Consider the following 72,089-nt stretch of genomic DNA (forward strand, 5'->3'; position numbering starts at 1 on the left):
AATAAAAGAAAAAACAATTGGGTATCTAACCATAATGCTTGGGACAATGTTAACGGACTCAAAGCACATGAAAGTCTAGGGTTGAATGATCCATTATAGTTGAATTGATAGGGGCCTCTATAAGTATGAGGGAAACAAATGGGTCATTGGCTAGACCATTTTTTGTCATCATCTCCTATAGTCCTTTTCAGCCAATAGCCTCATTTTGGAGCATGCGAATAGCAAAAAAAATCGACCAATTCTTAATCACGTGATGCACGTGGAAAGAATGAGTATACCTATATAATTTTACCTCTGACAATAAGAGAAACCTGAGAGGCTAATAAGCCCTTGATTATCTAATTCTTCAATTAATATGAGATTAAATGATCTTGATCTAAGATTGGAACTCTAGCCTCATAATGTAGGCTGATAGATGTCATTCTAACCCATATCTTGATGAACAATTGGGTATCTAACAAAGGTATCAAATGATTCGGAAAAAACAATGAAAGATGTCTTCTAAAACTCTACCAACTCAATCCAAACAATTAACCAATTTAATGGGGACAATGTTAACTGACTCAAAGCACATGAAGGTCTAGGTTTGAATGATCCGTTATAGTTAAATTGATAGGAGCCTCTATAAATACTAGGAAATCAAATTGGTCAAAGGCTAGACCCTTTTTGGTCGTCGTCTCCTATACCCCTTTTCAGCCAATAGCCTCAGTTTGGAGCTTGTGAATAGCGAAAAAAATTGATACTTCTAAATCACATGATGCCCGTGGAAAGAACGAGTATACCTACCTAATTTTACCTCTAAAAATAAGAGAAACCTGAAAGGCTTATAAGCCCTTGATTATCTAATTTTTTAATTAATATGAGATTAAATGATCTTTATCTAAAACTAGAACTCTTGCCTCATAATGCAGGATAGTAGATGCCCTTTTAACCCATATCCCGATAAAATATTGGTTATCTAATAAAGGTATTTAAAGATTCGAAAAAAAATAAGGAAAGATATCTTCTAAAATTCTACCAACTCCATCCAAACACTTAACCAATTTTGCAGGGGGCAAAATTAACTGACTCAAAGCACATGAAGTTAAGTTTGAATGATCAATTATATTTAAATTGTTAGGGGTCTCTATAAATATGAGAGAACCAAATGGATCATAGGCTAATAATCCCTTTTTGGTGATCGTCTCCTATACTTCTTTTCAGCGAATAGCCTCAATTTAGAGCATGTGAAGAGTAAAAAAAATCGATCCCTTCTTAATCACGTGATGCACGTGGAAAGATTAAGTATACCTACATAATTTAACCTCTAAAAATAATAGAAACCTTAGAGGCTAATAAGCCCTTGATTATCTAATTCTTCTTTTAATATAAGATTAAATGATCTTGATCTATGATTGGAACTCTAGCCTCATAATGTAGGCTGATAGATGCCCTTTTAACCCATATCCCGATGAACAATTGGGTATCTAATAAAGGTATCAAAAGATTAGGAAAAAACAATGAAAGATGACTTCTAAAACTCTACCAACTCCATCCATATGAGGGAACCAAATGGGTCATAGGCTAGATCCTTTTTGGTTGTCGTCTCCTATACTCCTTCTAATCCAATAGCCTGAGTTTGGAGTATATAAATAGCAAAAAACACCGACCCCTTCTTAATCACGTGATGCACATGGAAAGAATGAGTATACCTGCATAATTTTACCTCTTAAAATTAGAGAAACCAGAGAGGCTTATAAGCCCTTGATTATTTAATTCCTTAATTAATTTGAGATTAAATAATCTTAATCTAAAATTTGAACTCTAGCCTCGTAATGTAGGATGGTAAATGCCCTTCTAACCCATATCCTGATGAACAATTGGGTATCTAACAAAGGTATCAAAAGATTCGGAAAAAACAATGAAAGGTGTCTTCTAAAACCCTACCAACTCCATCAAAACACTTAAATAATTTACTGGGGACAATATTAACTGACTCAAAGCACAAGAAGGTCTAGGTTTGAATGATCCATTATAGTTAAATTAATAGGGGCCTCTGTAAATACGAGGGAACCAAAAGGGTCATAGGCTAGACCCTTTTTGGTCGTCGTCTCCCATACTCCTTTTCTGCTAATAGCCTCAATTTCTGTTGTATCTCGTATTTTGATGATGAAACTACTTGATATATATTTATGATTAAATCTGCATTTTGAGTGACGCAGGATGCCTCGATCAGGATGAGACAATTAAAGCAGGAAAATCATGTTGTGCCGGAGGAACATGTCAGAAGATTGGACGTCGGGCCGGTGGATCGGTCGACGTATCGACAGAAGGCTTCGGGCCGTGGACTCGAGCATCGGGCCAAGAAGAGCGGGTATTGTGCCAAGGATATTGGAGTTGCGGAGTCAACTGGCCGATTAGGCAATAGGCTGCAGGAAAGGACGATGCGCCGAAGAATCGGACGAAGCGTCGAGGGACCAATGACATGTAGGACAACTTGGTTAATTGCTTAGGATTAATTGTCTTGATCGAAGTTTTTGTTTTACATGTGCAGGATTAACTATGATGAAAGTAAGACATGTAGTAGGAGTTGCGCCGGAGTCAAGTTCATGATCACGTTGGGAGTTCGAGAGTTCGACAGAAGTTCGGACGGTCGTCGGAGGATCTGCGAGAACAGATCCGAGAAGTCCAGAAGCTTGCCAAGCGAAGCTCGTCGGAACTCGCCAAGTGGATCGTCGCAAAGTCCAGGAGTTTGCCGGAAGTCCACAGAAGCATCACCGAGGGTTCATCGGATGATCGACGGAAGTTCGCCGGAAACTCGCCGGAAGAAGCGATTGACGCACCGAAGCAAAGCTGCAGAAATTGTCTTAGATCTAATCGTAGTTAGCACATTGATTAAGTTGGAAAATGGGAGGTGATCCCATTAGCTTAATCTTGGGGCAATTGGGCCCTTGAAAGACAGAAATTGGGCCGAATGGAGCTAACCATTCGGACCCTGATTGCACCAGGAGGTGCAACCGCCTAGGCCAGGAGGTGGCACCGCCTGGGCTAAGCCTCCCAGCGAGACTGGGCGGTGCAACCTCCCCAGCCAGGAGGTGGCACCGCCTGAGCTCAGTCTTCAAGCAAGACTGGGCGGTGCAACCTCCATGACAGAGAGGTGGCACCGCCTGAGCTCAGTCTTCGAGCAAGACTGGGCGGTGCAACCTCCCTGACAGAGAGGTGGCACCGCCTGAGCTCGGTCTTCGAGCTCTGGCAGAGAGGTGCAACCGCCTCAGTCAAGAGGTGGCACCGCCTGGGCTCAGTCTTCGAGCTCTGCCAGGCGGTGCAACCTCTCCAGTCAGGAGGTACAACCGCCTGATCCCGGAATTCCGGGATTTGATAGTTTTGAGCTCCAAATTTGAACTGGGTTGGGGCCTATAAATACCCCACCCATTCAGCACTGAAAGTATAGAACACACACTCGAAATCTTGCTATCTTTCTATGTTTCTTAGAGATCAAAACTGCTAGTTCTCCTCTTTCTATTCTTCAAGTTTGAGTTGTAAAGAGAGGAGAGAAAACTTCGGTAAGGGTTGTCTCCTAAGCCCGTCAAAAGGAGTGAATCTGTAAGAGGGTAGTTGGCCTTCGCCTATTGAAGGAAGGCTTCTAGTTGACGTCGGTGACCTCGTCGGTGGAGGAAGCCAAAAGTGGAGTAGGTCAAGACTGACCGAACCACTCTAAATCTCTGGTTTGCATTTATTTTGAGCACTTTATCATTACTGCAAACCTCCTACATAGCTACTGCTCTCTGCGCCTTTACGAACAAGTTTCTAAGTGCTGATCTTTCCGAATCTGCATTCAGACGTAAATCGGTGTTTTCATATATTACAGTTTACGTTTACGTTTTGATTCTGCAAAACTGTCTTCTGCGCTTTTACGAACGAAGTTTCTAAGTTCAGATATCTTTAAAACTGCGTTTAGACGTAAATTATGCAAACTGTGTTTAGATGTAAAACTGTGTTTTAGACATAAACTACTTTTAAACGTAAAACTACATTTAGACGTAAAACTGCGTTTAGACGCAAACTGCGTTTAGACGTAAAACTACGTTTAGACGTAACACTGCGTTTAGACGCAAACTGCGTTTAGACGTAAACTGCGTTTAGACATAAACTGCAAACTGCGTAAATTACGCTTAGATGCAAACTGTGTTTAGACATAAACTGCACTTAATCATAAGTAATCTTAGAATTGGCTTTTTCATCAAAATAGTTTTTATCGAACGAATGCAGCTTTCGTTTTTAATCGCTGAAAGATTTCCGCTGCACTAATTCACCCCCCCCCTCTTAGTGCTCTCGATCCTAACAATTGGTATCAGAGCGGGGTATTTCTCATTTCGGATTTACACCCGAGAGAAATGGCTCTTCAAGAGGGCTTTTCGGTCTTTCGTCCACCGTTCTTTAACGGATTGGACTACACTTATTGGAAAACTCGAATGAGAGTTTTCTTGATTTCTCTAAATCTGGATTTATGGAATATCGTTGAAAACGGTTTTCAACTTCCCTCTAAACCGATGAACGAATGGTCGGAATTAGAGAAGATGTATTTTTCTTTAAACGCAAAGGCTATGAATGCCTTATTTTGCGCTTTGGACAAAAATGAGTTCAATCGGGTTTCTTTGTGCGAAACGGCTTTCGATATTTGGCGCGCTCTTGAAATCACGCACGAGGGAACTAGTAGAGTCAAAGACTCGAAAGTTAATATTTTACTGCATGATTTCGAACTTTTTCATATGAAACCAAGCGAAACCGTTGTTGACATGTACACCCGTTTTACGGATGTCGTCAATGGTTTAAAATCACTTGGTAAAAGCTTTTCGGATTTTGAACTCGTTAATAATGTTTTGCGCTCACTTTCTAAAACTTGGGATTCAAAAGTAACTGCTATTCAAGAATCGAAAAACTTGAACCAATTTCCACTTGAAGAACTAATTGGTTCATTGATCACATATGAAATGACGTGCAATGCACGTGAAGAACTTGAGAACCACCTTCCAAAGAACAGGAAGGATTTGGGACATAAGCTCAAGTGATGGTGAACTTAAACTACAAATGAAACGAAAATTAAAAAGCAAAAAGAATCGAACTACTTGCTTTAAAAGCAAGAAGAAGAACAAAAATTGGGATGAATCGAGCTCCTCCGAAGAAGAGAAAATCAACAAAAGCAAGGCGGCAAACTACGCCTTAACAGCCTACAATGATGAGGTAATCGAAATCCCCCTAATTTATTTTGAAATTACTTGATGCTTTCATGATGTATTTTTCTCTTTTAGTTTAGAATTAATTTTCTTAAAAATTACATGTTAAAAAAAAAATTATTATGATCATACTAAGTAATTTCGAAAATGATAATATTGTATATTTTATGATAAACAAATAAAATGATCTTGATTGAAAATATGAAATCATGGTTAAGAAGTAATAATGTGTATTACGTTGATTTCCATTGTTATTTCTCGATTTTGATTAAAGATCATGTTTGATTTGAAGAAATGCATAATGATGAAATTAAATATTTTGATTAACAATTTTATGCATGAGATTTTAAACCGATGATAAGCATGTGTTATTCTCATGAGTATATTTGAAAAACTATGGCAAAAATGTGCTCGAATGCATGAACGTGTTAAGATTATTTTTCGGACATTCTTGATTCAATGTTCAAAACACTTAATTGCCATGATGATTTTACACTATAACATGTTGGAAATTATATGTTTTGGATACATAAATCTTTATGATCATGAGCATGTTTTATCTTCATAATTGAACTTGAAAATCTACAGCAAAATCTTATCCGAATGCATGAAAGTACTAATTTCTTTTTCGGATTCACTTAACAATTGGTATCCTAACAATCAGATTTTCTCATACACTTTTGAAAAATATTTTTCTAAAATGGATTTGATGAAATGATTCCTGCTTATAAATTCCATCTTGAAATATGAATGATAGTGTCTTTGCTTGCAAAGATTTGTTTCACATACATATCTCCTATGATTCATGTGCAGAAAAAGAATTTATAAATCATAATACAATGAGATTTCTTATGCAAAAATAAAGTGCTTTTGTGATTCTTTGCTAAAGAGAATAATTATTAAAATCATGATCTTGATAATTATAACATGAAGCTCTTTATAAATCAAGATCGTTCATTATGCTCCCTACATTTATCAAAAAGGAGTTCTTCAAATGAAATACAACTTGTCTTTTGATTTCATGATATTTTGTGAATTTCGAAATTAATTTTAATGACTTGATTATGAGTTTCAAGTTGACGATTTGATTTGAATAAGTTATGTCTAAATCATAATCATGATCTTGCAAAATTGAAATCACAAATAATATCTTTTGGTATTCATGAATTGATACTCACAATATGAAAGTATTGGTATTCATGACTTGATTTTGATTGAAACATTACATGCTTAAATTAATCATTCTTCTATGTTTCAAAAATTCTTTAAATGCCTTATGTGATGACTGAAAATTAATTTGCTTTATGATGAATCACGAATCATGACTTGATCTATGATATTGAAATATTTTAATCATGATTCTTGGTTATATAATTCCTTTGCCCTATTAAAAGGATTTGTTGAATGGATCATGTCCTTCTTGAACTTTCTTGATATCATGACAAGATTTTGTAATATGGCCTGTATAATAATTAAAATTTTTTGGCCATTGATTTCTCCCTTCTTTTCGACAAAAACAAAGGGGAGAAAGCTTTTGCTAGTTAGAACATGCAAAGAAAAGCAAGTGCAATCTTGCACATGAAGCAAGTGTTGAATTGCCATGATTGAACCTAAGAATCTTGCTATGCTTTTGTGCTTATATGGTGTGATGAAAATATAGCTTCATGTTATAAAAACTTGCATATATTTTAAAATAGCTAGAGCTACTTCTCCTTTTGTTGATGATAAAGGGGGAGAAATATATGAATTGATACTATAAGTGCCATATTTGAATTTTCATCATGTTAAGATATCAAGAACTTGCATCGTAATTCTACTTGATGATATCTTGCCATGTGATGAAATGCTACGATTTGTTGCTAAAATGATGCATGCAATACTTATGCTTTCTACGTAATGTATTGCATATGATATGAACCTTGATTAAAATTGCCTTGATTTGAATTCAAGGTTTATCTCATTTATGGAATTCAGAAATAAGAATGATTGCTCACCTTTGTCATGATTTAGAAATTGACAGAAAGAGTTTTTCCCTTCTTTTTGACAATGACTAAGGAGGAGATAACTTGCATGCACAATTCAAGAAGAAAGCAAATTTTCACTTCTCAAAAGAGAAGAAATTGCTATCTTGAACATCTTAAGAAACAAAAAGAACAAAGGTGCTATCTTGCCTATCTCAAGAAGCAAAACATGCTAACTTGTGCATCTAGCAAAGTGGACAAAATTTTCATATTTCAAGAAGCAAGAGTTGCCTTCTTGAACATCTCTAAATTGCTAGCTTGCATGTTATAAAAGTGCTATCTTGTATGCTGTAAAACTTGCATATCTAAAACTTGATAGCTTGAATGTTCTAAGCGTGATGTAACATTTGCTAAATTTTCTGGCTTCAAAACTGCATGATGATAAAACTTGATATTATGTTTTTCATGCAATGAGTTGAACTAATATCACAAACACTTGATTGTGATACTTCTCCTTTTTGTTGATGACAAAGGGGGAGAAGTATGTTGATGAAAGTATGTTGATGACATGACATGTGATGACATAAGTTTATGCATATGTTCATGTTGACGTGTTGCAAGTATTCATGATGAATATTGCAATGACTTGAATTCAGTTTGAATTCAAGGTTCTATCAATATGGCATATTGATAGGGGGAGTTTGTTTAAACTCCGGGAGTTAAGTTTAACTCCGTCATCAAGTAGTTGTCATCATCAAAAAGGGGGAGATTGTTGTATCTCGTATTTTGATGATGAAACTACTTGATATATGTTTATGATTAAATCTGCGTTTTGAGTGACGCAGGATGCCTCGATCAGGATGAGACAATTAAAGCAGGAAAATCATGTTGTGCCGGAGGAACATGTCAGAAGATTGGACGTCGGGCCGGTGGATCGGTCGACGTATCGACAGAAGGCTTCAGGCCGTGGACTCGAGCATCGGGCCAAGAAGAGCGGGTATTGTGCCAAGGATATCGGAGTTGCGGAGTCAACTGGCCGATTGGGCAATAGGCTGCAGGAAAGGACGATGCGCCGAAGAATCGGACGAAGCGTCGAGGGACCAATGACATGCCGGACAACTTGATTAATTGCTTAGGATTAATTGTCTCGATCGAAGTTTTTGTTTTTCATGTGCAGGATTAACTACGATGAAAGTAAGACATGTAGCAGGAGTTGCGCCGGAGTCAAGTTCATGATCACGTTGGGAGTTCGAGAGTTCGACGGAAGTTCGGATGGTCGTCGGAGGATCTGCGAGAACAGATCCAAGAAGTCCAGAAGCTTGCCAAGCGAAGCTCGTCGGAACTCGCCAAGTGGATCATCGCAAAGTCCAGGAGTTTGCCGGAAGTCCGCAGAAGCATCACCGAGGGTTCATCGGATGATCGACGGAAGTTCGCCGGAAACTCGCCGGAAGAAGCGATTGACGCACCGAAGCAAAGCTGCAGAAATTGTCTTAGATCTAATCGTAGTTAGCACATTGATTAAGTTGGAAAATGGGAGGTGATCCCATTAGCTTAATCTTGGGGCAATTGGGCCCCTAAAAGACTGAAATTGGGCCGAATAGAGCTAACCATTCGGACCCTGATTGCACCAGGAGGTGCAACCGCCTAGGCCAGGAGGTGGCACCGCCTGGGCTAAGCCTCCCAGCGAGACTGGGCGGTGCAACCTCCCCAGCCAGGAGGTGGCACCGCCTGAACTCAGTCTTCGAGCAAGACTGGGCGGTGCAACCTCCATGACAGAGAGGTGGCACCGCCTGAGCTCAGTCTTCGAGCAAGACTGGGCGGTGCAACCTCCCTGACAGAGAGGTGGCACCGCTTGAGCTCAGTCTTCAAGCTCTGGCAGAGAGGTGCAACCGCCTCAGTCAAGAGGTGACACCGCCTGGGCTCAGTCTTCGAGCTCTGCCAGGCGGTGCAACCTCTCCAGTCAGGAGGTACAACTGCCTGATCCCGGAATTTCGGGATTTGATCGTTTTGAGCTCCAAATTTGAACTGGGTTGGGGCCTATAAATACCCCACCCATTCAGCACTGAAAGTATAGAACACACACTCGAAATCTTGCTATCTTTCTGTGTTTCTTAGAGCTCAAAACTGCTAGTTCTCCTCTTTCTATTCTTCAAGTTTGAGTTGTAAAGAGAGGAGAGAAAACTTCTGTAAGGGTTGTCTCCTAAGCCCGTCAAAAGGAGTGAATCTGTAAGAGGGTAGTTGGCCTTCGCCTATTGAAGGAAGGCTTCTAGTTGACGTCGGTGACCTCGTCGGTGGAGGAAGCCAAAAGTGGAGTAGGTCAAGACTGACCGAACCACTCTAAATCTCTGGTTTGCATTTATTTTGAGCACTTTATCATTACTACAAACCTCCTACATAGCTACTGCTCTCTGCGCCTTTACGAACAAGTTTCTAAGTGCTGATCTTTCCGAATCTGCATTCAGACGTAAATCGGTGTTTTCATACATTACAGTTTACGTTTACGTTTTGATTCTGCAAAACTGTCTTTTGCGCTTTTACGAACGAAGTTTCTAAGTTCAGATCCCTTTAAAACTGCGTTTAGACGTAAACTGTGCAAACTGTGTTTAGACGTAAAACTGTGTTTTAGACGTAAACTACTTTTAAACGTAAAACTACGTTTAGACGTAAAACTGCGTTTAGACGCAAACTGCGTTTAGACGTAAAACTACATTTAGACGTAAAACTGCGTTTAGACGCAAACTGCGTTTAGGCGTAAAACTACATTTAGACGTAAAACTGTGTTTAGACGTAAAACTACGTTTAGACGCAAACTGCACTACGCTTAGACGCAATCTGATTTTAGACGTAAACTGCGCTTAGACGCAAACTGCGCTTAAACGCAATCTGCGCTTAGACGCAAACTGCGCTTAGACGCAAACTGCCCTTAGACGCAATCTGAGTTTAGACGTAAACTGCGCTTAGACGCAAACTGTGCTTAAACGCAATCTGAGCTTAGACGCAAACTGTGCTTAGATGCAAACTGCGCTTATACGCAATCTGCATTTAGACGCAAACTGCAAACTGCGTAAATTACGCTTAGACGCAAACTGTGTTTAGACATAAACTGCACTTAATCATAAGTAATCTTAGAATTGGCTTTTGCATCAAAATAGTTTTTATCGAACGAACGCAGCATTCGTTTTTAATCGCTGAAAGATTTTCGCTGCACTAATTCACCCCCCCCCTCTTAGTGCTCTCGATCCTAACAATTTCGAGCATGTGAATAGCAAAAAAAAATCGACCCCTTCTTAATCACGTGATGCATGTGGAAATAATGAGTATACCTACATAATTTTACCTCTAAAAATAAGAGAAAGTTGAGAGGCTTATAAGCGCTTGATTATCTAATTCTTTAATTAATATGATATTAAATGATCTTGATCTAATATTCGAACTCTAGCCTCGTAATGTAGGCTGGTAGATTCCCTTCTAACCCATATCCCGATGAACAATTGGGTATCTAACAAAGGTATCAAAAGATTCGGAAAATAACCCATATCCCGATGTCTTCTAAAACTCTACCAACTCCATCCAAACACTTAACCAATTTGCTGGGGACAATATTAACTGACTCAAAGCACATGAAGGACTATGTTTGAATGATCCATTATAGATAAATTGATAGGGGCCTCTATAAATATGTGGGAATCAAATTGAACTTAGGCTAGACCCTTTTGGTCGTCGTCTCCTACACTCCTTTTCAGCCAATAGCCTCAGTTTTGAGCATGTAAAGAGCAAAAAAAATAGACACCTTCTTAATCATCTGATGCAGGTGGAAAGAATAAGTATACCTATATACTTTTACCTATAAAAATAGGAGAAACTTGAGAGGCTTATCAGCCTTTGATTATCTAATTCTCCAATTAATATGAGATTAAATGATCTTGATCTAAGATTTGAACACTAGCCTCATAATGCAGGCTGGTAGAAACCCTTCTAACCCATATACCGATGAACAATTGGGTATCTAACAAAGATATCAAAAGATTCAGAAACAACAATGAAAGATGTCTTCTAAAACTCTACCAACTCCATCCAAACATTTAACCATATTGCTGGGCAATGTTAACTAACTCAAAGCAAATAAAGGTCTAGGGTTGAATGATCTATTATAGTTAAATTGATCGGAGCCTCTATAAATATGAGGGAACCAAATGGGTCATAGGCTAGACCCTTTTTAGTCATTGTCTCCTATACTCTTTTTCAGCCAATAGCCACAGTTTGGAGCATTTGAATACCAAAAAAATCAAACACTTCTTAATCACGAGATGCACATGAAAGAATGAGTATACCTACATAATTTTGCCTATAAAAATAAGAGAAACCTGAGAAGCTTATAAGCCCTTAATTATCTAATTCTTCAATTAATATGAGATTAAATTATCTTAATCTAAGAATGGAACTCTACCCTCGTAATGTAAGCTGGTATATGCCCTTCTAACCCATATCCCAATGAATAATTGGGTATCTAACAAAGGTATCAAAAGATTCGAAAAAACAATGAAAGATGTCTTATAAAACTTTACCAACTCCATCCAAACACTTAACCATATTGCTGGGGACAATGTTCATTTACTCAAAGCACATGAAGGTTTAGGTTTGAATGATCCATTATAGTTAAATTGATAGGGACCTCTATAAATATGAGTGAACCAAATGGGTCATAGGCTAGACCCTTTTTGGTCGTCATCTTCTATATTTCTTTTGCAGCCAATAGCATCAGTTTAGAGCAAGTGAATAGCAAAAACAATTGACCAATTCTTAATCACGTGATTCACATGGAAAGAATGAGTATACCTAAATAATTTTACCTCTAAAAATAAGAGAAACCTGAGAGGCTTATAAGCCCCTAATTATCTAATTCTTCAATTAATATGAGATTAAATGATCTTGTTCTAAGATTGTAACTATAGCCTCATAATACAAGCTGGTAGATGCCTTTCTAACCGACATCCTGATGTACAATTGGGTATCTAACAAAGGTATCAAAAGATTCGAAAAAAATAATGAATGATGTCTTCTAAAACTTTACCAACTCCATCCAAACACTTAACCATATTACTAGAGACAATGTTAACTGACTCAAAGCACATGAAGGTCTAGGTTTGCACGATCCATTATAGTTAAATGGATAGGGGCCTCTATAAATATGAGGGAACCAAATGGGCCTTAGGCTAGACCCTTTTTGGTCAACATCTCCTATACTCCTTTTCTTCCAATATTCACAGTTTGGAGCAGGTGAATAGCAAAAAAAATTGACCCCTTCTTAATCATATGATGCATGTAGAAAGAATGAGCATACCTACATAATTTTACCTCTAAAAATAAGAGAAACCTGAGAGGCCTATAAGCCCTTTATTATCTAATTCTTTAATTAATATGAGATTAAATGATCTTGATCTAAGATTGGAACTCTAGCCTCGTAATATAGGCTAGTAGATGCTCTTCTAACCCATATCCCGATGAACAATTAGGTATCTAACAAAGGTAACAAAAGATTTGTAAAAACAATGAAAGATGTCTTCTAAAACTCTACCAACTCCATCTAAACACATTACCATATTGCTGGGGACAACATTAATTGACTCAAAGCAAATGAAGGTCTAGGTTTGAATGATCCATTATAGTTAAATTGATAGGGGCCCCTATAAATATGAGGGAACCAAATGGGTCATAGGCTAGACCCTTTTTGGTCGTCGTCTCCTATACTCATTTTTAGCCAATAGCCTCAGTTTGGAGCATGTGAATAGAAAAAAAATTGACCCCTTCATAATCACATGATACCCGTGGAAAGAATGAGTATACCTATATAATTTTACCTCTAAAAATAAGAGAAACCTGATAGGCTAATAAGCCCTTGATTACCTAATTCTTCAATTAATATGAGATTAAATGATCTTGATCTAAGATTGGAACTCTTGCCAGGTAATGCAGGCTAGTAGATGCCCTTCTAACCCATATCCCGATGAACAATTGGGTATCAAAAGATTCAAAAAAAATAATGAAAGTTGTCGTCTAAAACTCTACCAACTCCATCCAAACACTTAACCATATTGCTAGGGGAAATGTTAACTGACTCGAAGCACACGAAGGTCTAAGTTTGAATGATCTATTATAGTTAAATTGATAGGAGCCTCTATAAATATGACGGAATCAAATCGGTTATAGACTAGATCCATTTTGGCCGTCATCTCCTATACTCTTTTTTTGCTAATAGCCTCAGTTTGGAGCATGTGAATAACAAAAAAAATTAAACCCTTCTTAATAACGTGATGCACGTGGAAAGAATGAGTATACCTACATAATTTTACCTCTAAAAATAAAAGAAACCTGAGAGCCTTATATGCCTTTGATTATATAATTCTTCAATTAATATGAGATTAAATGATCTTGATCAAAGATTGGAACTCTAGCCTCGTAATGCAGGCATGTAGATGCCCTTCTAAACCATATCCCGATGAACAATTGGGTATCTAACAAAAGTATCAAATGATTCGAAAAAAATAATGAAAGATGTCTTCTAAAACTCTACCAACTCCATCTAAACACTTAGCCATATTGCTAGGGATAATGTTATCTAACTCAAAGCACATAAAGGTCTAGGTTGCATGATCCATTATAGTTAAACTGATAGGGGCCTCTATATATATGAGGGAACCAAATGGTTCATAGGCTAGACCCTTTTTGTTCATCGTCTACTATACTCTTTTTCAGCCAATAACCTCAGTTTGGAGCAAGTGAATTGCAAAAAAAATCAACCCATTCTTAATCATGTGATACACGTGGAAAGAATAAGTATACCAACATAAATTTACCTCTAAAAATAAGAGAAACATGAGAGGTTTATAAGCTCTTGATTATCTAATTCTTCAATTAATATGAGATTAAATTATCTTGATCAATGTTTTGAACTCTAGCCTCATAATGTAGGCTGGTAGATGCCCCTCTAACCCATATCCCAATGAACAATTGGGTATCTAATAAAGGTATCAAAAGATTTGGAAAAAATAATGAAAGATGTCTTCTAAAACTCTACCAACTCCATCAAAACACTTAACCATATTGCTGGGGACAATGTTCATTAACTCAAAGCACATTAAAGTCAAGGTTTAAATGATCCATTATAGTTAAAATGATAGGGGCCTCTATAAAAATGAGGGAACCAAATGGGTCATTGTTGAATCTCGGATTTTGATGACGAAGTCAATTGTCATTTGTTATCTAATCCATATGTTGAGATAAGTGTGCAGGATTAACTACGATGAAAGTAAGACATGTAGTAGGAGTTGCGCCGGAGTCAAGACAATGATCATGTTGGGAGTTCGAGAGTTCGACGGAAGTTCGGACAGTCGTCGGAGGTTCTACAGGAACAAATCCGAGAAGTCCATGAGCTTGCCAAAGAAGCTCGTCGGAACTCGCCAAGTGGATCGTCGCAAGTCCAGGAGTTTGCCGGAAGTCTGCAGGAGCATCACCGAGGGTTCATCGGATGATTGACGGAAGGTCGCCGGAAGAAGCGATTGACGCACTGGAGCAAGTTGCAGTAAATGTCTTAGGGAATATCGTAGTTAGCACAATGATTAAGTTGGAAATGGGAGGTGATCCCATTAACTTAATCTTGAGGCAATTGGGCCCCTGAAAAACCCAAATTGGGCCGAATGGATCAACCCATTCGAACCCTGATCCCTACCAGGCGGTTGAACCGCCCAAGGCAGGAGGTTGCACCGCCTGGGCTCAGTCTCCGAGCGAGATTGGGAGGTGCAATCGCTTCAGCCAGGCGGTGGCACCGCCTGGGCTCAGTCTCCGAGCGAGACTGGGCGGTGCAACCTCCCCTGACAGGAGGTGGCACCGCCTGGGCTCGATCTCCGAGCTCTGGCTGAGCGGTGCAACCGCCTCAGTCAGGAGGTTGCACCGCCTGAGCTCAGTCTTTGAGCTCTGGCAAGAGGTGCAACCGCCCTTGACAGGAGGTAGCACCGCCCAGAGGCTCAGTCTTCGAGCTCTGCTAGGCGGTGCAACCGCTCTAGTCAGGAGGTGCAACCGCCTGATCCCGAAATTTCGGAAATTGACAGTTTTGAGCTCCAGATTTGAACTGGGTTGGGGCCTATAAATACCCCACCCATTCAGCACTGAAAGGGAACACAATACACACAGAAATCTTGATCTTGTTCTGTGATTTTTAGAGCACAAAATTGTTGTAAAGGCCAAAAGTTCTTCTCCCTCTTTTCTTCCAAGTTCTGAGCTATAAAGAGAGGAGAGAAAATTCTGTAAGGGTTGTCTCCTAAGCCTGTCAAAAGGAGTGAAACTGTAAAAGGGTGGTTGGCTTTCGCCTATTGAAGGAAGGCCTCTAGTTGACGTCGGTGACCTCGTCGGTGGAGGAAGCCAAAAGTGGAGTAGGTCAAGATTGACCGAAACACTCTAAATCTCGGTTTGCATTTACTTTGAGAATATTGTCTTTACTGCAAACCTCCTCTAAAGCTTACTGCTTTCTGCGCATATACGATCGGGTTTCAAGCTTTGCACTTTCCGAATCAGCGTTTAGACGTAAATCTATTTTTTTCGTGCGATCATCATATTTCAGTTTGCGTTTACATTTTTTTCCGAATCAGTTTCTTCGTACGAACGTCATATTTCAGTTTGCGCTTATATTTTGGTTTTCATCATAACTGTAAACTGCCTTTATAGATTGACTTTAATGTCATCTCGCTTGATCTTAAGTTAAAGTAATCTTAGAATTGGCTTCCACACTGAAATCGTTTTTATCGTTCGAACGTTTTTTTATCGTCGAAAGATTTCTGCTGCACTAATTCAAACCCCCCTCTTAGTGCTCTTGATCCTAACAATTGGTATCAGAGCGGGGTTAACTCTCAAATGGATTAAAACCCAAGAGAGATGGCATACGTTGGAAACCAAGAGAGCCACTCTATTACATGTCCACCCATGTTCAATGGGACGGACTACACCTATTGGAAGACCCGAATGAGGATCTTTCTTATTTCTATTGATTTTGAACTTTGGAATCTTGTCGATAATGGATTTTCGAAGTCTTCTCTTCCAATGATCGATTGGAATGAATTGGAGAAGAAGGCTTTCGCTCTTAATGCAAAGGCTATGAATGCCTTATTTTGTGCGCTTGATAAAAATGAGTTCAATCGTGTTTCGGTTTGTGAAACCGCATTTGATATTTGGCACACACTCGAAGTGACTCACGAAGGCACAAGTAGAGTGAAAGAGTCAAAAATTAATCTTTTATTACACTCTTTCGAACTTTTTCGGATAAAACCGAGTGAGACTATTGGCGACATGTTTACCCGTTTCACGGATGTCGTCAATGGTCTAAAAGGACTCGGAAAAAGCTTTTCAGATTTTGAGTTCGTAAATAAGATTCTAAGATCCCTTCCTAAGAGTTGGGATCCTAAAGTCACTGCTATTCAAGAGGCGAAAGATCTAAACAACTTCCCTCTTTAAGAACTAATCGGGTCATTAATGACCTACGAGATGACTTGCAAAGCTCATGAAGAGCAAGAAGACATCCTTCCAAAGAACAGGAAGGATATGGCACTTAGAACTTCATAAGACGACTTGAGAGAAAGCTCAAGTGATGAGGATTGTAACGATGACTTGGCACTTCTAACAAGAAAATTTAAAAAATTCATTAAAAGAAATAAGTTTAAAAATGACACAAAAAATAAACTTGAACCCAAGAAGGACCAAGTTATTTACTATGAGTGCAAAAAGCTGGGACACTACAAGAGTGATTGTCCCCAAGTCAAAAAGAGAACATCAAAGAAGAAGGCACTCAAAGCAACATGGGATGACTCGAGCGTGTCCGAAGAAGAGGAGTCCAACATCGAGCAAGTTGCTCATTACGCCTTAATGGCCATCGGAGATGAGGTAACGAATTTAATAGATGCAGATTTATCATTTGATGAATTATTAAATGCCTTCCATGACTTATTTGATGAATGCAAGATTATTAGTAGAAAATATAAATTGCTAAAAATGGAGCATGATAGTCTTACTTGTAATTTTGATAAGTTAAAAACTGAATATCATGATAGTTTAAGTTCATGCATAAAATGTTATGATCTAGAAATTCTCCAAAAGGAAAACTTGCTACTTAAGGACACCTTGAAGAAATTCGAGGTTGGTAGCAAGTCATTGAACAGGATCCTTGCAAACAAGGGTCACGTTCCCAAAAGAAGTGGAATCGGATTTGTGAGAAGTCCTCACCAAAATCCAACCACCTTCATAAAAGGACCCATCTTACATGTTTGACACCAAAGCAAATGCAACTTTTGTTGCAAACTTGGACACAAAACGCATTATTGTCCATTCAAGAAAATTAGTCCAAACAAATTAATTTAGGTTCCTAAAGGAACCATGATAAATTCTATGCAACATGATAAACAATGTAGATCTATTTTTTAGGCACCCAAAAGCAAATGGGTACCTAAAAATCATCCTTTCCTGTAAAGACATAAAAAAAATTATAAGCTGGAGCAAGAAATAATATCCTGCTCCTTAGATTCTCGATATTCATGACCCGAGATCCAAAAAGAACTCGCGATGCTCTCTAGCCTAAATAACAGATGAAGATTAGAAATTTAAAATCACAAATGTGATTTAGATACAATCCTATTTGATTTCTCAGAATTGGAAACCCATGATTCTCAATTCACATATCCTCTGGATTTTCGAACCCATCGATTTCATCCGTTGGTAACTTTCGAATCCAACTCTATATCATGAACTGACTAAGTTTGTCATGAACTTGCAAGGCTTACCAACTTGAACAAACTATCACAAATATGTGTACGATATTGAGAGTATGCACGTCAAAAGATCTATCTTGATCGTGCAAAAGTTCTTATCTTAAAATGAAAACTCTTACGTAATTACGTAAGAAAAGTTGATTGCTCTGAATGAAAATTCTTCTCAAATCAAAAACTCTCAAATCAAATCACACTACGGTCAGAACAAGTGCTCACCGCCTGCAGGCGGTGGCACTGCCCCAGCTGGAGGTAGCACCTCCGGCTGTCACGTGTTGCAAGCGGTTGCACTGCCCCAGCCAGAGGTGCAACCGCCCACAACTCTGTCCCTTTTTAACCCAAGCTAGGGCCGGCGGTGGAACCGACCCCAACTCACTCCCTTTCCCTCTTTACTCTTCCAAAGCTTCCCCACCTCCATTTCTCCCCTCATAGCATCCCAAATACTCCTCATTTCAAAGCAAAAGATCAACAATCTTTCCCCTCTTGAAGATCTCACTAAGGTATTCTCTAAAAAGCCCTTCAATTCTGTTTTTAATTCATTTACTCTTGTCATTACTATCCTCTTAAACAGCAGTAGTTATGGGGTCTAGAAGATCCTCAAAGGACAAAGGGAAGAGGAGATTAGTGGAAGATTTTGATCTTACCCTTTTCGATTCAAAATATCATGCTAAAAAGTTTTCCTCTTTCGAACTTAGGAGTGTCAATAAAGGAAAACATGTAGATTTAAATGAACTAAGAGACTTAGAGACAATCCAATGGTTTGCAAACTTAGATCTACTCCCTATTTTACAAATTAATGAACTCATCTATCCAAGACTTGTTAGATTGTTTTACAACAACATACAAGTAGATGAAGAAGAAAGAATGTCTACCTATCTCTTAGGACAACACATCTCCATTACGGATAAATTCATTTGCGACATGATAGGCATTCCCATAAAAAGTAGAGGACTTTACTTTAGAGGATCATGGGATGATGAAACTGTTTGGACAACATATGTTGAAGCCTTAGGAACAATTTTCATCAATCCCAACTTAACATTTGTTCCTAAAAGTTGTGAACATCTACTGCCACTAAACACTAAGGTACTTCATCATATCCTAACTAGCATCATTCTCCCTAAACAATACCATCATGATGAAGTAAGCCAATTAGAATTAGGAACTATGTATTTGATTATGAAAGGACATGACATCTGTCTTGGTTATCTTATCCAGTAAAACATGTTAGAACTATCTAAGAAAGACATGATGCTTCTATATGGTGGTATAATCACTAGAATACTGAAAGCCTACGATATTCTAATACCACCGGAAGAAGAAGTAATAAAAGTAGATAGGTTTAGCATAATAAATAAAAATCTACTTCACCGATTAAGATGTGTTTATAGAAACGGTAATTGGGTTAGAATGCCTAGAAGAACCGATCCCCCTCAACCTGACCCAGAACCGGAAACACCAGTCTTTAGGGGTACTCAATTTCCTCCGATCTGTCCCTTTGAGGAAACACATTCATTTGAGCCAGCTCATACATCATCTATCGAAGATATTGGGATTCGGATGGACCGATTTGAACAAAGACAAGAACGGCTTGAACATCGACAAGATCAAATCCTATCTGAGCTGTAGCAAATTCATTGACAATTTGACTCTTTATTTTGGCATTTTAATTTTCCACCTCCAGAATGAGCTTGTATGTGTATTGCAAACTCTTTATGTTACAATGATCACAATGCCTTGTGCCTTGATCCTTGATCTGGTTACCTGATGTATTTATTTGTGAGCAGAGTTACAAACATCACTCATTGTTTAATCTCGTTACTCATTGTTAGATTTTACATCGAAACTAAATGTTTTTGAAAACCTTGTGTCTTGATTTCCATGATAAATATGATATACCAATACAGTTGATGCGTCATAATATTAAACATCAACTAGTTGATATTTTTACAAAACCTCTAAGTGAAGAACAATTTGATTACATAAGAAGAGAATTAGGAATGTTGATGTATCCGAATACATAAACTAGTTAAAATTATTTTTTGGACTTAATTGAATGATCAAATCACTTGATTGCCATTACATGCCAAAATAACATGTTGGAAATTATGTGCTGAATACAAAAATCTTCATAACAATTAGCATGTTTTGTCTTCATGATTGTATTTGAAAATCTGTAGCATAGTCTTGTCCGAATGCATGAAAGTGTTCATTTCATATTTGGATTCGCTTAACAATTGGTATCCTAAAAATCGAATTTTCTCATACACTTATATTTGAAAAATATTTTTCTGAAATGGATTTGATGAAATGATTCCTGCTTATGAATTCCATCTTGAAATACGGATGATTGTGTTTTTACTTGCCAAGAGTTGTTTCTCACACATATCTTGATACCTGAAGCATGATTTAATCTCTCATTGGTTTTAACTTCACTCAAAGTAAACTCACAAATAGCTAGTATCACAAATGGCCTTCCTCCTTCTTGCAAAAAGATTATAACAAATAAAAAGGAAGAAGTATTCAAAGTGATCTACATATCATACTTGTATAATTGATTTCCTATCACTTACTATTGAAAATAACATGAACCGAGTAAAGGCATGAACGACTATCACACTTATGCTCAAAATTTGCTTATATTGTTCTCCTGGTATCACAATTACCATGCTTTTTGTTGATGACAAAGGGGAGAAATATATGAGTATTAATGCCATGCTTGCATCACTAAGAGATGCTATGATTGCTATAATTTGCATTATGCCTTGTTTGTATCAGGTCAAGATATCAAAAAAAAACTTGCATCGTAATTTTACGTATTGATATCTTACCATGTGATGAAATGCAATAATTACTAAAACATTTGAAATGCGTGCATCATGTAATGATATCAAAATCTTACTTCACAGATTTACATGTTGATATCTTACAATATGATAAATTGCTACTATTACCATCATTCAAACTTGTAATGTAAAATTTGAAAATGAATGTCAAGCCTTGATATCATCTTCAGAGAGATACATCATGATGGGAATCATGATGGGAGTATTGATAAGTTTAAATGATTTTAACTTATCAATATGTCTCTTGAATTCAAAGGTTTTGAATTCAAGAAAGACTTATCTCAAGTATGGCATATAGACAGGGGGAGTTAAGGTTAACTCTATTATCAATTGATTGTCATCATCAAAAATGGGGAGATTGTTGAATCTCGGATTTTGATGATGAAGTCAATTGTCATTTGTTATCTAATCCAAATGTTGAGATAAGTGTGCAGGATTAACTACGATGAAAGTAAGACATGCAGCAGGAGTTACGCCGGAGTCAAGACAATGATCACGTTGGGAGTTCGAGAGTTCGACGGAAGTTCGGACAGTCGTCGGAGGTTCTACAGGAACAAATCCGAGAAGTCCATGAGCTTGCCAAAGAAGCTCATTGGAAATCGCCAAGTGAATCGTTGCAAGTCCAGGAGTTTGTCGGAAGTCCGCAGGAGCATCACCGAGGGTTCATCGGATGATCGACGGAAGTTCGCCGGAAGCTCGCCGGAAGAAGCGATTGACGCACCGGAGCAAGTTGCAGTAAATGTCTTAGGGAATATCATAGTTAGCACAATGATTAAGTTGGAAATGGGAGGCGATCCCATTAACTTAATCTTGGGGCAATTGGGCCCCTGAAAAACCCAAATTGGGCCGAATGGATCAACCCATTCAGACCCTGATCCCTGCCAAGCGGTTGAACCGCCCAACGCAGGAGGTTGCACCGCCTGGGCTCAGTCTCCGAGCGAGACTGGGAGGTGCAATCGCTTCAGCCAGGCGGTGGCACCGCCTGGGCTCAGTCTCCGAGCGAGACTGGGCGATGCAACCTCCCCTGACAGGAGGTGGCACCGCCTGGGCTCGGTCTCCGAGCTCTGGCTGAGCAGTGCAACCGCCTCAGTCAGGAGGTTGCACCGCCTGAGCTCAGTCTTCGAGCTCTGGCAGGAGGTGCAACCGCCCCTGACAGGAGGTAGCATCGCCTAGAGGCTCAGTCTTCGAGCTTTGCCAGGCGATGCAACCGCTCTAGTCAGGAGGTGCAACCGCCTGATCCCGAAATTCTGAGAATTGACAGTTTTGAGCTCCAAATTTGAACTGGGTTGGGGCCTATAAATATCCCACTCATTCAGCACTGAAAGAGAACACAATACACACCAAAATCTTGATCTTGTTCTGTGATTTTTAGAGCTCAAAATTGTTGTAAAGGCCAAAAGTTCTTCTCCCTCTTTTCTTCCAAGTTCTGAGCTGTAAAGAGAGGAGAGAAAATTCTGTAAGGGCTGTCTCCTAAGCTCGTCAAAAGGAGTGAAACTGTAAAAGGGTGGTTGGCCTTCGCCTATTGAAGGAAGGCCTCTAGTTGACGTCGGTGACCTCGTCGGTGGAGGAAGCCAAAAGTGGAGTAGGTCAAGATTGACCGAACCACTCTAAATCTCGGTTTGCATTTACTTTGAGCATATTATCTTTACTACAAACCTCCTCTAAAGCTTACTGCTTTCTGCGCATATACGATCGGGTTTCAAGCTTTGCACTTTCCGAATCAGCGTTTAGACGTAAATCTATTTTTTCGTGCGATCATCATATTTCAGTTTGCGTTTACATTTTGATTTCTATCTTAACTGCAAACTGCCTTTATTTCCTTGCTTAAGCTGCATCTCACCTAATCAAGTGATTTACGAATCAGCTTTTAGACATAAATCAGTTTCTTCGTACGAACATCATATTTCAGTTTGCGCTTATATTCTGGTTTTCATCATAACTGCAAACTGCCTTCATAGATTGACTTTAACGTCATCTCGCTTGATTTTAAGTTAAAGTAATCTTAGAATCGGCTTCCACACCGAAATCGTTTTTATCGTTCGAATGTTTTTTTATCGTCGAAAGATTTCCGCTGCACTAATTCACCCCCCCCTCGTAGTGCTCTTGATCCTAACAGTCATAGGCTAGACCCTTTTTGGTCGTCGTCTCCTATACTCTTTTTCAGCCAATAGCCTCAGTTTGGAGCATTTGAATAGAAAAAAAAATCGACCACTTCTTAATCACGTGATGCATGTGGAAAGAATGAGTATACCTACATACATTTACCTCTAAAAATAAGAGAAACCTGAGAGGCTTATAAGCCCTTAATTATCTAATTCTTTAATTAATAAGAGATTAAATAATCTTGATCTAAGATTGGAACTCTAGTCTCGTAATGCAAGTTGGTAGATGCCCTTCTAACCCAGATTTCGATGAACAATTAGGTATCTAACAAAGGTATCAAAAGATTCAAAAATAATAATCAAAGATGTCTTCTAAAACTCTACCAACTCCATTCAAACACTTAACTATATTGTTGGGGATAATGTTAACTGACTCAAAGCACGTGAAGGTATAGGTTTGTATGATCCATTATAGTTAAATTGATAGGAGTCTCTCTAAATATGAGGGAACCAAATGGGTCATAGGCTAGACCCTTTTTATTCGTCGTCTCCTATACTCCTTTTCAGCCAATAGTCTTAGTTTGGAGCAGGTGAATAGCAAAAAAAATCGACCACTTCTTAATCACGTGATGCACATGGAAAGAATGGGTATACCTACATAATTTTACCTCTAAAAATACGAGAAACCTGAGAGGCTTATAAGCCCTTGATTATCTAATTCTTCAATTAATATGAGATTAAATGATCTTGATCTAAGATTGAAACTCTTGCCTCATAATGTAGGCTTGTAGATGCCCTTCTAACCCATATCCCAATGAACAATTAGGTATCTAACAAAGGTATCAAAAGATTCGTAAAAAATAATTAAAGATGTCTTCTAAAAGTCTACCAACTTTATCTAAACACTTAACTATATTACTTGGGACAATGTTATTTGACTCAAAGCACATGAAGGTCTAGGTTTGAATGATCCATTATAGTTATATTGATAGGGGTCTCTATAAATATAAGGGAACCAAATGGGTCATAGGCTAGATCCTTTTTTGTCGTCGTCTCTTATACTCCTTTTTAGCTAATAGCCTCAGTTTAGAGCATGTGAATAGCAATAAAAATTTACCCCTTCTTAATCACGTGATACCCATGGAAAGAATAAGTGTACCTATATAATTTTACCTCTAATAATAAGAGAAACCTGAGAGGCTTATAAGCTCTTAATTATCTAATTATTCAATTAATATAAGATTAAATGATCTTGATCTAAGTTTGGAACTCTAGCCACATAACCATATCCCGATGAACAATTGGGTATCTGTCACGCCCCCCCTGAATTTTCATATTCAGGAGGTGTGACCCTGTCTAAAATCAATAATATTATAATTCATCATCAATTCATTCCAAGATCCAATCTAACAATTTGAGGATACTAAGAATCATTCAAAATCAATATTCACAATTCATAAACTATGTTACATAAATCATAATCCACTTCACTCAATGATTCGCAAAATCTAAAAGCAACTCAACTAAACATCAACCACAACACAAATTCATAATCATAGAAATATATACAATCACAAAAAAGATAATTATTTACCATGAGTTCTTATCCTTATACAACTTAAACTTATCATTCCATACACATGAGCGGTCCTTTAAACTTTTACAATACATAAGTATCAACAGATCCTTAACATTACATCAGAAGTAAAGTATACTATACAACAAAAACCTATCTTCCAACAAAGATTGGCTCAAAAATCTTCTAGCCTTTCACTGCTTTAACCTAATTCTAGCATTTCAGCGCATGACAAGCTACCCTGAAAAATTTATATAGCAACGGGGTGAGCATAAAGAGCTCAGCAAGCGTCTAACATATCCATGGCGATAGGAGAAGTTCAAGCAGGCTTAGTATCAAGATACAAAAGTAGAAATACAAGTGTTAGACATAACAATAGGAGAAGGGAAATTAGAGCATTTCATTGGCAAAAGAAATATTTAGGTATGTATCAAATGGCACATGAAGCATTAGGCGCATATCAAAGGCGTAAGAGTGTTTGGGGGCATAATAATGACAAACAAAATACTTCAATGTATAACAAGTGAACCGAATAATAAACACAAGCTTGTATGTCATTTTTGATGTAGCATGCATTCCATTTTTATCCAAAGCATAATATGAACTTATAAACAAAGATTTGGATATCATATCAATAAACATAGAGGGCGTTGTGGGACCACATACATAATGTGATTCATCCATTTCTGGATGACCACCAAGCATAAGTCTCCCACGTCTGGGAGCTCCATCCACCCACGTTTGAGTGAAGTCAATGGGGTCGGCAGAGCAATCGCGGGCTCTAAGCATAACTCCCTTTACCATTTCTGGCAAAGGTTCACAATATCCCACAAGACACCAGAGTACAAAAGGGTAGTATGAACAATAACATTGGCACATATCAGAAGCACATGCGGAACAACGAAGATATGCATGTGCCTTTATCAAACAAGGTAATGCAAACAAAGCATTACATAATAAATTTTAGATATATAACAATTTTAGGATGAACAATACAATAATTTCAAAGGACTAGTATAATGCTCAATTGAAGAAGAATTTAGCAGAAATCAAATTTCCAATAGGATGAAAGTTGAATAGGCAAAACCCAACAAAGTTTTCAATTCTGATAGAATTTGAATGGTACATTTCCTGAATTGTTTGAGTGACCAAGCATGCTCCAAATCACTAAAAATAAATTTCATTGGAAATCTGTATCAATCTATTTTCGGATGAACTTAGATTTATAATTTTTTGAGTTCTTAACAGGAAGTTACAACAAATAGAGTAAAGGAAGGTCAGAATTGATTATCTCTGTTTTACAGAATTGATAGAGTTAATTTAAACAGATGTTTCAGAAGGCAAACATACTTCAAAATTACTGAATTATATGTCAAAAGAAAGATATGCGAATCTAATTTCAAAAGAACTAAGTTTTGCATAATTCAGAATTTTCACTAGAGAAATATGAGTAATTTAGTAATAGAAGGTCAGAAATTTCAGTCCCTATTTTATAGAATTTATAGGGTTAATTGAAATAGAAGTCTTAGTAGACATTTAAACTCCAAATCATTCAATCTCAGTGTCAAAATAAAGATATTTGAGTCTACTTTCAAATAGATTAGGCTTTGCCTAAATCAGAGTTTAGTGCTAAAAGTTAGATCCAAAACAATGTATAAAAGTCAGATTACCAAAAAATTTCAGATTCATGGCTTTGTATCAAAAGGAAAGAAAGGTTTGGTACTAAGCTGAAATCTTTTGAATTATGAAGTATTAAAAGGAAAACAGAGATTAGGAATTCTGTAGGAAGAGATTAGAACACTTGCCTTATATGAGTTTGATTCCCAAATATAGGGAGTTGATGCAAAACCTCAAACAAAGTTTCCACTTCTTCTTCTTCTCCTTCTTCTTCTTCTTCTTCTCTTCTTCTTCTTCTCCTCAAACTAACGTTGGCTGCAAAGTTTCTTTTTAATGATGCTTTAAATTACTTAGGTTTGGCTCATGCTAAAATAGTGAGGTGGCAAGCATGCATGGGGGTTTAGGTGTCAACTTTAGAATAAATACAAGTGACTCATCCTTGTTAATGACATATGTCCTCCATTTTATTTTATTTTATTTTTATTTACTCAATTCTGAATATTCTATAAATCATATCAAAATTTTATTATTTAATCTTAGGTCCTTAGCCATAAACTTTAATATAATATTATTTAATAAAAAAATTATTTAAATAATCCTCATAGTTACAAACAAGCATTTACTATTTTTTTTTTTTTAATGGGGGGTGTTACAATATCTAACAAAGGTATCAAAAGATTCAAAAAACTTAATGAAAGATGTCTTCCAAAACTCTACCAACTCCATCTAAACACATAACCATATTGCTAGGGACAATGTTAACTGACTCAAAACACATGAAAGTCTAGGTTTGAATGATCTATTATTGTTAAATTGATAGGAGCCTCTATAAATATGAGAGAATCAAATGGGTCATAGACTAGACCCATTTTAGTCATCATCTCCTAAACTCTTTTTCAGGCAATAGTCTCAATTTGGAGCATGTGAGTAGCAAAAAAAATCAAACCCTTCTTAATCACATGATGCACGTGGAAAGAATGTGTATACCTACATAATTATACCTCTAAAAATAAGAGAAACTTGAGAGGCTTATCAGCCATTGATTAACTAATTCTTCAATTAATATGAGATTAAATAAACTTGATCTAAGATTGAAACTCTGGCCTCGAAATGTAGGTTGGTAGATGCCCTTCTAACCCATATCCCGTTGAACAATTGGTTATCTAACATAGGTATCAAAAGATTCAGAAAAATTAATGAAAAATATCTCCTAAAACTCTACCAACTCCTTCCAAACACTTCACTATATTGCGGGGGATAATGTTAATTGACTCAAAGAACATGAAGGTCTAGGTATGAATGATCCATTATAGTTAAACTAATAGGGGCCGCTATTAATATGAGGGAACCAAATGGGTCATAGGCTTGACCCTTTTTGGTCATTATCTCCTATTCACCTTGTCAGCTAATAGCCTCAGTTTGGAGCATGTGAATAGCAAAAAAAATCGATCCCTTCTTAATCATGTGATGCACGTGGAAAGAATAAGTATACCTACATAATTTTACCTCTAAAAATAAGAGAAACCTGAGAGGCTTATAAGCCCTTGATTATATAATTTTTTAATTAATATGAGACTAAATGATCTTGATCTAAGATTGGAACTCTAACCTCGTAATGGAGGCTGATAGACGCCCTTCTAACCCATATCTCGATGAACAATTAGGTATCTAACAAAGGTATCAAATGATTCGGGAAAAATAATGAAAGATGTCTTCTAAAACTCTACCAACTCTATCCAAACACTTAACCATATTGCTGGGGATAATGTTAACAGACTCAAAGCACATGAAGGTCTAGATTTGCATGATCCATTATAGTTAAATTGATATGGGCCTCTATAAATATGAGAGAATCAAATGGGTCAAAGGCTAGACATCTTTTTGGTCGTCGTCTCCTATACTCTTTTTCAACCAATAGCCTCAATTTGGAGCAAGTGTTTCCTCAATTATTTAATTCCTCAATTATTATGAGATTTAATAATCTTGATCTATGATTTGAACTATAGCTTCGTAATATAGGCTGATAGATGCCTTTCTAACCCATATCCCAATGAACAATTGGGTATCTAACAAAGTTATTAAAAGATTTGGAAAAACAATGAAAGATGTTTTCTAAAACTCTACCAACTCCATCTAAACACTTAACCATATTGTTGGGGACAATGTTAACTGACTCAAAGCACATGAAGGTCTAGGTTTGAATGATTAATTATAGTTAAATTGATAGGGGCCTCTATAAATACGAGGGAATCAAATGGGTCATAGGCTAGACCCTTTTTGTGTTGGGAAATCTTGGGGGCGACATCACATGCGCAGCGGAAGAACAAGAAAACAAAATCCCCGATTCCCAAAAAGATGTTCGTCGTCGTGCGAAGATTGGTACGCAAAATCCGCGAAATTTAAAACTGCATATAGAGTAGATTGTGTTACCTAGGGAGATCGTATATCCCTGTTTCCTTGCAGATCCTTAGGAGAGGGTGAAGGAGGTCAAGCATCCTCCTCTCTAGCGGTGATCCACACAACAGGGTTGCGACGACGCTCCTCAAAACTCCAGGCCTGCTCTGAGGTGGAGAGGGAGAGGAGAATATGAAAGGCAAGCAAATGCTCTAGCCTATGAGGCTCTGAATCCCTCCTATTTATAGAGATCCCCTGTCAAACCCTAATGGGTCCTCCCCTAGTGGGTATTGGATCTGCATCCAATAAGACAAGGGCTCCGTCGGATATCTCATATCTGAACCTCTACTCATCGCAATTCCTATCATATGTGTGTGACCCTTTAGGCCCAATATCGAGTTGGCCGTGAGTCATACCTGTCAGAACTCCTTCTAACTGAGTGAATTATTATCTCTGTAATAATTCACTTGACTCATCGACTACGGAAGTACTATGCCACTACGTCGTAATCCCCAAACGATATAGGGGAATCCAATCCATCGGACATGTCTGTCCTCAGTTACCGTGTACCTATAATCCCTCATCCATTTGATATCCCAAAGACCGTATATCGAGCATGGTGTTGTCAGACCCATATGGTTTCTACTCGAGTCTCGCTCTAATCGGATTTGTTGAATCTCGGATTTTGATGATGAAGTCAATTGTCATTTCTTGTCTAATGTATGTGTTGAAATAAGTGTGCAGGATTAACTACGATGAAAGTAAGACATGCAACAGGAGTTGCGCCGGAGTCATGACAATGATCACGTTGGGAGTTCGAGAGCTCAACGGAAGTTCGGACAGTCGTCGGAGGTTCTGCGGGAACAAATCCGAGAAGTCCAGAAGCTTGCCAAAGGAGCTCGTCGGAACTTGCCAAGTGGATCATCGCAGTCCAGGAGTTTGCCGGAAGTCTGTAGGAGCATCACCGAGGGTTCATCGGATGATCGACGGAAGTTCGCCGGAAACTCGCCGGAAGAAGCGAGTGACGTACCAAAGCAAGCTACAGAATATGTCTTAGGAAATAATCGTAGTTAGCACTTTGATTAAGTTAGAAATGGGAGGTGATCCCATTAGCTTAATCCTGGGGCAATTGGGCCCGTGAAGAACTCAAATTGGGTCGAATGGTTCAGCCCATTTGGACCCAAGTTACTGTGGGAGGTGCAACCGCCCAGGCAGGGAGGTAGCACCGCCCAGGCTATGTCTCCCAGTGAGACTGGGCGGTGCAACCGCCCCAGCCAAGAGGTGCAACCGCCCAAGGCTCAGTCTCCAAGCGAGACTGGGCGGTGCAACCACCTCTGTCAGGAGGTAGCACCGCCAGAGCTCAAGTTTCGAGCTCTGCCAGGCGGTGCAACCTCTCGAGTTAGGCGGTGCAACCGCCTGAGCTCGGTCTTCGAGCTCTGGCAGAGAGGTGCAACCGCCCCTGACAGAGGTAGCACCGCCCAGAGGCTCAATCTTCGAGCTCTGCCAGGCGATGCAACCTCTCCAGTCAGGAGATGCAACCGCCTGATCCCGGAATTCCGGGATTTGATCGTTTTGAGCTCCAAATTTGAACTGGGTTGGGGCCTATAAATACCCCACCCATTCAGCACTGAAAAGATACAGACCTACACTGAATTCTTGATCTTTTCTGTGATTCTAAGAGCTCAAATTTGTGTTAAGTCCAAAAGTTCTCCTCTTTCTGTTCTTCAAGTCTTGAGTTGTAAAGAGAGGAGAGAAAGGTTCTGTAAGGGTTGTCTCCTTAGCCCGTCAAAAGGAGTGAAACTGTAAAAGGGCAGTTGGCCTTCGCCTATTGAAGGAAGGCCTCTAGTTGACGTCGGTAACCTCGTCGGTGGAGGAAGCCAAAAGTGGAGTAGGTCAAGACTGACCGAACCACTCTAAATCTCTGGTTTGCGTTTATTTTGAGCACTTTATCATTACTGCAAACCTCCTACATAGCTACTACTCTCTGCACTCTTACGAACAAGTTTCTAAGTTCTGATCTTTCCGAATCTGCATTCAGACGTAAATCGGTGTTTTCGTACGATCTTTATATTGCAGTTTACATTTACGTTTTGATTCTATTTATAACTGCAAACTGTCTTCTGCGCTTTTACGAACGAGTTTCTTTGCAGTTTACGTTTATGTTTTGACTCCATTTATAACTACGCTTAGACGCAATCTGCGCTTAGACGCAAACTAAGCTTAGACGCAAACTACACTTAGATGCAAACTGCGCTTAGACGCAATCTGCATTTAGACGCAAACTGCATTTAGACACAAACTGCGTAAACTACGCTTAGACGCAAACTGCATTTAGACGCAAACTACGTAAACTGTGCTTAGATGCAAACTGTGTTTAGACGTAAACTGCACTTAATCATAAGTAATCTTAGAATCGGCTTTTGCATCGAAACAGTTCCTATCGAACAAACGCAGCTTTCGTTTTTAATCGCTGAAAGATTTTCGCTGCACTAATTCAATCCCCCCCCCCCCCCCCCCCTCTTAGTGCTCTCGATCCTAACAGGATTCTCCCGGAGAACTCTTTCTCTCTCAACCCGAATGACCTTGGCTAGGGATTTGTCTGAGCAAAAACACATGGGATATTCCTCTCATGACGCCGAGAGTAGATGATCCTTTATCGACACTCCATAGCCCTCGTAAGGTTGACTACCACTCCCAATGACCAACTGTACTAGATCTGGGACAGCCAAACCTATAAGTCTAGTATCAAAGAGTGGAGCACTCATACAGGACATCCTTGGTGTCTCAAGTCTAAGGACCAAATACACCACTAGGATTACGGAATCGCTATTTGACAATAAGGCATCATCAACCATCTAACATTCCGTAAGCGGATCAATCAGTGAACTCATTCTCCAATGAGCACCTGTACTATATCCCTAGTGTCCCTACACGAGCAGCTATGAGACCAGCTGCATCCATCATATGGACGGGTATACAGCACACCAATCTGTCCAGTTATCACGATGTCCCTCTCGAGTAACCTATGACCGGGATTATTTAGGATATGTGTTTAAAGGTGAATCGATCTCATTATCATGATCTCATCACGATCCAATTCCCATTGCACAAATCCAAGGACATCACAATATATATATATATATATATATATATATATATATATATATATATATATATATATATATATATATATATATATATATATATATAAAGTGATATACGCCAAAATATAATAAGCAAAAAGATTCTGTATCAAGCCACACGTGCCATCACTCACGTGATTGGCTTGCTGGGCACCTATGATTAGCATTTTGGTCATCGCCTCCTGTACATTTTTCCAGCCAATAACCTTAATTTGGACCATATGAATAGCAAAAAAAATTGACCTCTTATTAATCATTTGATGCACGTGGAAAGAATGAGTATACCTATATAATTTTACCTCTAAAAATAAGAGAAACCTGAGAGGCTTATAAACCCATGATTATCTAATTCTTCAATTAATATTTGATTAAATGATAGTTATCTAAGATTAAAACTCTAGGCTCGTAACGCAGGCTGGTAGATGCCTTTCTAACCCATATCCCGATGAAAAATTAGGTATCTAACAAAGGTATCAAAAGATTCAAAAAAAATAATGAAAGATGTCTTCACATACTCTATCAACTCCATATAAACACTTAACCATTTTGTTGGGACCATGTTAACTGAATCAAAGCACATGTAGTTCTAGGTTTGCATGATACATTATAGTTAAATTAATAGGGGACTCTATAAATATGAAAGAACCAAATGGGTCATAGGCTAGACCCTTTTTGGTCATCGTCTCCTATACTACTTTTTAGCTAATAGCCTCAGTTTGGAGCACATGAATAGCAAAAAAAATCGACCCCTTCTTAATCACATGATGCACGTGGAAAGAATAAGTATATTTACATAATTTTACCCCTAAAAATAAGAGAAACCTGAGAAGCTTATAAGCCCTTGATTTTCTAATTCTTCAATTAATATGAGATTAAATGATCTTAATCTAATATTAGAACTCTAGCATCGTAATACAGGCTGGTAGATGCCCTTCTAACCCAAATCCCGATGAATAATTAGGTATCTAAAAAATATATCAAAAGATTCGAAAAAAACAATGAAAGATGTCTTCTAAAACTCTACCAACTCCATCCAAACACTTAACCATATTGATCGGGATAATGTTATTTGACTCAAAGTACATGAAGGTCTAGGTTTGAATGATCCATTATAGTTAAATTGTTAGGGGCCTCTATAAATACGAGGGAACCTAATGGGTCATAGGCTAGGCCTTTTTTGGTCGTCATCTCCTATATTCCTTTTCAGCCAATAGCCTTAGTTTGGAGCATATGAATACCAAAAAAAATCGACCCCTTCTTAATCACATGATACACGTGAAAAGAATTAGTAAGCCTATATAATTTTATTCTAAAAATAAGTGAAAACTAAGAGGCTTATAAGCCCTTGATTATCTAATTCTTCAATTAATATGAGATTAAATGATCTTGATCTAAGATTGGAACTCTAGCCTCATAATGCAGGCTGGTAGATGTCCTTCTAACCCATGTCCCGATGAACAATTTGGTATCTAACAAAGGTATCAAAAGATTCAGAAAAAATAATGAAAGATGTCTTCTAAAACTCTATCAACTCCATCCAAACACTTAACCATATTGCAGGGGACAATGTTAACTGGCTCAAAGCACATGAAGGTCTAGGTTTGAATGATCCATTATAGTTAAATTGATAGGGGCCTTTATAAATATGGGGGAATCAAATGGGTCATAGGTTAGACCCATTTTGGTCATCGTCTCCTATACATTTTTTCAGCCAATAACCTCAATTTAGAGCATGTGAATAGCAAAAAAAATTGACCCCTTATTAATCACATGATGCATTTGGAAAGAATGAGTATACCTATATAATTTTACCTCTAAAAATAAGAGTAACCTTAGAGACTTATAAACACTTGATTATCTAATTCTTCAATTAATATGAGATTAAATGATCTTGATCTAAGATTGGAACTCTAACCTCGTAATGGAGGCTAGTAGATCCCCTTCTAACCCATATCCCGATGAACAATTTGGTATCCAACAAAGGTATCAAAAGATTCAGAAAAAATAATGAAAGATGCCTTCTAAAACTCTACCAACTCCATCCAAACACTTAACCATATTGCAGGGGACAATGTTAACTAACTCAAAGCACATGAAGGTCTAGGTTTGAATGATCCATTATAGTTATATTGATAGGGGCCTTTATAAATATGGGAGAATCAAATGGGTCATAGGCTAGACCCTTTTTGGTCATCGTCTCCTAGACATTTTTTCAGCCAATAACCTCAGTTTAGAGCATGTGAATAGCAAAAAAAATTAACCCCTTATTAATCACGTGATGCACTTGGAAAGAATGAGTATACCTATATAATTTTACCTCTAAAAATAAGAGTAACCTTAGAGACTTATAAACACTTGATTATCTCATTCTTCAATTAATATGAGATTAAATGATCTTGATCTAAGATTGGAACTCTAACCTCGTAATGGAGGCTAGTAGATGCCCTTCTAACCCATATCCCGATGAACAATTTGGTATCTAACAAAGGTATCAAAAGATTCAAAAATAATAATGAAAAATGTCTTCTAAAACTCTACTAACTCCATCCAAACACTTAACCATATTGTTGGGGACAATGTTAACTGACTCAAAGCACATGAAGGTCTAGGTTTGAATGATCTATTATAGTTAAATTGATAGGGATCTTTATAAATATGAGGAAACCAAATGGGTTATAGGCTAGACTCTTTTTGGTCATCGTCCCCTATACTCCTTTTTAGCCAATAGCCTCCGTTTGGAGCATGTGAATAGCCAAAAAAAATCGACCCCTTCTTAATCATGTGATACACGTGGAAAGAATTAGTATACCTACATAATTTTACCTATAAAAATAAGAGAAATCTAAGAGGCTTATAAGCCCTTGATTATCTAATTCTTCAATTAATATGAGATTAAATGATTTTGATATAAAATTGGAACTCTAGCCTCGTAATGCAGGCTGGTAGATGCCCTTCTAACCCATGTCCCAATGAACAACTGGGTATCTAACAAATGTATCAAAAGATTTGGAAAAAATAATGAAAGATGTCTTCTAAAACTCTACCAACTCCATCCAAACACTTAGCCATATTGCTGGGGACAATGTTAATTGACTGATAGCACATGAAGGCCTAGGTTTGAATGATCCATTATAGTTAAATTGATAGGGGCCTCTATTGGGTCATAGGCTAGACTCTTTTTGGTCATCATCTCCTATACTCTTTTTTAGCCAATAGCCTCAGTTTGGAGTATGTGAATAGTAAAAAGAATCGACCCCTTCTTAATCATGTAATGCACGTGGAAAGAATGAGTACATATTTTTACCTCTAAAAATAAGAGAAACCTGAGAGGCTTATAAGCCCTTGATTATCTAATTATTCAATTAATATGAGATTAAATGATCTTTATCTAAGATTGGAACTCTAGCCTCATAATGCTAGCTAGTAGATGCCCTCCTAACCCATATCTCGATGAACAATTGGGTATCTAACAAAGGTATCGAAAGATTTGGAAAAAACAATGAAAGATGTCTTCTAAAACTCTACCAACTCCATCAAAACACTTAACAATATTGCTGGGGACAATGTTAACTGACTCAAAGCACATGAAGGTCTCGGTTTGAATGATCAATTATAGTTGAATTGATAGGGGCCTCTATAAATATGAGGGAATCAAATTGATCAAAGGCTAGACCCTTTTTTATCGTCGTCTCTTATACTCCTTTTCAACCAATAGCTGTGAATAGCAAAAAAAATCGACTCCTTCTTAATCACGTGATGCACATGGAAAAAGAATGAGTATACCTATATAATTTTACTTCTAAAAATAAGAGAAACCTAAGAGGCTTATAATCCCTTGATTATCTAATTGTTCAATTAATATCAGATTAAATGATCTTGATTTAAGATTGGAACTCTAGCCTCGTAATGCAGGCTGGTAGATGCCCTCCTAACCCATATCCCGATGAACAATTGGGTATCTAACAAAGGTATCGTAATATTTGGAAAAAACAATGAAAGATGTCTTCTAAAACTCTACCAACTCCATCAAAACACTTGACCATATTGCTGGGGACAATGTTAACTGACTCAAAGCACGTGAAGGTCTAGGTTTGAATGATCCATTATAGTTAAATTGATAGGGGCCTCTATAAATATGAGGGAATCAAATGGGTCATAAGCTCGACCCTTTTTGGTCGTCGTCTCCTATACTCTTTTTCAGCCAATAGCCTTAGTTTAGAGCATGTGAATAGCAAAAAAAATCGACCCCTTCTTAATCACGTGATGCATGTGGAAATAATGAGTATGCCTACATAATTTTACCTCTAAAAATAAGAGAAACTTGAGAGACTTATAAGCCCTTGATTATCTAATTCTTCAATTAATAAGAGATTAAATGATCTTGATTTAAGATTGAAACTCTAGCTTCGTAATGCAGGCTAGTAGATGCCCTTCTAACCTATATCCCGATAAACAATTGGGTATCTAATAAAGATATCAAAAGATTCGAAAAAAATAATGAAAGATATCTTCTAAAACTCTACCAACTCTATCCAAACACTTAACCATATTGTTGGGGACAATGTTAACCGACTCAAAGCAAATGAAGATCTAGGTTTGAATGACCTCAATATGTTTAAATTCACTATATTTGCCAAGAGAATTCTACCTCTGCTCAATTAATCAATATAACATCATGGAGATTAATTTTTGTATTGTCAAATATGGCCAAATCAATTCATGGAATCTCAATGTCCTTAAAAATATTTCTGCATCCTAAAGAAAAATCATAACCATGGTCGATAAATATAAGTGCGCCTTAGATAGAATTCATACATAACCTTTCTATTACCAAAATTTGAGACTCACCTTGGATTCACAATGCTCCTTTTTCCAAATAGTCAACTTTTATCAATATTGAGGAAATGAATAACTTTAAACATATTTCGAATCTGATTACTGACAACCAATGAAATTCCACCATCTTATATAACCTATTTCTTGTTGCACTTGCTAATCGAATCAAAGGCATTGGTATTTATATACATACTTCCCGATGATGCCTATTGGATCTGGATCTATCATCCATTAAGGCAAAAGCTTTAACACTTAAGCCCACGGTTGGGAAGGTTGGAAGGCAGTTTGGAAACTCAATATGCTGCCTAAAGTCCATATATTCTTATGAAAACTACTATGGCGAAAATTACCCACTTCTGCGTGGACTTCCCAATTTTATCATCACCAACTGACTCCTGCCATGTGTATTCAAATCTTTATACTGACTCAATCTCACTTGTTTTTGTGAGTGTTCTTTCATCAAATATTATTGGGATTGTATTCGATCCAAGCTTCAAATCTCTTTTGCTTTTTCTGGATACGAGGAGACTAGCTCCTTAAAGGGCACCAATGGCCTGCCTCTTTATCAAATTTTGTTCTCGCTCTAATAGAAAACTCTCTGTGGATACTTTGGCCATATAGAAATGACTCTACATTCCACGATCATCGATCATATTCATTTTTTCTTTGGTGTAAAGTTATTGACCATGATGTGAGAATATACCAAATCTCCCGAGAAGATGAATTATGAATCATCTATGATTCTTCAATTTTTTGAAAGCTGATGCCTTTTTCTATGCCTAATTCTGAAAATATTAGTTTTATGTTTTGTTATTCGTTATGGAGACAATAACATCAAAGCAAGCAACTCCATCCAAACTGAATGTATGGCCATCTTTTCGGGATACTTGGAGCACAAAATTAAGACCTTGCTAATCTGAAAGTCTTAAGTCGAAAGAACTCACAAGCCATAAGCTATCTCAACGAAAAGATTGACTATGCTATGAGCAGCTCTAAAGAACTTACTTTCGAATTGGCTTCAATTGGTATCCCCCCGACTCAATGTTCTCAGTTGAACTCATAACAAAAGAGAGAATAACATTGCTGCTCATGATCCAGCATACCTAGTTATAATCACAAACAGCAACCTCATGCATACCACCTTGATACTTTTAATCTTACCGTTTAATTTATATAATTCTATAAAAAAAATATAAATGAGACAGCTCATTGGTTTATGTGATTTGGTTTTTCCTTTGTTTTTTTTTTTTTTTTACAGCTGGTCAACCCAAAAGAAAAATAAAACATATTAGACTAAAGATAGCTATTGCATAAAACATATTAAACATCTTACCTAATAATAATATGTAATAGTCTTTCAAATACCTATTGCATAAAACATAATAAAATGATTTTTTTTATTTTTTTAGTAAAATATTTAAAAAAATTATTACGTAAACTATATATGTAAGATGTTTAGGGAGACTCATCGCTTATGCAATAGTATACTAACTCTCATGATGTCTCAACAGAGATGATATTATTTGTTATTAACTCAACATTATAATCTAACATTTAACAATTTACCAAGCATGACTAATAAAAACAGAAAATAACTCAAAGGTAAAAAAGATTTCTCTTGCAAAATCACAAGAGAAAATATGATTGTCGAGCATGGAGAGAACATATTATTAAATAAGCACTCGAGCATTCAGGAGTCGACCAAATGTTCAATCGAGTATTGTTGATAGGATATTTTACTTTTTTTTTTTATATATTTTCAGTTTGTAATTTTTAATGTTGTAATGCAATAGAGAGATCTATAGACTTGGAAGCTTTCAAAGTAAGAAACGCTATCGATCTTTAGTGTAGCTTGCTTAACTGTGTGCCATTTATTAGAGTAACTAAGAGGAAACTTAAATTTTCGATGGTATTATTTTAATGCACTTGGATGGCCCGACTTTTCTAAAATGCTATGATTTCTTTTCATGCATTTAGTTTGTAACACTCTCGATTAATTTCACATCGGACAAGATTAAGATTGACTTATAAGGATCGAATGAATATACTATTATTAATTTTAATTTAAATATTTTGATCAATAATTTAGATAAAATAAAATTGATTAATCAGTTAATCCATCAGACTCGAATCATGATATTTGATATCAAAGCTAATCATAAATAAGTTGATAGAATTTACATAAATCGATCATAAATATAAATAATTACATATAATAAAATGTATAATTTAGTGATAAATAAATAATTTTCATCAAAAATAGTATTATGATAAAATCCTTTAGTATGAAGACTATCACCAATAATCATTTTTATTATGAGAATCAATAATAACAATGATGCAACTGTTATCATAACATTCAAGGATATAACCCAAAGTTAGAATGACCAAAGAACGTATTAATAAAGCTAAGATTGTCTCATCTTTACATAAAAGACTCTAAAATTGTGAGTTCGTTTGATGAGTTAAGATCCAAAGGTACCATGAATTGTAATATTTTTTTAATGATTTAAAATTGAGCTTTTTAAATTACAAAACATCTCTGACGGAGAGGTAAAGGAGCTCGTAAAGTAAAATTATATTACCCCATACGAACATGAATATATAAATCGCTATCGATATTTAGCTTTTATTCAACATACACTCGTTTTGTACAACATGTTACTTGTTCAACAGGGACTTACCGTTCACCTGGAAACAAAAACCAAAAACGCACGAACAAGTAGGATGATAAAAGGCACTTATGGTTAGTTAGTTAACTCGACAATCGGAATCATTAATAAAATTATAAATAAATATATATATATATATATATATATATTATATATTCCCTGACACTTCATCGAAAAAGCTTTTAGAACAACAAGTTTCATCAAAGGAGAAGTTACCGGTCCGTACAACACCCGCAAGTCTCTCTTACGGCAGTGGCACGTAGTCGAGTTACGCCCCAATACGCATACAAAAGTCAGAATAGTAGATTGTTGATCGCATGCTAATGCCTCCAAGGCCAAAGAAAAGATTGCAAATATAGCAGACCATCAGCCACTTTTACGTACCTCCAAGCCTTGCTATTCATCAAACCGAAGCCTACCTTTGCTACCCTTTTCTTAGCTTCGTCATGGTCACAGCAAAGCTCTATAACTACTTCTGCCTCGAGGTCAGCTAAATCCATGGTCGCAGAGCAGCAACACGACGATGGACACGGCAATTTCTCCGAGAACCACAACTCGTTGCTCCCGACCGACGTGCCCTTGCCTACATAATCGATCAAAGTGAAGGCCTCTCGGCATTCCTTCGTCACCACCATCCAGACCACCCTCAGCTCCTCTCGAGCATCAACCTCTCCACGTTTATAGACTTCACCGATTCTCACCTCGAATCGGAAGATCCCGTGGAGCGACTCGAGCTCTTCTCCTGTAACGGCCAGCGACAGCACGGGCGCGTCGCCGTGGAAAACGTCGACCATGAAAACGAGGTGGCGGAGTGACAGGAGGGGCGGGGAAGGGATCGCGAGACGCCGCTTCGACGCAGCGTGTAGAAGCAGAAAGAGATGGCTATGAGAGACGGAGGGATTGGCGGTGGTCAAGTGGAGGGAGGAGGGGAAGAGGGAGTGGCAGATGGGCTTCCACAGGTGTTCGGAAGAGAAGATGGCGTACCAAGATTTGGAGACACAAGAGGCAACCGCCAGGGACTTGGGGTCTAGCCATTGGGATAGGAGTTGGATCACCTCCCATGGAGGAGCACTTGGGTTGGGACACGGTCTTCCTCTTCGTATGGTCGGTAGAGCAGATGGTGGCACAATCCTTGATTTGCTTCTATCCATTACACGCTTCGATTTGTTTTCTCTCTCTCTCTCTCTCTCTGGATCTGTTTCCAAATGAGTGCGTATTTACGGACGATAGGGTTGGCGGAGGGGAGAAAAGATGGAAGGTTGGGGGACACATGGACGGCCACCGATTTGCCAGGTGCTGGAGACACCAGTAGCTGATTGCACGAGGAGAAGGCGTGTCCCACGAACACGAACACGCGCAGTGTTCGTACTTCCCGGCGATCAACACGTGGTGCTTCGCCCTCTCCGTCGTCCTTTCTCAGGACTGTTCAAGAACAAAACGTTCTTCGGTCTTTTTGTGTATCGTCTTAATTGGACGAATTTTCGAAGAACAAAATTTTTTTTTGAGAGAACCTCTGTATAAATTTTTTGAAAATTATTTTTATTTTTTTTTAATTAGAGAAACGATAGAAGACTTAAATAAAATTTATATCTTTTGAGAAATATTCGATCTATAATGGATCATTTTGATCCTTCCTTATGCAATCATTCAAAGCTTATAAAGTCCGTTTGTAATTTGTATTGTCTATAAAGTGTTTTTTGAAATGTTTACTTGTGATTCTGAGTGAATGCTTTCTCTAATATGTTTTCTCTTTTATAAGTCTTAAGAAATCATAGGAGATTGATCCTTTTTCAAAAATTAATATTTATAATCTTTTTTTTTTATATACCAACACCCTATCTACCGATCTATAAAGTGACGATGTCTAATATTTATATTATAATATTTTTTATAACTTCTTCAAAATATTATAATTTTTTAAAAAAATATTATAATAAAAATATAAATAGACTAAAAATCTAATAGAAACTAGTCAATATAAAAAATAAAATTTTAAATATGTATCTGTATTGGTTTAGGAACAAGAATAAACAAAAATAAATATTTTTATGTTAGTTATAGTAATTTTGAATAGGCTTACGATGTTTCGAAGAGCATTCATTATAAACAAACTCAAAAGCACTATAGCTGAGAAAATTAGATTGTCAATCCAAAATTCATAGACTAGTTTGGACCACTCCGTAAAAAAACGAAAGCTATCGTTATGCCAAAGGTGTTTTGGATACTAAGAATAATAAAAGCATCTTTTCAGAAATACCAAAAAAAGCTGCTCCTCATCCCATGAAAAACCAAAAAAGAGAAGTTCTCCATAATTCGCCCATTTTAATTTCGGTTAGAATAGTTGGAAGGGAAATTTGTTCGTCCATCGAACAAACACAACGCATACAACTAGTGTGATTTTAAGTTGTCCTATGGTCTTGTTCCTTGGTTTCAGCTCAGCTCAGCTCAGTTCAAGTATAATGGGTTTCGTGTCATTTTTAATCCGGTTTAAGTTGAATGGGTTTAGGTTTGACCTCCTTACCTGTCGATCAACTCTCTTGTCAACTTATGGTGGTTCCAAATCTTTATCCTAATCTCTTTGTCCTCCTTTTGTCAACTTATCTGCTGTTCTTCTATTTGACTTTTTTCTCATGTCATCCTCAGTACTCTCTGATATATTCTTCTTTATAAGAAATACTTATTAGTTCGAAGAGATCGAATGATCTTTCTCATGATTTGTGTAGTGTTAATCCCTATTCAACTTTCCCTTAACACATACATTTCTTGATATGGGAAGGGTGATATCGTCACCACTTCATTGTCAAGTGTCTAACATCCTACTACTTTGTGAACCTAAGGATATCATGCGACTAGCACCTTGATGTCACAGATCCAACACACTCTGACACGGCACTATATAACGAACACATCAATGTCATGCAATAGATATGGTGTCATTTCTCTAATATTGCGATTGCACATATGATCATTGTGCAGTTTTTATATTTGATACGGCATGATCTCACTTGAAATTAGAAAAGGTGAGTAACCATCCTCGATATTAAGGCATGTATTTCAATAAAACAATCATGAAATCTAACTATAAAAATGTTCCGTATGTGCACTTTCCAACCAAGTCTCAAGTTTTGATACATTCAGTACTAAAGTACTCGATGACACTACACAATTGATGCTAATTTATGTATCGAAAAGATTTTATCAAATACACCACTATATAATTTTTTTATAAGATTTAGTGGAGCTTCCCGACACAAAGACAAGCATAAAATAAAATTTAGATTAGTTCCCAACCAATATTCTAGTTGAATAACCAGAATCTTCATTAATAACTTTCGAACAACATATTAATCTAAACAACTAAGAGGTGTTGTTCGTCATTTCGTCATAGCTTATACCTTTGATTTATTCATCCGAATTAAATCATCGTCGATTCGATGCCCCAAGAATAAAATCTTTATCTAAGCAAAGTAACACTTCTCTTTTCACGAACAGTGTTCATCTTGATAATCTTGAAAATTATTCGAAGATGCTCAACATGCTCCTCGAACGTTGGTTAATGAGAGTGCAAATTATGATCGAAGCATTGGTAAGCCGAAAGACATCAATCACTAAGCATTGCATTGGTGCTTAGTTTGTGCCTCGATCACACGGTGTTGTGTATCCCATGTTTTAGTTTCAATTTTCATGCTTGATATATTGAACTGATATAAAGTTTCTTAAATAAAGTATACTTTGGACACACAATCTTAATTAGTTTGTGCTAGCTAATTCTGTAGTCGACACAATCTTAACGCCCTTGCGCTAGAGCTGATACTAGTAATTTGCACTTTGCAGTTTTCATGAAGTTTACATTAGAAAGGCTGGTCAAAAAACACAAATTAGTTTCAGAAGTAAACACACATAAAACATCTGGCAACTTGATACAAGAATTATAATATGAGTTGAAATTGTGTCAAAACTACTTTTTGGATTACTGATATAATATTTGTATATTTTTCAATAACATTGATAGAATAAAAAAAATTAGACTTCAATTATACTGTTTCTAACAGACTATTCAAAATCTATAATCTTGTTTTAAAATGTATAACGTTACTTACACCTAAATCATCCAAATTCACTCAATATCTTCGAAATGAATTTATAAAAGCAAGCTTCATCAATTTTTCTAGTTTAAAATAATTATTTATAATGATTTCAGCAAATTAAAAGATGAAATTACGTCGAAATTGATTTTTAGACCCATCAACTTTATCGTGTGAAAATTATGCCTCAAATATTGTTCATTATAATGGTATTATGTTCTCCTATAACTTTGCATGGATTTCAAATTCACTAATTTTATACAAGATCACACTGATCTTGGCTTACTCAAAATTAGTACAACTCTGAACAGTTGGCTAATTTTGTCGGCTGTAAGATCACACGGATCTTACAGCAAAGTTTGTTAATTTTCTCATGTTTATGCTCGTAGATCTCGGTCAACAAAATTTCTCATGCAAATGCTGGTTGGTTCCATGGATGAGCATGCTCCTGCGCAAACCATCATTCCCATATCACTGGAAACTAATAACCAAAGTAATTCTTAGGCTGCACCACAAAGGAAAGTTGTACTTAACAGCCAACAACAAAATAGAAATTGCACATCTGGCTAGTACCAGCATATCTTTACAGCAGCAGGCATCTGAAACATCTCATACAACATATCGATAGGTCACATATCTGCCTGCAGTCTCACTAGGTCGGATGATCTTTACGACCTGTCCACGCTTTAGGCCATAATATCTTGCTATTGGATCTGTAACTTGGATTCGAGGAAGCTGAAAGAGAAAAACAATCATAAATAACAATATGGAAAATAGTACACAAACAAAGAGAAAAACAAGTAGACATACATAAAATAAATGCTTATTCACACATCAAATCAGTTTTTTTATGTCAATCTTCTCAATGTATCATATGCATACACTCCCGACTCTAATTTCTCATCTTGATCCTATCCTCTAGTTCAACCAACCACCTTTCTTTTTTCGAACTCACTGGACACTCTTTTTTTTTTGCTGTTTCAAATCCCCTTCACTCGTCTCCATCTTGATAAATATAAAAAGGCCAATCTAGAGGAAAATCTCAGCCAAACTGTCTTAAAGGAGGAACTTTGGTACTATGAGAGATTTAATGAGTTCCTTGACTTATATAACCTTAAACGCTAAATATCTTCATGATTGCAGAATTTTTATTAGGAAAAACATTAGAAGACACTAAATATCTTCATGATTGTAGGAAAGAACATTTAACAAGTTTCTTGATCTACCTCTATGAGCAAATTCCGGAGCAACTGAAGACAACCAACAGAACTAGAAAAATGATAAGGAAGAACATCAAGATAAGCAAGAACATAAACCAAGAAAAGAAAGATAATTAACAGGGGCAAAAAGCCACCAAAAACCTTTTACTTGATCAATTACCATACTATAATGCACTATTTCCTAACTAGACCAGAAGATAATCAATTACCATACCTTCTTTTAGAGAAATGTGAGATATTCTACTCCAAATACGCCGAAAAAAAATAAAGATTGCACCTCTATCGGCCACCTTTTGCTAATGTTACTTAAAATAAGCCAATGATTTAAAAAGCGTTAGGCGCCAAAAGGCGCTAAGGTCCAAAAACGCCCGAGGCGCTAAGCGCTCGCCCGAACAAAGTGAGGCGCTAAAATACAAAAATATATAATATAATTAATAAATATAATTATTTAAAATTTTAAATAAAAATATGGTATTAAATTAAGAAAATCTATGATACAAAATCATAAATGAAAATTGGAGACTCTATTGAGTTGCTCTGTACACTTGTCATTTATCTTGAAACCTAACAATAATTTCAAATAAATAAAAATTAACAGTATTAAAATCAAAATAATATATTATTAATCTATTAACAGTATTGAAAATTAATAATTTCAAATAAACCTAACAATATTAACAGTATACAGTATACTGTTAACAGTATACAGAAGGAGAAGGAAGAGTATAAGGGAGTGCTGACTGAGAAAAGAGGAAGCGACAGCGGGAGTGTAAGGAGGCAACAGCAGCGGGAGCGAGAATGTAAGGAGGCAGTGGCAGCGGGAGCGAGAGTGTAAGGAGGTAGTGGCAGCGGGAGCGGGAACGTAAGGAGGCAGCAGCAGTGGGAGCGGGAGTGTGAGGCAACGAGAGCGGGAGCGGGAGCAGAGCGGCAATGGCGAGTAGCGACAGCGGCGAGCAGGAGCGGGAGCGGGAGCAAGAGCGGTGAACAGCGGGAGCGACGAGCAGCGACAGCGGTTGCAAGCAGCGACAGCGACGAGTAGCGGGCGCGGGAGCGACGGCGGCAACGAGCAGGGTTAGCCGGTTAAGGTTGGGCAGCGACAACTGATATCGATTTTAGTTGGTTCGATTGAACCAACTAACCACCGGAGACCGAACCAGACCTAAAATCCTGGTTCGATCGCCTGGTTTAACACAAGTGCTCGCCCGAAGCACCCAGCGCCTGGGCTCGCGCGAGCGCCTAAGCGGCGCCTCTTTGAAGCGCGCCGCCTGGAAGTTTAGCGAGGCACTCGGGCCTCGCCTCGCCTCGCCCGAGAGCCTAGGTGAGCGCCCGAGCGCCTTTTTAAATCACTGAAATAAGCTATAAATTAGTCACAAAGAATGCGATAAAATTTAAAACAAGAATACACAAAAAGGATTAGAGACCAAAACTACTGCCACCCTTGAGTTCAACAATAAACAAGTAAATTGACTCAATCTAACATTAATAGACTGATTTGGACTACATTAACTGCCTGGATTACACTAGTATCTGGTTTAATCACTTCTGCAGAAACCAAAATATCACATCTTTATTATGAAATGAAGCTACAAACTTACAATGTCTTCATCCCACGGCTCACAATTTTCAAGATCTGAAAGGACACACAATTCTCCAGACCCACACAAAGTGAATACCTTTCAAACTAGATATTGCAACATGATCTGTTTTCTTTCTTGGAATATCTTTGGTTCCATAGTCAATTGAATCATTCGGATTTTGTAATCCACAACGTAACAATACAAAGTTATAAATGATAAAGGCAATACTGAATGATTACGTCAAAACAACATACAAACAAAGAAGAGACAAATGAATGAACAGAAATTTTCCCTAGGATGTCCTGCTTGCTCTTACATATGAAAAGAAGGTTGTCAAACTTGCTTTTCTACCTAGAGGGATGCATAAAATCAGATCAAAGGATCGAGCTTTCCAATTTTCATCTGAGCATAGAAACATGCAACCCCGCAGCCTAGATTGAAATTCCAATAACCATGGAAAAGAAGATACCATTGCGTAATAACATTTTCTCTGATCCAAAGTTCATGGCAGAATATAACATAATCTATATCAATATTATCATAGGCTCATCCAATTTTGATTAAATTATCAGCTTTAATGCAAAATATCATTTAGAATCCATCAATCAATCAACATTAACAGTCATAAAACCAAAATTTGGCCAACTCTAGATGATTTGCAACAATAATAACGGAGAGAGGAAGCCAATGACTACATAAAGAGAGAAAAAAAGAAACGTGTGGGAACAACCCATTTGATAATTTCAACCTACACCCATGGTACACCAAGGGTTCGATCTGATCAGGTTTAATTAGCTCTGACCAAAAACAGGATGAGTTTGGCATTTTTTTAAAAAGAACCTGATTGGCACAAGGAGAGGACAATATCACTTATACCCCACTATCATCCTCACCCAACCCAACCAACAAGAAAATTCCCCATAATAAAATGTCATAAATAATTTTGCATATTATATTTCATATATATCAAAACATATGCCAATTATTATGTATATTTTTCAAAAATCATTAACATCAGGGGGGAAGCCAAAAAAAATACTACTGTCAGCTTGGTAGATATAAGAATAGATTTTTTTTAAACTAGGATAGGTTTTCTCGCCATATTGTAAGTGGAGATATTTTAATTAAAAATACCTCTACACAAATCTCCATATACCTCTTCACATACCACTGAAATTAATTTTCTCACCTCCTCTAACAACACTCTCCTTGACACATATCTAAACCATCTTAAATGTTCTTCCTCATCTTGTCTTCTGCAAAGTTACACCTAATTTTTCACAAAAAATCTCATTTTTATCCTTTCTAGTAACACAAACCTCCCTTCATCTATATCCATTTTAACCCATAATTTTTATTCTATATATAATATATTCACCAATCTCTCCATTTTGTTGAATAACCGATCCAAAATACTTAAAGAATTATCCCAATGTACAATACGAGAGGTACATATCGGTCTGAGCATGGACTGATACTCGAACCACCTTGTTTCTGACGATCCGATTAAAATAGTAAAAAAATCAAAACGTGGTCGGCCCTAATCCATTTCTGCATTAAAAAAGAAAAAAATAGAAAATTAGGGCTCACGAATGCCAGCACTTTTCTCGCGAATGATGCCGCAGCCCTCGCTGTTGCCACTTCGCTGCTGCGATGCTGCAGCCCAGGCTGCCTCTTCGCTGCTGTGATGCTCCCGCTGCCTTCCCAGGTGTTATTGCTGCACTTCTCCTCTGCTCCGCTTCTTCTTTCTTTTCTCCTTCCTCCTCTATTCCTCCACCGCCCCTTCCTTTTCACCCTCTTTTTCTTCCTCCTCGAAACATCGATACGCACCGACATATCATGTGTTAGTACATCGATATAGACTGGTACATTCAGGTTTGACAGAATGCCGAAACAGATCCGGCACCCGAAAAGGCAAACCTTGCTATGTAGTCAATTTTTCTAAGTTACATGTTATAATTTTAATCTTAGTCCTACTTAGTGAAGTCATTAGTGATTATACTTGGTTCCAACACTAGACACTCTATAGTTCCAACATTAGTGATTATACTATAATACATATTCCACTATGTAACATAGTAAATGTTTACTTTTGATTCTTCTATTTCCTACAACATATATCTAGTACTATAAATCTATGTTCATTCGTTCAGCTTTTACCGAGCACAAATTTACAATCCTTATAAATAATTCTATCTACTTTTCTGAAGAGAATATTGTAACTAAAAATATGGTCACTTACATAACTGATCAAATGTTCATCGAACTAAGTATAAATAGTAAAATCTAAGTTCATACCATTTCTCTCCCTACATTCCAAACCCCCATGGACTCCATTAAATTCACTATATTTTTTGACACATGTCCATTCAAATCCCATCCATTAATATGTTTCTCAATTGAAGGCATTCCTTGAATAATCTTGTCTAAATTTTTCCAGCATTGTCTTTTGGTTTGTTCATATAATCCAATTTGAGAATCAGAAGTACTTATAAAATTTAAAGTCTCCTAGATGAATACAAATTTTAAAATTATAATGTTGTCACCAAATCTCTTTACCTTTGCAACGTGTCCTTAAGATCCTGGTCTGAAACAATATCTACAACATTTCTGTGTCATAACATTTTCAAGATACCAAACAATATCTACAATGTGTCCTTCAAGACTTTTACACTTAAGTCTCCTGCAAACAAATTATGTTGATTATTCTTCTGGTTATTGTATCCACCAAGTTTAGCATTTTTCATAAAAGTGTTTGTACATTCTAAGTTGCTTACTCAATCCTTTGATCTTGAACTAATTTCCTAATTTGCATTAACCCAAAACAATAAAAGAATCCTTGCCTATCTTGTACCACAGCTGGGCAACGATAACATAGACCACTTCCAAAACGACCTTCAAGTCCACCCTTCTGACTTGAAACGGAAACGGAAACGGAAACGGAAACGGAAACCAGAGGAGAATATTCAACGCTAAGTTTGATGCTAGTCAAGCGGAAACGGAACTGAGTAGTGGAGGTCCCCCACTTCACCTCCGGATGATGACTTAAAGTGATTAAGATCCATGTTCATGATGTAACATAGTTTTTTTTACACTAGCTATCAATAACCATGCAACTCTTTTCCTTTTCATCCGAGACAAGGTCCGTAAGTGACAAGGTTGGCTTATAGATCTATCAAACAAATTATCTAGTGAACAGTTATCAAGTGCTAATCCATGGACATTCAAGTGTGTGTGTCATTCTTGATGAGAAATGAAGAATTTAATTATCAAATTTTTGGAGTTCATGACAGATAATCACAGAGAAAGAACTTGATGACAAAAAACTAGATTCATGAACACATATATCAAAATGCCCCAAAAAACAAGTCCGAATAATTTAATATAGAACCATGATTGATGGCATTAGTAATAAGAAGGTTAACATGAGTTCAAGACAACCTAGGCAAAAAGAGGAATTCAAGGTTCAAACAAGGATAGCATGATGAAGTTCTTATGTAAAGATAATATCATCAGATCAATTATGAGAATTCTTTTGATGCTGCACAAAGTGACTTTGTAAGCTGAAGTTCAGGCCACCAAAACAATGTCTCAAGACATAACTCCAGCTCTGTTATCCATATGCATGCTTAGAATGACAAAGTGCTTATGTAAGCATTATAACACCAATTCAAGATCTTGTCAGAAACTAATTAATGATGCTAGGATACTTGCAAATGCATCAAATAAGCCGACATCAGTTTTACCACCATAAGTATATCAATTTTTATCAATCTTGGCTACCTGAGTTTCCTTCAGTGTATAACGCTCCAGTAATGTCTTCTTTTCCTCACTTGTCAGAACCTGATGCTCTGGAACAAGTACATGGTCCTTGATATTGACAAGAAGCTCTGCCTCCTATGTTTTAATATTATAAGACAAAAATCAATAGATACACTTACCTAAAAATTAAGAAGAAACAAACAAAAAAGAAATATGACAAGAAAATTTAAACTTCCAAATAATAAATTTAAACTTAAACCAATATGAGCTTGCTATGAAGCAGCTGCTAGAATTGCAAAAGAGGAAATGATATACCTGAAAGACCTCCAAATGATACTTCTGAGATGCTTCTTGCAGGGATGATCTTGCAAATGGAGTTAGATTTTGTTGAACGACTAATATTGCTCTAAACACGTTCTCTTGTTTCATACGCTCAACATACTGCTTTATTTGTTTTACACCAACCTTTGCTTCAGTTGGAAAGAAGACATAGATCTGCTATCATGAAGTGAAAAACATAAATGTGGTGTTGTAAATTAGTCACGATGATTAAAATCTTGATTAAGACATTATTAGTCACAAAGTCATAACAGACAGATCATATAGGATCTTAGAACACTCTACAGAGGCTCACAAAATGAATCACCAAGTAGCAATTGGAGCTTTAATAACAAAATAAGTGGACATGACTGACCATGAAGACTCAAATACAAAAACAGTATGCAAAAATGCACAAGTACTAGTTTCTGCATGTGTGCAGGTGAGAATCCATAAACCAATGTCCAAAGGCTGAGAAGAAAATAGGTTAAAGAGAGTAAAAATGTTAGACAGATCAATTAACAGTAACTGTAAATCACTCTGGAAAAAACTATCAGTCACAATAAAGAATACAATATATCCAACAAAAACAACTAGTTGCTTTAAATCAGCAACAACTTCTATAAAAATGATATCATCACAACTTAATTCATTCAAGACTTGCAAAAAATTGGTAGTCAAGTATGTACTGGATTAACCCAATAGACTTCAAACTTGTCTAGAAACTTGTTCTCGAGCTTGCAATTCAGGCATTTTAGCCACAATAAAGCTTAAAATACTACTAGCTGCCTTATTTTAACCAAGGTTATTTAACATTTTATTAATGATAAGAAACCCAAATTGGTACACTTCCTATAACCATTTGTCCAAGAAAGCCCTGAAAATTTTTTATGCAAAATTACAACAGAACCTAAGCTGGATGCCATGGGTTTGATTCAGGCTGACCTTGAGTAGGCTTATGTTGAAAATGCACAGATGATGAGACCACAAAACTCAATCTTCACACAGATGGGTTCATACCAAACCATGTTTACTGGTCCAGGCATTAATAGGAATGTGGACCACCTCTTTTCAGGTGGTTCAGTCCCCTTTTTTTTTAGAAGCTGCAGCGCATCTTACATTTTAAAGTCCCTAGGACGCGAGTCGTGAGTGACTGAGACTTGCAGACCCACCCGCTCATTGCTCGCATCAGCCACTGCCCACCGCCAAATCAGTATCTTCTCCTCCTCCCCCATCCCCCATCCCTTACCTCTTCTCGGTACCACAGAAGGTGTCAGCACATCGCTATGCCAGCACTTACCACACCCATATTAGTCTGACCATGGACAGCACAGGTCTGGTACCGGAAATTGAGTTTCCTAAATGAGACCTTGATGAACCCCATCTTGTCATGAGAAGTCAACTTGGTAACGGGACCTACATGAGCATGTAAAGTCATTACATCAAACTAATGTGCAAATGACTAAGGGACACAAATGGGTATTGAGATTTTAATAAGGATTTGATAGTTTATATAAATTTATTGGAATAGAACTGAAATTTAAGCAACCTTCTGAATTTTAACTCAAAATATCACCCTCTAAGAGTGCGTTTGGAAACACATTTGAAATATGCATTGAGGGACAATGCACGTTTCAAATGCAATTCAGTGTTTGGTATTTTTTTTTTCCAAATCGCATTTGACCTCGATGATGTATTGCAAATGTTGATGCTATCTCAGGGTAGGATTAATATTCCAACATTTATGGGATGCTAATATAATTTTTCAAATTCCCAAAGTGCCCTATTGCATTATCTAAAATCACAAAATTACCAACATGATTTAGTGAAAATAACATAATTCATCTTCTATAAGATAAAATTTTATTTATTTATTTATTTGTTTTCAAAGGTTATATTTATTTATATAATTATATTTTTATGTATTATATGTCTAGGTCATATGAATTTTTTTTGTAAAATTACATACATTCATTTATTTTATTTGTTTACTTATTATTTTAAATAAAAAAATATTTATTTATTTTTAATAAATATTCAAAATATTAGAAAGGTAAATTTGTCATATAATATTTAATGGACTTTTGAAATATAATTTTACTAAACAACACTCACGTTAATGTATATTTAAGAAAAAATTTTCATCTATTATTTACCAAACACTAAAAGCCATTCACTCGAGCCTCCATATCCAAATGCACATTAAGAATGCAAATGTGTTCCCAAATACAGCCTAAATTCTAGGATTCATATTATAAGAGTGGCAATGCTCCCAACGAAAGACAATTTTCTTATTACTTGGAAGCTAAGGCTTGTTGAGTTGCCTATAAACACTCCACCAGGAATAGATGCAAAATTATGCATTTGTCCATGGAGTAATTTTGCCATCTACCACCCACCACAGGTGTTCCATTTCAGATCATCACAAATTGCTTACTATAAACTGTTTGAATACTACCGTCACACACACCAGTCTTCAACCAAATAAAAAGTACTATCTCAAAGTATCTGGCATCCAAGTAATAACATCAGGAGAAAAAAGAGGGTAAGAGAGGGGAATAGGAGAGGAGAGAATAAAAGCGGGGGACGAGGGGATCAAAGCAAGAGAGAACAAGAAACGGGAGGAGATGGGAGGGGAAGAAAGTGGAGAAAAGAAACGAGAGAACATAAAAGGACAGGAGAGTACCAATGGAAGAAAAAAGATCAGCTTGTTGCAGCGACATAAAGGAGGTGGCTTGGCCTGCATAGCGACAACGAGAAGTGGTGAAGCAGAGGTGGAAGGGTTGGACCAACGATGGCAGCAACGACGACAGCAGTAGAGACAAACCTGAAGAGTCATTTCATGCATCTAGATAGTGGGGGGTATGAATCATCAGTGTTTTACTTTTTGAACTTCTATCTGATTAAAAGAGGTGGCTTGACCTGCATAGTGACAACGAGAAGTGGTGAAGCAGAGGTGGAAGGGTTGGACCGATGATGGCAGCAACGGCAACAGTAGTAGGGACAAACCCAAAGAGTCATTTCAGGCATCTAGATAGTGGAGGGTATGACTCATCAGTGTTTTACTTTTTGATCTTCTATATGATTTTTTTTCTTTGCTTTATGATCTTTTATATGAGTACTCTTGAGTTGACTCTAAACTCAAGTCGACTCACAAAAGTCACCAACTTTACTAAGTCATAGTCAACTCGCAAGGAGACCCCATCAATAGAAATCTGATTCAATGTCTGGTGTAAGTCACCATGCTTAATATGGGTCACAAGATCGTGCAATCCTATGGTCTAGTTCACGATTTTAATAAAATTAATTTGCATGTCTTGATTTTCAAAAATGCAATATTCTTAACACAAACTAAGTTATTTTCCCCAAAAAATTGTCGATCCATCAATTGCACAAGGATGATACCTATTGTGAGTAGTAGAAATCACTTTGTTGAAGCACATTTGACCTTTCAAATCAGTCCATCTACTAATATAATATTTATTTTATAATAGTAACCACAATAAGTTTTATTATAACCTGAAGGACACCCAATGATTACTCTATGTACTATATATTATCAATATTTCCATTTTATTGAATAATAGATCCAAAAACTTCTTGTTCATTCATTCTAATTATATCTTGGATTTTTTCTTAGTATAACCAAGATTACATCCCATAATTCAATCTTAGTTCCAATTAATCTAAAACCTTTAGATTCCAAGATTTGTTATATTCAAGTTTAAAATCAATTTCATTTATAATCATCCCATTCAACTCACACAATTGGGGTCTATAATGTACATGACAAGTAAAATTTGTCCATTATCAATTTTAAAATAAAAGAACTTATGTTCTTTACTAGATTATATAATTAACTGTTGCTAAATCACATCACCTTCAAAGTCTTATGTTCTTTACTGTCATCAGATAAAAGACGAAGGATCAAAGCCAACAATAAACTTCTGCCAAAAAGTATCAAAAACATACAACACCTGATAATAGCTTTAATTTCATGTGTAAAAAAATAAAAATAAAAATTCTACAAGATTGCTGTAAAAAGAAACTGCCACTGTTTGTAGCAAGAACAGAAGAAACCTAATCAATTATATAACTAATTCAAAAAAGAAAAAAGAAACATGCAGATGAGATCTTCAGACATTGGTTAAAATATGAAGGAAGCCATGGTAAATACAACTATGAATTGCCTTGAATTTACACAACAGGTTCAGCACAATAGACCACAGAAAGAATATCTTCCATTTAACAATAACCAAACAAAGTGATACAATTAAAAATAAAGGTTGATAGCCAGGAATTCGGACATTTTAAGCCATTTCAAAAATCTAAATGGGTCAAAATGATCCTTAGAAGACACTTCCAAATATTTGAGGATCCCCAAAATTTAAGTTCAACAAGGTATAGGGTAATCAAACGAACAAATATCAACAAAGGAGGCTATGACTGGACTATCAATCCATTAGGTAAATTATAACAATTAACCACATAGAGTGCGAAAGGTTGACTACTTAAAAACAATGATATAGAAGAAACCTATAATAGAACTTTTCCTAATTAGCAAATCAAGAAACAATATAATGATCATTAGAAGTCAAAAAGATAGCAAAGGCATAAGTAAATATAAATCAAAAAGAAGAGTTAATGAAGTCTGATAGTGACAAATTCATCACCATAAACAAAAGATGTAATTGGCTGATGCACAGAAAATAACATACGCCTGGTATTCGTTGCAACTGCAACCATTACAAAACAAAGACAATAAAATACGAAAAGACAAGACCTAAAGCATGTCAACAAGATAATTATCTATAGAAAGGAAAGACCCAGCTTTTTTTTTTTTTCCTCAAGAGAACAACCACAATCGAAGATAAGAAAGTGATGGACCTGATCGTTGTTATCGTTCTTCTTCTGCTTATTGATGACAAGCTCATCCCGCTTAGGGTTCTCCCCATATTTCTCCAAGAACTGGCGCATGTTTATGTCGATGTCTTTAGCAGCAACGACAAGGTATCCTCGGTCCCTCAGCATCTGCATCACCGTCCGTCTGATCCGAAACAACCGGCTGACCTCGCCCTCAGAGGTTGCCATCTTCCTCGATAACTAATCATGTTTCACGATTACCTTAACACATCAGGGAAAGGGGAAAAGGAGAACGAAAGAATCATGAAAGACATTCATCTTAGCAACAAAAAATTGGGAACTGCCAATGCGAAACTCCAACCAAATCGAAAGAGACTTTAATCAAGTTATTGAATGTTACGACGCAAAGAAAGTTGTATGAAAGACCTCCGAACCCTTGCGCTAGGGTGGTTGCAAGAAGCAAGATGAGAACAGGAGAGAAGGACGGAGGGAGCGGCTACCGCAACGATCTCGGAGAGCGGGGGACACAGGAGACGATCCACAAGATGCGAGAGAAGCGGTCTTCGGTATCTCTGCGAATCGTAGGGTTTCGAGGGCGAGGCGAGCGACCCCGAGAAATAGGGTTGGGTTCAGCGGAGCAGTGCGATCATGAGTGGGGCCCAGGGTGGATTTAGTGTGGACGGACAAATCAATTGGTTGTCTATACCATGATATTTACATCTTATAGTTATTTAGTCTTCTTAATCAATTAAAATTGAGCTTTATATTATACTATACGAGGTGGGTTTAACGATTATAAATATCATGTTGAATCTTAGATTTTGATGATGAAATAAATTAATAAAATTTTGATGATGAAATAAATTAGTGAATTAATGATCTAATCAATGTGTTGAGATAAGTGATGTAGGACTAATTACGATCGAGAGAAAGATAAAATGATTAAAGAAGAATCGAAGTTGGGCTAGAGTCAGTGATCAGGCATTGGGCCGAATGAATCGGGGGATATACCGAAAGATCAGTTGATGCAGTAAAATCTCATTGGAGGATCACCGAGAGTTCGTCGAAAGCTCACTGGAGGTTTACCGGGAGTTCGTCGAAGGCTCACCGGAGGTTCACCAAGAGTTCGCCGAATGCTCGCTGGAAAATTGCCAAGAGATTACTAAAAGTGTTGAATCTTGGATTTTGATGATGAAATCAATTGATGAGTTTGTAATCTAATCTGTGTTTTGAGTGACGTAGGACTAGCTTCAATCAAGGAGAGGCAAATTGATTAAAGCAAGAAAAATCATGTTGGGCCAAAGTGGAACATGTCAGAAGATTAGACATCGAGCCGAAGGATCGGTTGACATATTAGCAGAAGGCTTCGGGCTATGGGTTTGGGCATCGGGCCAAGAAGAGTGAAAATTACACTAAGAAAATTGGAGTTGCGGAGGTCAATTGGCCGATTGGGCAATATGCCGCAAGAGAAGATGATGCATCGAAGAATCGGACGAGACGTCGATAAACCAATGACATGTCGGACAAAGGATTCATGCTTTGTAATCATTTGTCTAAGATCAAAGTTGTTTGTGGGGCTAATTGAGTTAACTTTTGGTGTAATCATGTCAACTCAATTAAGGGCCAATTGGGTCTTAATTGGGACTGATTTAGGCTCATTGGGAGGTTCATTCAGTGACCCAAAAGTTGGGTCAAGTGGTGGCACCGCCAGAATAGGTGGTGGAACCGCTTGTGAGTTGGAAAACTTAAAAAACCCTGTCTCCGAAGCTGTCAGGCAGTGGTACCACCCAGTGATAGTGTGTCAGGCAGTGGTATCGCCCAGTGTCAGGTTACAGGCGATGGTACTATCTAGTGTAGGCAATGGTACCACTCGTACTCGGAAGACACGAAAATTTAAATTTTTGGCTTCATTTTTGAAACCATTTAGGGCCTATAAATACCCCACTAGAGCAGCAAGAAATGAGCAAGAATTCTTGAGAAAAAAATTAAGTAAACTCTACCAAAACTTTGAGTTCCCTCCTCCTAGTGCTTAGAGTTAGTCCTATGGGAGGTGTGTGAGGGAATACTTATAAAAGAGTGACTTGTAAGGGTTATCTCCTGAACTCGTGAAAAGGAGAAAGTGCTATAAAGATATGGTTGGTCTTCGCCTATTAAAGAAATATCTTTAGTGGAAGCCGGTGACCTCAACGGAGGAGAAATCGGAAGTGGATGTCGGTCATTATGACTGAACCACTATAAATTTCGGTGTGTTCTTTCCTTACTACTTATTCTCTTTATTGTATTTTACTTTACTTCGTTGCAAACTATCCAATCCCCTCTTCTCATTCACTTGCAAACTTATATGAGTAAAACAAACGGTTTTTATTGAAATCAATTTTTATCATATGAGGATTTTCAAACTGATATAATTTTTTCACTATACTAATTCACCCCCTCCCCCCTCTTAGTGCCGACTCGATCCTAACAATTGGTATCAAAGCCATGTTTTTTTTGTTTGGTTTAACACCCAAGAGAAATGACTCTTTTCGATTTTCAAGATTGTCACTTTATCATTCGTCCTCCTATGTTCAATGGGACATACTACACTTATTGGAAAACTCAGATGAGAGTTTTCTTGCTTTTGTTGAATCTTGATTTATGGAATATTGTTAAAAACAGATTTCAAAAGTCTTTCTTCCAATGAACGATTGGAATGAGTTGGAGAATAAGACTTTCTCTTTAAATACCAAGGCTATGAATGCCTTGTTTTGCGCTTTAGATAAAAATGAGTTCAATCAAGTATCTTTTTATGAAACGGCTTTCAATATTTGGCACATATTTGAAATCACTCACGAAGGCACTAGTAAAGTTAAAGATTCAAAAATTAATTTTTTGATACATGATTTTGAATTGTTTCGCATGCAACCAAGCAAAACCATTGGAAACATGTACACCTAATTTACGGATGTCGTCAATGATCTAAAAATACTTAGTAAAAGTTTTTCTGATTTTGAACTCGTTAACAAGATATTAAGATCTCTTTCTAAAAATTGGGATTCAAAAGTAACGACAATACAAGAATCAAAGAACTTGAACCAATTTTCGATTGAAGAACTTATTGGGTCTTTGATGACCTATGAAATGAGTTGTATGGCACATAATGAACATGATGAACTTCATTTCAAAGAACAAGAAGGATTTGATACTTAGAACTTAAGAAGACTACTCGAGCAAAAGCTCATATGATGATGACTTTGAACTCTTAACAATAAAGCTTAAAAAGTTCATGAAACAAGAATCAAAAAATAAAAATAAACTTAGAAAGAACACAACTACTTGCTATGAATGCAAGAAGCCGGGTCACTCCAAAGATGAGTACATAAAACTGAAGAAGAAGTTGCTAAAGGATGAATCTAGCGCATCCGAAGACGAGGAGCAAACCAACAAAGATGATGTGGCCTTTCACAATGAGGTATGTAACTCACCCGAAATGTATTTACCTTATTTTGAAATAACTTGATGCATTTTATGAGTTATTTTTAATTAGTTTAGAAAAATTATATATATATATATAATTGATTATGAAAATTATATATTTTATGATAAAGGAACAAAATGTTAGATTTAATTCTTAAAACCTGTACACCTAATATGATTAATCTTATAAATGTGTATCTTGATGATTTAAGAATTACTTTTTGATTTTTAAATTATTTTTCGATTTTGATTGAAGATGCCTTATGTTCAATGAAACTATGCTTGATGAATATGCTTTATGTTTAATGATGATTTGAAATCATGCTTAATGAGTTTATATTTTGAAATTATGTATGCTGATTTTTGTGATTTATGGCCTTTGTATGAAAGACTAGAGCATGAAATCAATCATAAAATTTGAAACTAAAAGAACTTTAGCTATTTTTTCTTATAAGAATCTATCTACATTACTTTCATTGAATTTTTTAAAAAATAATTTTGAGGATGATTTTGGATTTTTTTTCATATGATTCATTTTAATAATGAGATGATATATCCAATCGAATCATTTCTCGATGTTTACGACTTGAGATGCATTTTATATAAAACATTTTTCTTGATTCTCGTATAATTCACTTTTTTAAGAGAACATTCATCTAAACAAATCATGATTTATCCTAAAGAAGAGATTTTTTCCTTTCTATAAATCAAACGAATCTTGATTCTTTCATTTGATGAATTAAGATTTATGATGAGTCAAGATTTTTCATACTTTATTCTCCTACGATTCTTTTTGATATTTACTAAAAAGGAGACTTATCCTAATAAACCATGATATGCTACTTGATAACTTGATAATTTATGACTTGAGTCTTGTTATGTATTATTCCCCTCTTCTTCTTTCTTATTTACAATGACAAAGGGGAAAAAGAAAATCACTTACATTTCAAGAGATCAATAAATCTCTTTATTTCATTTTGAATCTCTTGAAAATGTCTTTGTTGATTTGACAAATTGAATGAGTTGAAAATAATGATGAATATTTTGAAAATAAATATTTTGCATCATGTTTGATGATTTTATATTTTAAAATTATACATGATAAGTTGAAATGATGATGGTTTAAAAATATTTATTCAAATGCATGAATCGACAATCTTTTTGTCAAATGAATCATGATTTTTCTTGTGAATTCTTGGAATTATAATATGAGATTTTTCATTCAAGATCATTTACTATGATTTTTCTTTTTGCTATTTGGTTCACAACTTATATTCATGAAGTATATATCTCATCACTCAATTAATTTTTCTTGATATTCTTCATGCGATGATATGAAATTATGCATGAAATACTCATGATATTATGTTGATGCATACAAATGAAAAGTTATGATCGTGCATAGGAGAAATTACGAACGTTTGGTATCATGATCAAAATGTTGATTTAATGCATGAAGTGATAAATGCTTAAATTTTTTTTTTGCATCATGAATGTTATGCCCAAAATAATGTATCATGAATACTTGAGTATTATGTATGATATGCTCATAGTGATGATTGATTTATTTTTGGTATCATGCATGAAGTAAGGATGAAATGTAAGGTTTTAAAATTATGCATGTTTTAATTTAAAACTATAATTATGCATATATATATTGAAATAAGAATGATACTTTACTTTTGTCATGATTTAAAAATGGATGTAAAGGGAAAAGAATTACAACATTGTATTCTTCACTTCTTTTTTATAATGACAAAGGGGGAGAAAAATTACCAACTTGCACATCGTAAAGAGAGACAAATCTTGCTAGCTTGCTCATCTCAAAAGAGAAGCAAGAAGTGCTATCTTGCAAATCTCAAAAGAAGCAATGCTTGTTAACTTACACATTTCAAGAATATGCCAAAAATAGGCTATCTTGCTCATCTCAAAAGATGCAAAAAATTTTGTCAACTTTTATATATGAAAAACTTGTTAGCTTGCATGTTCTAAACTTAGTATTTACTATCTCATATTCTTTTTTCAAAAACTTGCTAGTTTGAACAGCGTAAAGAAAAGCAAACATGCTAATTTGCACATCTAGCAAAATTTACAAATTTGTAAAATTCAAAATTGTTGCTATTTGCATGTTGTAAAATGATGTAAAATTTTGCTAGCTTGCGCTTTGCAAAGGAAGAAAAAAATGCACTTCTCAAAAGAGAAAAAAGAAAATCACTAGCTTACATGAAGATAAAACTTGAGATTATAATATAATGATTTAAAATTATATATAAAAAATTTGCTAGTTGCACTTCTCCTTTTTGTTGAAGACAAAGAGGGAGAAGTTATAATGATGATGATGCATAGAATGATGTATTAAAAATTTGATTATGCATGATTTTATGATGACATATTGCTTGAATTTTTGAATTCAAGAGTTATATCAATATGACATATTGATGGGGGAGTTAAGGTTAACTCTATCATCAATTTGTTATCATCATAAAAAAGGAAGAGATTGTTGAATCTCGGATTTTGATAATGAAATCAATTGATGAGTTTATGATCTAATCTGTGTTTTGAGTGATGCAGGACTAGCTTCGATTAAGGAGAGGCAAATTGATTAAAGTAGGAAGAATTATGTTGGGCTGGAGTGGAACATATTAGAAGATTGTGCTAGTCATAGGTGCCAGCAAGCCAATCACGTGAGTGATGACACGTGTGACTTGACACGGAATCTTTTTTTGCCTATTATATTTTAGCATTTATCAGTTTATATTAACTATTACATATATGCATTATATATTGTGATGTCATTGGATTTGTGCAATGGGAATCGGAACGTGATGAGATTATGATAATGAGATCGATTCACCTTTAAACATATATAATAAATAATCCCGGTCATAGGTTACTCGAGAGGGACATCGTGATAACCGGACAGACTGGTGTGCTATATACCTGTCCATATGATGGATGCAGCTGGTCTCATAGCTGCTCGTGTGGGGATACTAGGAATACAGTACAGGTGCTCATTGGAGAATGAGTTCAATGATTGATCTGCTTACGAAATGTTAGATGGTTGATGATGCCTTATTGTTAGACAACAATTTCGTAGTCCTAGTGGTGCATCTGGTCCTTAGACTTGAGACACCAAGGATGTCCTGTATGTGTGCTCCACTCTTTGATACCAGATTTATAGGTTTGGTTGTCCCAGATCTAGTACAGTTGGTCATTGGGAGTGGTAGTTAATCTTATAAGGGCTATTGAGTATCGATAGAGGATCATCCACTCTTGGCGTCATAAGAGGAATATCCCATGTATTCTTGCTCAGACAAATCCCTAGCCAGGGTCATTCGGGTTGAGAGAGAAAGCGTTCTCCGGGAGAATCCGATTAGAGGGAGACTCGAGTAGAAACTGTATGGGTCTGACAGCACCATGCTCGATATACTATCTCTGGGTATTAAATGGATGAGGGACTATAGGTACATGGTAACTGAGGACAGATAGGTACAATAGATTGGATTCTCCTATATCATTTGGGAACTACTGCGTAGTGGCCTAGTATGTCCGTAGTCGATGAGTCGAGTGAATTATTACAAAGATAATAATTCACTAAGTTAGAAGGAGTTCTGATAGGTATGACTCATGGCCAGCTCGATATTGGGCCTAGAGGGTCACACACATATGGTAGGCATTGCGATGAGTAGAGGCGCGGATATAAGATATCCGCCGAAGCCCCTGTCTTATTGGATATCCAATAAGCCCCTAAATTATTGGATCCTATGGATGAGATCCAATAAGAGCCCATGAGAGATTATTGGATAGAGATCCACTAATCTAAAAGGCTTGGGTAATTGGATGTAGATCCAATACCCACTAGGGGAGGATTCATTAGGTTTTGACAGGAGGGATTTAGAGCCTCATAGGCTAGAGCCTTTGCTTGCCTTTCATATTCTCCTCCCCCTCTCCACCTCAGAGCAGGCCTGGAGTTTTGAGGAGCGTTGTCGCAGCCCTGTTGTGTGGATCACCACTAGAGAGGAGGACGCTTGACCTCCTTCACCCTCTCCTAAAGATCTATAAGGAAACAGGGATATATGATCTCCCTAGGTAACATAATCTACTCTGTACGTAGTTTTAAGTTTCAAAGATTTTGTAAACCAATCTTTGCACTACGACGAACATCTCTTTGGGAATAGGGGATTTTGTTTTCTTGTTCTTCCGCTGCACATGTGATGTCGCCCCTAGATTTCCCAATAAATTAGTCGTCGAACTGGAGGATCGATCGACATATCGGCAGAAGGCTTCAGGCCATGGGTTTGGGCATCAGGACAATAAGAGCAAAAATTACGTTAAGGAAATCGGAGTTGTGGAGGTCAACTGACCGATAGGCAATAGGACGCAAGAGAGGATGATGCGTCAAAGAATTAGACAAGGTGTCAATGAATCAATAACATGTCGGACAAAGGATTTATGCTTTATAATCATTTGTCTAAGATCGAAATAGTTTAGGGGGCTAATTGAGTTAGCTTTTGGTGGAATCATACTAACTCAATTAGGGGCCAATTGGACCTTAATTGTGTTGAATATCGTATTTTGATGACGAAACCACTTGATATGTGTTTATGATTTAAACTGCATTTTGAGTGATGCAGGTCTACTCGATCAGGATTAGACAGTTGATGTAGGAGGAATTGACGTTGCGCCGGAGGAGATCACGTTAGGATATTGGATGGTAGAAGGCTTCGGACGTCGGGCATCGGGCCAAGGAGAGCGGAATTGCGCCAAGGATATCAGGGTTGCGGAGGTCAACTGCCGATTGGGTAATAAGCCGCAAGAAAGGACGATGCGCTGATGAATCGGACGAAGCGCCAACCAATGACTTACCGGGCAACAGAATGTCAATTCGCGTTGTAATAATTGTCTAAATCGGAGTAGAGTTTTGGCTTGTGTGTGCAGGATTAACTACGATAACGACGAAGACATAAAGCAAAACAAAGTATCAGAGTCAAGTGCGAAGGATTCGTTGGGAGTTCGAGAGTTCGATGGAAGTCCGAAGGTTCGTCGGGAATGCTACCAAAGCTAGCCGAGAATGAGTAGGGAGCTTGCCGAAGGGTTTTTCGGAAGCTCGCCGGAAGGTTCGTGGGAAGTTCACGGAGCTCACCGAGAAAGATCAGAGCTTGCCAAAGAAGCTCGTCGGAACTCGCCAAGATCAAATCGTGAAGTCTAGGAACTTGCCGGGAGTCCGCAGAATGGTTTCCGAGAGTTTATCGAAAGACTGTCAAAAGCTCGTCGGAAGCTCGCCGGAAGAAGTCGACTTACGGACTTTGTAATATCTTAGAAAATGTCTTTAAATTCATAGTTAGCACGTTAATTAGAGTTAGGATTAGGTGTTAATCCTATAACCCAAGTAGGGGCCAATTAGGCCCGAGTTCGGACTGGTTTGGGCTAAGTTTGGAGCCCAACCAGTGAGCTGAATTGGTCTAGGCAGTGGCACCGCCCAGAACCCGAGAACCAAGCGGTGGCACCGCTGGACTGAGCGGTGGCACCGCCCAGCACCCGAGAGCCAAGCGGTGGCACCGCTTGGCTGGGCAGTGGCACCGCCAGTACACTGTCAGTGTCAAACACTGACAGGCGGTGGCATCGCCACTAATAGGCTGTCACGGACTTAGCTGGTTTTGCCTAAGTCATGCGGCACCCTTGTGTGTCCATCCATAAAGGTCAGCCTCCCCGAAGCCTCCCATTGTCCCTTAGGACCACCAGAAGAGAGAATAGGTTAGAGAGAACACCTCAATCAAGATCCACAAGCAAACATCTCTGAAAAACACTTCATAGACAATGTAAATTACAAACAGACTTTACAAGCTCTGAATAGTGGCACAACAAAGGGTAAAATGATCCATTACAGACCAAAAATCTCTCGCACATGTCCACATGACACAACCTTTATTTACAAGCCTAAAGAGGCCACCAACCCAACTAAAATGGGACTATTAAGCCTTCGACCGCCCCTCTACATGCTGTACAAGGCATGAACATGCCAAAAGACACGGACATACATAAGCATTACATCAAACATCTTGTTTAGAAGTTTGTCCGTGACATTCTCCCCCACTTATTCCTTCGACGTCCTCGTTGAAGCCTTTGTCGACACTGCAACTCCTCGCCTTTGTTGAGTCTTCAATCTTCTGCTCCAGCTACAATGCACCTCTTGGCTCCCAGTTGCTCTCCGCTGCTGTTTTTGAGTAGTCGAACATTTGATCCGCCATGCTGCTTCAACTCACCAATGACTCTGACTTTGGTGTGGGGTTAGCTGAGTTGTGTTAATCATTGTTGATTCCTGCGGATCCCCCAGATAAAGGAAAAGACCATCCTTACCGCGCCAGTCTCTCAAATTCCTCATGCTACTTGAACTGGGTAGATGCTTGTTGGAGCTTTAACGAGCATCGTCTCGCAAACTTCTGAAGTTTTGGGTCCTTCCTCCATAAAATTTGCTCATTGACTCTTCTCTCACTTAGTTGTCACATCCAAGTAGGTTCGCATCACTTCCGCTTTCGATTGGCATTTCGTTGGGAAATGAAGCGGACAATCTACTCTAAGTAACACTGATCACCGTTGGTGAGGATTTGACAACTATTGTCTTCCATTATCTTCGAAGGGTCTTTGAACATATGCAGAGCTCCTTTGTTGGATAGATAAGAGAATTGGGGTACTCGGTTTCGCCCATTCTCTTAAGAATTGAGAAGGTAAAGGTTACTTAACTTCGCCCGCCTCCTCGAGGTTGTACTTCATGCATCGAGCTGGTTACTAGCCTTCGCTTGCTCTTTGCTCACACTTCTGAAGCACTTGAAGTGTTTGCACTCCTTGCGTTGAGTTAGCTATTGTGATTCACTTTCTTAATGCCATCGAACTTCTGGAATGCAGGAAGTTTTCACCCCAACTTGGAGTAATTCTCTCATAGGTTTGGTCGCCTCTAGGATTGTACCGTCTTCTCCATCAACCCTGTCGCCTACTCCACTGAGTAGTAAAGGTACAACACCGCATACTATCTGCTTCGTTCCTTGGTTATGCACTCTTGCATGACCCGAAGTCCTTCACTTTCGGCTATCTTGATGAGAAGCACATTGACACCGGTCTTACGAAGTTCCTCGGCCTCTGCCCTTCAGCCTTGTCTCGGTACTTGGAGATTGCCTCTGCATGCTCCACCTCCTCGGCCCCTTTCACGACCAAGAGCTCTCCCTCCATGAGAGCAAGGGATCAATGACTTTCACGGAAGTCCCATCTCTGCGGTACCATGGCGCTACCATGCCCATGGCACTACTATCCGTCGCCTCGCATCTACATCCCTTTTCTTCACAATCAGTAGATATGCCTCCGTGACACTCCTCCGAGTCTACCTCCATTCTAACTGATTGCTTTATTTTGGGTAGCTAAGTCCCTCTGGACTCGTCGTCGTTTCCTCGCCCCTTTCGACCCCCCCTGCTTCAACACCTCTATGTTCTCCAAGCAGTCCGTTTGGTCGATGGAAAGACAGACTGCAACTCTCATGCATGGCCTCTGCCATCACGTTGTAGGGTCTGCACCGATTCTGTTCTCCTTAGCTTCCTTGGTAGCAACGTTCGCTTACTCGGGCTTGTCCTCTGACTTGCCAGGCTCCCTTAAGCGAATATGAGCTCTGGAGCAGTCCAACTCTCCAGCTGCTTCGATTAAACCTTTGCATGATCAAGTCCCTCCCATGAAACTCACTGGTACTTGCATTCAAACTTTTTCCCTTGGTGGAACACAGCCCCCATATGCTGATGACCAAGGTTTTCATCCGATGCAAAATTCGATGCACGCACGGAAGACCCGCCTCTGTGGTACCTTGGCCTTCACTCCTTGAATCGAAGACCCGCCCCTGCTTTGATGATGAAACTACTTGATATATGTTTATGATTTAATTTGTGTTTTGAGTGACGTAGGATGCTTCAATCAGGATGAGACAATTAAAGCAGGAAAAATCATGTTGTGCCGGAGGAACATGTTAGAAGATTGGATGTTGGGCCGGTGGATCGGTCGACGTATCGACAGAAGGCTTCAGGCTGTGGACTCGGGCATCAGGCCAAGAAGAGTGGGTATTGTGCCAAGGATATCGGAGTTATGGAGTCAACTGGCCAATTGGGCAATAGGCCGTAGGAGAGGACGATGCGCCGAAGAATCGGACGAAGCGTCGAGGGACCAATGACATGCTGGATAACTTGGTTAATTGCTTAGGATTAATTGTCTCGATCGAAGTTTTGTTTTACATGTGCAGGATTAACTACAATGGAAGTAAGACATGAAGTAGGAGTTGCGCTAGAGTCAATACTATGATCACGTTGGAAGTTCGAGAGTTTGACGGAAGTCCGGATGGTCGTCGGAGGTTCTGTGGGAATAAATCCGAGAAGTCTAGGAGCTTGCCAAAGAAGCTCATCGGAACTCGCCAAGTGGATCGTCGCAAGTCCAAGAGTTTGCCGGAAGTCCGCAGGAGCATCACTGAGGGTTCATCGGAGGATCGACGGAAGTTCACCGGAAGCTCACTGGAAGAAGCGATTGATGCACCAGAGCAAGTTGCAGTAAATGTCTTAAGAAATATCATAGTTAGCACTATGATTAAGTTAGAAATGGGAGGTGATCCCATTACCTTAATCTTGGGCCAATTGGACCCTTGACAAACCCAAATTGGGCCGAATGGATCAGCCCATTCGGACCCAGATTTCTTGGCCAGCGATGGCACCGCTTAGGTCGGTGGTGGCACTGCCCAGTGCTCAGTCTCTGAGCGAGACTGGGCGGTGCAACTGCCCTTGACAGGCGGTGGAACCGCTTGAGCTTGGTCTCCGAGCTCTGCCAAGCGGTGCAACCGCCCCAATTAAGCGGTGGCACCGCTTGGGCTCAGTCTCCGAGCGAGACTGGGCGGTGCAACCGCCCCTGTCAAGTGGTGGCACCACCCAGAGGCTTAGTCTTTGAGCTCTGCCAAGCATTGCAACCACCCCTGAGAGGAGGTGGCACCGCCCAGAGGCTTAGTCTCCGAGCTCTGCTAGGCGGTGCAACCGCCCTAATCAGGCGGTGTAACCGCCAGACCCCGAAATTTCGGGAGATGACAGTTTTGAGCTCGGAATTCAAACTGGTTTGGAGCATATAAAACCCCTCCCATCCTTGGGTAAAACACACAAGTACAAAGAGATTAAAAGAGAGAAAATACTGCTGCAATCTCTATAATTTCCTTCCTCTAGCTTAAGTGTTAGAATTCTGTTTAAGAGAGGAGAGTGAGTGCTTGTAAGGGTTGTCTCCTAAACCTGGTAAAAGGAGAAGAGGGGTGTAAGAAGGAGGTTGATCTTCGCCTAGTAAAGGAAGATCATTAGTGGATGCCGGTGGCCTCGGCGGAAGAGGAATCAGAGGAGTGGATGTAGGTCATGATTGACCGAACCACTATAAACTCTCATCTTCTCTGGTTTGCATTTATTCTTGCTGCTTACCTTACTGTAAACCTCCATATGTGCTTTACTTCCTCATTACTTTTGCTGCACTCATTTACAAACTCGCTTTCAAGTTAAGTTTCCGAAAACGATTTTACGTCGGAAACGATTTCATCGTACGAATGCAGTTTTAAAAGTCGAAAGTTTTCCACTGCACTAATTCACCCCCACCCCCTCGTAGTGCTCTTAATCCTAACAAGTATTTCTCTTCCAAGCTTAATGTAGTTTTCATAAGCATATGTCATGTCGAGTTTGTTTCATATCATTAATTTTTGACATATGGAATCAATTAACAAATGCATCTCTCAGAGACTTATCGTGTAAAAAATATTTTTTTTTTTCGAGAAATGGATTTGATGAAATGATTCCTTCTTATGAATTCCTTCTTGAAAAAGGAAGATCTTTTTAACATTTGCAATGATTTGATTCACATACATATCTTGATCCTTGCAAAAATGAAGCTTGATCCTTGCAAAAATGAAAATAAATATTTGTATCATATTTGAAGATTTTACATTTTAATAATATGCATGATGCGTTGCAGTGATGATTGATTTATTTTTAATATCATGCATAAAAAAATGAAATGTAAGGTTTTGAAAATGTGCATGTTTTAATTTGAAAATATAAGGATACACAAATAAGATTGATACTTAACCCTTGTCATGATTTGAAGATTATAGTAAAGGGAAATGAATTACACTATTATATTGTTATTCCCTTCTATTTGATAATGACATAGGGGGAGCAAATTTTCCTAGCTTGCTAGCTTGGTTGCAAATCTCAAAGAAGCAATATGTGCCAAGTTACATATTTTGAAAAGAGGCAAAATAGTCCATCTTGCACATTTTTTTGCTAACTTTTTGTGTAAAAGTTGATAACTTGCATACTATAAATTTGCATACCAAATGTGCAATCTTGCTTATCTCAAGAAGCAAAACATGCTAACTTGAACATCTAGCAAACTTGTGTATTTCAAGAAGCAAGGGATGCTTTCTTGAACATCTCAAAACTGCAAGCTTGCATATTCTAAAATGTTATAAAATGTTGTAAAGTAGGACAGGCTATTTTACTATCTTGCATATCTAAAACTTGATAGCTTGCATATTCAAATGTGACATAGCACTTGCTAAATTTTTGCTAGCCTGCATAATGTAGCATTTGCTAAATTTTCAAGCTTACAAATTGCGTGATGATAAAACTTGATATTATGTTTTTCATGTAATGAGTTGAACTTGTATATCACAAACACTTGATTGTGGTACTTCTCCTTTTTGTTGATGACAAAGGGGGAGAAATATGTTGATTATATGTAATGATTTTATTATGACATGTTGCTTGGATTTTTGAATCCAAGAGTTTCTATCAATATGGTATATTGATAGGGAGAGTTTGTTTAAACTCTGGGAGTTAAGGTTAACTCCGTCATCGATTGGTTGTCATCATCAAAAAAGGAGAGATTGTTGAATCTCAGATTTTGATGATGAAACTAATCAATATGTGTTTATGTTTTAATCTGCGTTTTTGAGTGACATAGGATGCTTCGATCAAGATGAGACAATTATAGCAGAAAAATCATGTTGTGCTGGAGGAACATGTCAGAAGATTGGATGTCGAGCTGGTGGATCGGTCGACGTATCGACAGAAGGCTTCGGGTCGTGGATTCGGGCATCGGGCCAAGAAAAGCGGGTATTACGCCAAGGATATCGGAGTTGCAGAGTCAACTGGCCGATTGGGCAATAGGCCACAAGAGAGGATGATGCGCTGAAGAATTGGACGAAGCGTCGAGGGACCAATGACATACCGGACAACTTGATTGCTTAGGAGTACTTGTCTAGATCGAAGTTTTGCTTTACTTGTATATGATTAACTATGATAGATTGAAGACATAAAGCAAGTCTACCGGAGTCAAGTTCAATGGGTGTTCGAGAGTCCGAAGATTCGTCGGAGAGGCTGTCGGAACCAACCGAGAGGAAATCGGGGACTTGCCAAAGTTTTCGAAAGTCCACCGGAGAGATCGTTGGAGGTTCGTGGAGATCACCGAGAAGGATCGGCTACTTGCCAAAGACTCATTGAACTTGCCACAAGATCGGGAGACTGTTGGGAGTCCGTCGGAAGAAATCCGAGGGTGTATCGGAAGATCGCCGGAAAGCTCGCCGGAAGGAAACTCGACATTACCGATTATAAGATTTACTTAGGACTATGTTTTAACTTCATAGTTTGCATGTAATTAGGATTAGGATTAAGAGTTAATCCTATAATTTGGTTAGGGGCCAATTGGGTCCGAATTTGGACTAGTTTGGGCCAAGTTTAGAGCCCAACTAGTGAGCTGGAACAGTCCAGGTGGTGGCACCGTCAGATTGGGCGATGGCACCGCGCAGAACTCGAGGATCGGGCGGTGGTACCACCAGACTGGGCGGTGGCATCGCCCAGCACCCGAGAGGTTCGACGGTGGCACCGGCAGTACACTATTAGTGTTAGACACTTACAGGCGATGGCATCGCCACTAACAGGCGGTGGCACCGCCAGCATCGGGAACCCAAAAGAATTCAAAATTTGGAGCCCAAATTTGAATCCTCTTGGGGCCTATAAATAACCCTCAATTCTCAGTAGAGAACACAACCTTTGAGAACAATAAATTAAGATAAAAGCGTTAGCAAAGTCTTTAGCAAGTCTTGTTTTCAATTGCTTGAGTGTTCACCTCCTTCTTTCTCATTGAAAATTTGTAAGAGTGTAAACCACTATAAAAGGTTGTAAGAGGGGTATTTATCCTTCCCCTTCAAAGTGATTTGCTAGTGGAAGTTGGGAGCCTCTTCGAAGAAGGCTTCGCAAGTGGATGTAGGTCATTTTGACCGAACCACTTTAAATTGGTGTGTTCCTTGAATGTGTGAGTTCTTACTTTCCTAAAATTGTTATTTACACTACTGCTAGCTTTTGGTTTTCATCTACTCAAGATACTATCGAAACGAAATCTCTACGCATTTACGAAATCGTTTTCAAACTTTCGAGTTTTAATTCGTTGCACTAATTCACCCCCCGCCCCTTAGTGCCACTTCGATCCTAACAAACATAAACTCCTCACTATGAAATTTAAAAAGTTTATAAAATAAAAGTTAATAAACCAAAGTAAAAAGAACACAACTACTTGCTATGAATATAAGAAGAAGGAAGTACTTTGGGATGAATCGAGCTCCTCTGAAGACGAGGAGAAAATCAACAAAAGGTGAGATGGCAAACTATGCCTTAATGGATTTGGACGATGAGGTAAACAAAACTCCTTTAATTTATTTCAAAATTACATGATGCTTTTAAATAAGTTATTTTTAATTTAGTTTAATTATTTTTCTTAAAAATTATATGTTTAAATAATATAATAAAAATGCTAAAAAATTAGAATCATTCTTATCATGCTAGTAATTTTGAAAATGATAATGACAAATGCATGTTTCATAATAAACAAACAAAATAATTTTGAATGCCTTATGTGATGTTTTAATGATGAAAATACAACTAAATGTTAGATTTAAATCTAATGATTAATCCTATGTTTAATGTGTTATTTTTTTTTTATCATGATGATTTGAAAGCATGCTTAATGAGTTTATATTTTGAACTTATGCATGATAGTTTTTACGATCTTTTGAAAGTTCTTTTTTTTGTGTTAATGAATGATGCATGGATTTGAAAAAAAAGAATATACATGTATGAAATCAATCAATAAGTTGAAACAAAAGGAGGAAAGCATTTTTCTTGAAAATTTCTTTTTTCTCATCTTATCGATTTTTCATTAAGAGACCAATAAAATTATTTATGCCATTTTGAATCTCTTGAAAGAAATGTAAAGATTTTGATGATTTTAACGATTTGAATTTAAATGAGTTTTATCAAAATCATGATCTTGATTTCTTAGAATTACATGATTTTTTTTAATCAAGATCTCTTCTTTGTACTCCTATAATTTTCTTTTGGTATTTTAATTAAGAGGGGATTTAATATATGAATAATGTCTTTTGGTACTTATATGATCTTATCTCTCATGACTTGATTTATTTTTGTATAACCCCTTATATTTATCACCCAATTAATTCTTCTTGATGAGATGAAATGAATGTGATGAAATGAAATTATGCAAGAAATACTCATGATATTGTTTTGATGCTCTAAAATAAT

At 37.4% G+C, this 72,089-nt stretch overlaps 2 protein-coding genes across 5 annotated transcripts; both read right to left on the reverse strand.

The window, feature by feature from the left end:
* Positions 1-39,485: 39,485 nt before the first annotated feature.
* On the reverse strand, positions 39,486-40,316 carry LOC135630718 (probable F-box protein At5g04010). The gene has a single exon (XM_065137876.1). It carries the CDS (start codon positions 40,314-40,316, stop codon positions 39,486-39,488), a length of 831 nt encoding a protein of 276 aa, XP_064993948.1.
* Positions 40,317-43,699: 3,383 nt separating this feature from the next.
* On the reverse strand, positions 43,700-55,665 carry LOC135581331 (DNA-directed RNA polymerases II and IV subunit 5A-like). 4 transcript variants are annotated; one of them, XM_065140541.1, is made up of 5 exons: positions 55,417-55,665; positions 55,015-55,230; positions 50,125-50,304; positions 49,831-49,944; positions 43,700-43,985 (listed from the first exon to the last, which is right to left on the reverse strand). In XM_065140541.1, exons 2-5 carry the CDS (start codon positions 55,216-55,218, stop codon positions 43,860-43,862), a joined length of 624 nt encoding a protein of 207 aa, XP_064996613.1. In that variant the 5' UTR covers positions 55,219-55,230; positions 55,417-55,665; the 3' UTR covers positions 43,700-43,859. The 4 variants fall into 4 exon arrangements, with proteins under 4 accessions (XP_064996613.1, XP_064996614.1, XP_064996615.1 ...); XM_065140542.1 differs by having other exon boundaries at positions 55,491-55,655; XM_065140543.1 differs by having other exon boundaries at positions 55,015-55,251; positions 55,417-55,614.
* Positions 55,666-72,089: the final 16,424 nt, after the last annotated feature.

The sequence above is a fragment of the Musa acuminata genome, chromosome BXJ3-2, assembly GCF_036884655.1.
Source record: "Musa acuminata AAA Group cultivar baxijiao chromosome BXJ3-2, Cavendish_Baxijiao_AAA, whole genome shotgun sequence".
NCBI lineage: Eukaryota > Viridiplantae > Streptophyta > Magnoliopsida > Zingiberales > Musaceae > Musa > Musa acuminata.

What these genes read in the sequence shown, in the direction of transcription:
- LOC135630718 (XM_065137876.1), bottom strand. Translation starts at nt 40,316, where the DNA reads ATGGATAGAAGCAAATCAAGGATTGTGCCACCATCTGCTCTACCGACC.
- LOC135581331 (XM_065140541.1), bottom strand. Translation starts at nt 55,218, where the DNA reads ATGGCAACCTCTGAGGGCGAGGTCAGCCGGTTGTTTCGGATCAGACGG. An exon ending in AGAACGATAACAACGATCAG is followed by an intron (nt 50,305 to 55,014) that starts GTCCATCACTTT and finishes TCATGATAGCAG; the next exon opens with ATCTATGTCTTCTTTCCAAC. An exon ending in ATACACTGAAGGAAACTCAG is followed by an intron (nt 43,986 to 49,830) that starts GTAGCCAAGATT and finishes TTTCTCTTTCAG; the next exon opens with CTTCCTCGAATCCAAGTTAC.